We start from the raw sequence: 51,080 nt of genomic DNA, 5'->3' as shown, positions 1-51,080 counted from the left end.
TGCCATCTCCTCAGTCAGGTTTTTCACCTAAAAATAAGAGCAATTTTCAAAATTCAGTGGAAAACAGGCTGGCTGATTTGGTGCAATTTCTCTCTGCTATGCTTAGGTAGATGTTTGGCTTTTCCTTTCACTTCTTAGGTCAGGCTCAGCTCATATGTTCAAAAGGTGACATGTTTTTGGATTGTTCTTTTGCTCACAGAAACATTGACTTTTCAACCAGCTCTGTGACCCCCTGTGCTTTACCTTGTTTTCAGTGGCATGTTTTTCCTTCTCCACCTTGGCCAGTGTTAGCTCAAGGTCATCAATATCTTTCTTCAGCTCTGAACATTCATCCTCCAATTTCCTCTTCTTGGCTGTCAGTTCAGCATTAATTTCCTCTTCTTCTTCAGCCCTTTCAGTCAGCTCCTTAATTTTGGCTTCCAGTTGTATTTTGTTTTTGATGAGTTGGTCACACCTTTCCTCAGCATCAGCCAAGCTATCTGCTTCCTGGTGGGGAGACAGAAATTTGTGAGTTCTAATGTTTTAAACTTTCTCTGCTCTGCCTTCTTTATTACTGAGTAGCAGTTGAGCCTGACCTTCAATTCCAGGAACAGAAGGATCTTGAGTGTTTCTACTGGAAAACCTTTTCATTTGGAATCAATATTTATCCGAAAGTTTTTGTGTCTCCTAAATATGTCTCCTAGGCTGACTAGCTATAAGAATGCCTCAGAGCACCCACAAGCATAATGGAAAAAGGGTTACTTCAGTTTCTAGTTTCAGCAGGAGTAATGGCTTGGAATATTTTTCTTATGGTAAAAATATGCAGCATTTTCTTCAACTTATTTGAATATTTAACTTCATCGTATTTGAGCAATAGAAGTTTATGGGAATACTTCAGTGGAGAAAGATTTGTTTTCTTTGGTCAAATTGTGTTTTCCTATTTGAGTTTTGAGGGAAAGTGTGTCTTTCTCAGGTTTGCTTTTATGGTGCTAGACAGAAGCACTGCTTTGAAAATTATTTTACTTCCAGCTCCAAATTCTCCACTGTTCAATACAACATTGGCTGGTGCTACATGGCTCTTTCCTCAGACAACAGCAATGGTAAGTGCCATGTGGGTCTGCCAGGAGTCTCAGTATTCTACTGCCTGTTTACTCAACATTAGTGTACCTGAGAATGTGTGATTTAGACTGTTTTCTTCCACCCATTAATTCCTGAAAGTCTCTTTGCAGGACGTGAAGCATTCTGACAGTATATTATTCTTTGTCCAGGGGAAAATGAAAGTGATACTCACATCTTTTATGCAGTTCCACATGAAAGGTAGGCTTGCTTTCCTGTTCTCTCGCCAATGTACTACATGCATACTCTTTGTGGGGGAATCATTAATTAGCACTTGCCTCAGACTTTGCAAGCTCTTCCTTGGTTTTCTCAAACTCTTCCTTCATGTTGGCCATCTCTTTCTCAGACTCTGCACTCTTCAGCAAGGGCTTGATCTTGAAGAACAGCTTCATCCATGGCCAATGTTTGACATTCATGAATGCACGGACGTTGTACTGGATGCAGAAGATGGACTCTCTGAAATGAAATTCACACAGTTATTGTATGGATATGGTGTGATTAATTTAAACTTCATCAATAAAGTTCCATGAAAATCAAATAATTATGACAAATATCTACCTCCTCTCCACCATTTTCTTATACTCCACTCTCATCAGGAAGCCCCTGCACCTGGCTTGTATCATGGTCATAATCTCTGCCAGTTTCTCATCTCTCATCTCCTCTAGCACACCTATCAGTCCAGCTTTGAAGAACACCTTGAGAAAGGCAAGATTGTAGTACATCACTGTTGGGTAGTGCATTACTGGGGCACACTATATTTAAATACAGAACTTCATTTTACCTTGGTGTGACCAAATCTGTACTGAGTGTGGTCAACATCAATGGACCCAAGAAGCTTCTCTGAAGCCTTCTTGTTGTCCATGAACTGTCCCTCTGGGATAGCACTGGCATTAAGTACTCTATATCTGTGGGAGAAAGCAGAACATTAAGAAATCAACAGTTCTGAAACCACCACTGTGATTGAACCTCACTGACTACTCAGCAACAGCTGAATAATATCATGTACTAGAGAGTGCATTCTTTAAGACAGTGCAAGACTTGAAGGATACTGAAAGAGAGTGCAAGAACAATTCATACAATTAACTCAGTGTCCAAGTAAATCCTCACAATCAGCATTAAAAAAATCATAAATTCTCAACAAAACATGACAATGTAAAATGGAAAGATTGTTAAGATGATCAGGCTGTTCAGCTTGGTCTGAATTGGCAGGACGGTTCAGAACACTTACCTCTGTTTGAAGTCAGCATAGAGGACTCTGCTGGGGAAGCCTTTCCTGCAGATCCTGATCCCTTCCAGCACGCCGTTACAGCGCAGCTGGTGCAGCACCAGCTCATGCTCCATGGCACCTGACAAACACCACCATTAGTGACTACCCTGCTGTTTGACACTCAGGAGAAGAGTTTATTCTGCTCAAGCTCTCCTCCCCTTGGCTTGCCTTACCAGGTGTTTTAGTTTCATTTGGGATGATGCAGCGTACAAAATGGGGGTGAGTGCTTCTCAAGTTAGCCATCAGCTTGTTTAAATTCTCCTGTGAGATTTCAAGGAAAAGTTCAGGTTTAATCGAGTAAGAACCTCATGCCTATCTATGATGTGCATTAAAAAAACTGAGTATTTCTGTGTCTTGAACTGTAGAAAATACATTATTATGTTGGTGTAAAAATCACATAAATATGAATCAGAGACTTAGTGAATTACAAGTCTGTCTTCTGACTGCAATTTCACTAAACACTTATGTTATTTCAGTAGATATATAAATGAGGAAATGAATTCTACTCTTACCCTGAAGAGAGCTGAGACAGTCTGGAAAGAAGAACCCTTCTTCTTGCCTCCCTTCTTACCACCACCACCACCACCAGCCTCTGCAAGTCACAGAAAAGAAAAAGAAACATTTTTTTACAATGGCAATAAGTGCTGGGTACAACAGAATACAAAGCCTCTTTATATTTCTAGTGTTTGCAGCTTTAATTCTAAGAAAACTTTGTCCAACATTAAAAATACAATTTCCATAAAACTGACCTGCATCTGCTCCACCGTAGTTGGCAAAGAGTAAAGCCAGGGTCTTCACAGATGACTTCTGGTACAGCCCAATGACAGTTTCATTCAGAGGGTCCTTGTTCTTCTCCAGCCACCCAGTGATGTTGTAGTCCACTGTGCCAGCATAGTGCACCAGGGAGAAGTGGGCCTCAGCCTTGCCTTTGGCAGGCTTGGGCTTCTGGAAGTTGTTGGACTTGCCCAGGTGCTGGTCATAGAGCTTGTTCTTGAAAGAGGTGTCAGTTGCCTTGGGGAACATGCACTCCTCTTCCAGGATGGAGAAGATGCCCATGGGCTGGGAGAAAGCACAAGTGACAAGGGAAGGTTATAATGGAAATGTTCAATATCACTTTGGATGGGATGTTCAACTGCTTCATCTAGTGGCAGGAATCCCCTCCCATGGTAGGGGATTGGAACAAAATGTTCTTTATGGTCCCTTCCAACCCAAACCATTCTGTGACTTTATGACAATGACAAGAAACCTATGCTATGAATATAAAAGTCTGGTTGTGCTGTTGGCAGCATCTCAGCCTGGATGAAAGCTTAGGTTTACCAGGAGTCGTTCTGAGTCAAAGAGTTTATTTCTTCCACCCCTTGCCTCTCTGCACTTTATCTTCATGGAACTGGTAAAAATGTCTGACCAGTTTACATGAGAATTGGTTGTAGAGCTGGGGAAGCAATGATAAAGAGAAAAATATGGGGAAAACAGCTACAAGGGGCTCTGTAGTTTGGGGATGTCAAGTGATGGTATTTATTTCTTAAATTTTTCTGTGAATCTGGATCTCAGATTTGGACTTTGGATCCAACTGTGCCTCAGAAACATCAGAAAATTCTAACAACCATCATAGGTAACACAACTTCCAGAAATTATTTCATCAAAAATGCAATTGCCCCTAAGGGTGTCTTAGTGCTGGGAGCTTTGAGAGAGAAATATTCTGTATTGAAATTTAAATTTCTGCTTTCAGGCAGCATGATCTGGGGGAGCCACCATTGGATAGAATAATGGAACTTCCCATGATTAGGAAAGCACCTCTGTAGTTAGAGGGACCAGGGGCAAAAAAGGAATTCACAATATTTTATATGGAGACTCAGGCAACTGCAGTGTGCCTGTGGAGGCAGAGAAGGACACAAATCAGCCCCTGAGTTTGCTGATACCTTCTGTGCCATCAGGCTCTGCCTGCTCCTCTCGTTGCTTCTGCTTGAACTTCAGATTCCCATAGTGCATGACAGCCCCTGTCAGCTTGTAGATGGCTGTTTTCTCATCTGCAGTGAAGCCCAGAATGTCAATGGCGCTCTGCAGTCAAAATAATGAATTCAAAAATGTGTCCTTAGTGGGTCAGAGATGGCACCCTCAAGTCATGCTCTGTAGGTACTTTGTTGCTGTGTTACTTACATCTGTAGCCATCAACTCCTCCTGGTCATCAATGCTGGGGACAGTGACCTCCCCTTGACTCACATAGTGGAAATCATAGGGGTTGGTGGTAATGAGGAGCATGTCTGCAAAGAGGAAGAGGCAAGGCATAGGTTTACTTTTGCCAATCAGGTGAGAGAGGGAACTGTTCCTCAGTGATCAACCCCAAAAAGCCATAATGCTCTTTCCTACCAATTAGCTCTGGCTTCTTGTTGGACATGATCTGATAAAAGATGTGGTAGCTCCTTTCCGCCTTGAGCTGGAAAGTGACTCTGGACTTCTCCAGCAGATCTGCCCAGGGAGGTAGAAAGAGTTAGACACTTGTGGGAATGTACATGGAGATGGGAATTTGGGAAGGGATGGGAGCAGTCCAGGAGAAGTAGATCATCCAGGCTGCGTAACGCTCTTTGAGGTTGTACAGCACAGCGGGTTCATGCAGGTGGGTCATCATGGCCATGTCCTCGATTTTGTCATACTTGGGAGGGTTCATGGAGAAGATTTGATCTTCTTTCACAGTCAGGGTCTGCCAAGAAAACAGAAAGATTCACATGTGTCACCTAAAAGCTCAAAGTGGGGATCAAATGTTGTTGTTGAGCCTTGTTTTTGACTCACCTCTCCCCCTTCAGTCTTGACAGTGACTTTGCCCGATTCCCTGCTCTCAATTTTGCCTTTGACAAAGGATTCTTTGGGATGAACCACAAAGACCGATGTCTTGGCATCGAAAGGTTTGTTCTGGGCCTCAATTCTCTCCTTCTCCGATTTTCGGAGGTAAGGAGCTGCCTCCCCAAAACAAGCTAACTCAGCATCTGCAGAGGTCATGGCTGCACTTTACTGAAGGCACATCAGTAAAGAACCCTGTGGAAGAAAAGAAATGTAACATAAATAGATTATTGATGTATCTTGCTTGCAACAACAGCTTTTCTAATGCTTTAAAACTGAGCACTTACTAGAATTGCAAAAACTACCAAAAGTTGCCTTCTTTGTGTTTAATGATTCAAACCCAGAAGAGAAAAATATTGTTTCATCCTTAAATAATACATAATAACCTTGAAAAATTTATTTTGTGTCTTATGGTACTGTACAGATTTTGCTTTGGCTTTATGGATTGTAGTGTCATATTTAAGAATATGAAATATGTTAAAGGAACCCTTTATTCTAGTGTAAAATAATAAAAATGTATAGATATAATAGATATTATAGCCTTAAAAGTAGATGGAAAAAATTAGTTCAAAACCAGTTTCAAAGAAAAAAATATATATGTATAATATGCAGTAATGGGGACACCTAATAGCTAGATCCAGTGCACTTACCTTGAAACCTTTCTAGTAGACAGGGCAGAGCACTGCAAAGACACTTTTATAGAGTCTGGTTGGCAGGTGCTCTGCATTCTTCCCCTTTCTTCGGTCAAAACATTTTTTGGCAAACATTCTTTGGCAAGGCATTGTCTGGCAAACTGAACTAATGGCATAGTCATTTGATTTAATAAGATATATTTAGAAATGTTTTGTATCTTACCAATGCTGTGAATGTATTCACTATAAATAATTTGTCTAGAGACATAAGAAGTTCAGTTAGGCAAGGCATTTGGAAAATTTGGATGTAGAACCAGTGAACTATACTGCTGCATTTCCAATGGTTTCTTCGTGTACACAAGGCAGATTTTTATTGCATGACTGTGGTGTTACTCTGATACATCCTCAGTCCAGCATTTCTATCGCATCACAAGTATCACTGTCACTGAAGCTCCTTTAAACATGCTCTGCTCCTGGTCGTTGCCATTCTGATTATTAAAAGAGCTCAGTGGGTAAAGCTCAGTGAAGAGCAGAGGGCAAGGTCAGTAAATGGGATCCAAGAAGATATCCAACATCAAGCACTGGCATGGGCATGAAAAGCTTATTCCAAGGATGAACATGCAACTCTCTGGAGTTCAAAACCAGAGCTCAGCCCTGGGATCCCTGTGCAGGGCAGGGAGAAGCTGGTGGAAACACCCTCTGCCCTGAACAGGAGGAGCTCAGAAATAACCTGTGTAAACCAGTGGATGCAAGGGGGCATCAGAAATCCTGTGTCTGTGCAATCTCTGATTTCCACAGACATACAGAACTTAGAGGACAAATCAGAGAACGTTTTGGGTTGGAAGAAACCTTAAAAGAATCATCTAGTGCAACACCACTGCTGTGGGTAGGAATTTTGACTAGATCATGTTGCTCAAAGCCCCATTCAACCTGAGCTTGCACACTTCCATTGATTCCAGGGGCATTCCCTTATTCTGGGGCTTGTGTTTTAATGGCCTCTTCTTTAAAAATGTCATTCTTATATCCAGCTAGAATCTATCTTCCCTAGAGTGTGTTGACTGCAGCACATGGCTTGGTGTTATCAGCAAACTAACTTGATGACAGTGCCCTCAGTCCTACTGTCCATGTTCTTGACAAATGGGTTAAATAGTGCTGGTTTCAAAACAACTTGCTGGGGGACACAATTTCTTATTGGTCTCCACCTGAAATTCAAGCCATTGACCACAACTCTTTGTGTGTGACCATCCAGCCAACGTACCATAGCATATTTTCCAGAATGATCTGCTCCATGATCTTGGCATGCAGAGAGGTGAAGCTGACCAGCTTGTAGTCTTGTAGTCCCTGGGTCTTTCTTTTGCTCCTTTTTAAAAATGGGGATTTTTCTGTCAGTGGAACTCCATCAGACAATGACAACTTGTCAAGTGTGATGGATAGTGGCTTAACCACTTCATCTGCCAGTTCCCTCAGGATCTGGGGATGAATCTCATCAGGGCAACTCCCTCATCTCTCCTTTCTTGACTCTCCCTTCCAATTATTTTATAGCTGTCAGTCACAGCACACGTCAGTCACACAATCCATCCCAGCAAGTGCCTGTGATAGCAATCAGGCCACAGTGCCTGTCTGGGCAGTGGCTACCAGCTCCTTCTGTCTGTTGCCCACAGTGCTGCACTGATTCAGAAGCACTTCCTCGGGCTATCAGCCACATCTTGTTAGAGGAGTGTGCCATAATTCCCGTAAAACAATCCACAGGTTTGGTCACTAATTCATTTCCCTGGGTCTTTCTTTTGCTCCTTTTTAAAAATGGGGATTTTTCTGTCAGTGGAACTCCATCAGACAATGACAACTTGTCAAGTGTGATGGATAGTGGCTTAACCACTTCATCTGCCAGTTCCCTCAGGATCTGGGGATGAATCTCATCAGGGCAACTCCCTCATCTCTCCTTTCTTGACTCTCCCTTCCAATTATTTTATAGCTGTCAGTCACAGCACACGTCAGTCACACAATCCATCCCAGCAAGTGCCTGTGATAGCAATCAGGCCACAGTGCCTGTCTGGGCAGTGGCTACCAGCTCCTTCTGTCTGTTGCCCACAGTGCTGCACTGATTCAGAAGCACTTCCTCTGGGCTATCGGCCACATCTTGTTAGAGGAGTTTGCTGTAATTCCCGTAAAACAATCCACAGGTTTGGTCACTAATTCATTCCCAACTTTGACTGAAGGATAACACAGGGTCAATGCAGGTCTGCTGAGTACAGAACCATCAGGTAGGCTGCCTTGTCAGCAACTGAAACACAAGAGAGACAAAGAAAAAACTGATCATTGGACAAGGATTAGAATTTGTGGGGGGGGGGAAATGCCATTAACGACCAAAATGCTTGATTGCAAACCTTTTAATCTAGTGTCACAACAAACATTTAATACAAAAAAGCTAAAAAAGCCAAGATTGCTATTTTTCTGAACATAGTTATCAGTAAGAAAACTTTCCTTGTATATTTTAACTAAATTTAGAAACCAAATTGCTTATTTTAATAATTTTCACTTAAAAATTCATTTAGATTTCTTCTCTACAGTTGGTTCTGTCATATTTAGACTTCTCCTAATGGCATTACATGTACCATATAAGATTTTAACAGCTATAAATCACAGCATCCCCATGTCTGCAAAAATAAGATAGTGTTTTGCTTTGAGCAAAAAGATTAAATTTATGATTTATAGAACTCAGACAGAGGAAGTATGTGACAACTCTTACTTGAGATAATGAAAGAAGAGTGAGGGATGTCTGATGCTTCTTCTAGAGGGACAGCTGGGGATTTTCTTCCCTCACATTTGGAACTGAAAATCTTTGCTTTCCTAGTGGCAAATGACAAAGCCAGTCCACTGAGCAGAGCACTTTTGGGGCTTTTTTTCTGTTGTGCTGTGCAGGACGTGGACCCAACCTTGCAAAAGGCAGGAGTGAGGCACATGGCCAGGCAGCTATTGGGCTGCTAGTCCTTAGGAAAGGGTGTACTGAAAGCAGCAGAGATGTCTTTACACTAAAAGAAAAATTAAATAGATCCTGCCCACCACTGTCTCCCATTTCTGCTACTGTCATTGCAGGTCTGGACTCTGCTCCAGCTGACAGCAAAGCACAGCACACTCAAAAAGAGGAGAGGGAGACTGAGCACAGACCCTGGACACAGAATGTACTGCTCAGCAATGTGGGGTAGGCAAGGTATTGCAGGGCTGACATTTCTCATGAAGAAGAGACTGAAGCATGCTGGAAATAGAACCATCTTGAGAAAGACATCAAGCAGCTGACTCGCTGTCTGCCAGCCCTTAGGATATGACTTCTATCTCAGACTCTGTGTTAGCAGGCAGAGAGAAAGAGGGAATATTTAGCAACAAATAAAAGTGCGTACATACACAGATTTCCAGCCTATGGCCTGGCAAAATCTCACAATTTTTAGGTTTGCATTGTAAGCTGGAGATTAGAGTTTATAACGTTCTAGTGTGGAAAACTTCTCACAGCCTTGAAGAGTGATATTTTCTTCATTATTTTTATCCATGTTTCAATACTTTTATTAATGAGTTTATTCAGTGGAAGAAGCCCCATGGTCCTTGTTCTGATGTCAGAACCTATTACCAAAAATAAACCTAGGAAAACAGTGATCAGATCTTCATATAATTCTCATCCATTCTGTTATGCAGCTTGAAAAAACTGATTGAAAATGAGCACTGCTGACTACTCACATTTGGCAAGGAAGGCCTTTTCATCTTGTCTAGGTTGAATCTTTTTATAATAAGATTGCCCTATGGCAGCCAGCAGAGTTTTCTACTGTAGTAGAAAATAAACTGTGAGGTCCCATTTCCCCTTTCACTATGGTGCAGCACTGAAATTATGTTCAATTTATAATTTCTGTATGCTTATCCACTATCTCTTGCAGTCTCATTAGTTTCTTCTTTTTCACTAGTTTCTCAGTACAATCTGAAATTTCAGATATGTCTTCAGGATGTTTGTTTATCCAGTAGGACATTCACTCAGTGGGCAGTAGATGAAGAAGTATTCATTTGTAGATTCATAAAGAAACCTTCACATTTTAGGTAGCATCATGCCTCACTGAGATTGTCACTGGGAAGTTTTGAGTCCAGAAACTTTTCCTGAAGATTGGCTGCTATGACATTTATTTCCAACTGACTGTATCTTTGGGGATAATTCATTCAAGTCAATAAGCATCAGTAGATTCCAATGTAACACTGATTATGCTTCTGTGATGGACATGTGCTCTGATCTAGGCCTTGTGAGGTTCTACTGCTTACAGAATGGCATGGCATTTCATGGGAAAGATGCCGTGGAGATTCAGGGGGATAACAAGATGCATTGTAGAGTGAAATTGGGTCTTGATAAGTAATTACTACTACCACCACTAGATGAAGATTTAAAAGCATGATTCCAAGTGACTTACTTATTTCCCTAACAACATGAAGCTCACAGGATAAAGCAAACAGCTCCTGCTAGTGAGCCCTGGGAGGCTGGACAGAGCTCAGAGATGCTCAGCTTCTGCTCCAGTAGGAAACCTACAGGTGCCCTGCACAAACAGCTGTGTCTCCTTGTGTCAGATCCTTCACGGGTAATTGGGGTCCCTGATGCCCTGATCAGCAACTGGGAGGTGCTCAGGGCCATGGGAGGGACCAGGAATGAGCAGGATCTGCATGGATGTGCTATTTCTCTGGCAGACCATGGCCCATGTAAACTAAGCCCAGGCACAGCTGGGAGAGCAGAGGAGCAGTGTGTGTGAGCCTGTCCCACCCTGGGCCTGGGCAAGGGCTCACTGCAAGGGACACGCCTCCAAGGACATGTTGAGGTCAGGTGGGTGAGGCTGAGGAGAATGGGAACACTCATCAGTGGGGAAGCTGAGAAGGCGTAATGCAGGACAGGGGATGTAAAGAGAGGAGGGACAGGCAGTGGAGAGAGAAGATGCAGTGATGTGGGTGCATTGTAAATGAGAAGCTGATGCAGCAAAAGTTTTGCTGGAATGGAAAGGGTTTGAGCTCTGCTGTCACTCTTATAGGAGACCAGGAGACAAACTCGCTACAACATCATTCATTTTAGAATGTGCTAACACCTTTCAATACTTTTATTTCTTTTTCCATCTCAAAGAGCAAAAAAATCTCAAGAGGAGCTTCATACTTTGGAGATGAAAATCAAGAATTGTGATGAAATCCTTTTAATCCATTCTCTCCCTTCTCGTTTTAGAAATAGCTTAGTTTCAGTAGACTGAACCAAGAAAACAAAAGTAATCCAATGCTACACCTGGAGCACATGTGCATACTTATTGTTGCCCAAAATAAGGTTAATATCACATTGATTTGGAAAATAGACAGGGTTACTAGAATAGTTTCTCTTCTAATGAGAAGTCTTTAGCTGTAGGAATGAAATTATCAACATGCAAGAAAAGACGTTGTTTCATATACTGACTTGATCCAAAATGCAAAGATAAGCACCCAGGTTTCTTGTTAAAAACTAGAATATGTGCAGCATTTTTTGCTGCTTCATGTTAGTTTTACATTAATCTAGCAGGAAAATTTCCAATGGGAATTGCAGCTTGCAAATGCAATGGGATTTGCAGCTTGCAAATGCTATTCTCAGCTATGCTGTTAATATTTATAAAACATGCCAGGAGGGACCTTTTTGCCTGGGGATCCTTAATGACTGATAAGGAATGTGTAGCCTCTTACTGAAGATCCCTGGGTAAAGTAAGACCTCTCAGGAATGCTGGCATGAGACAAGGAGAAATGCCAGAACATTAATTCTCTGGTGCAAGCTTCTCACTGTGACACTTTTGCTAAGATGTGGCTGAACACTGGACCCTGGAGATGGTAAGAATGAATTTCACATTCAATTTCTATTGAAAGATGGGTATTGTGATGAATTAAATTAAATATGTTGAGTACTTTCTCTGGTTTTGGCATATTTAATCTGGGTAATTTTTTACCTGGGTAAAATGAGTCCTTTAGGGACTTGAGCTGTCATTCCAGATGAGCAGTGCTAAAACTGATGGATAAAAAACCAGTTGGGAATTATGTCTAACAAAAAAACAGTAATGACCCTAACAAAGGAGAGATTAACTAAGCTGGTGAGGTACTTTGGGCCAGTTACTGGCTTGGCCATTGCAAGAGCAGAACAGGAGAGAGCTGACCTTTGTGTCTGTGCTGCTTAGAACATCCTTGTATCTCAGGGTAGCTGTGAAAGGACTGAGATGGCTTTGTGCTCTTCTGATCCTGCCCCTTCCTTTGGAGACTCATTTCTGCAATGCTTGATGCAGTTATTAGCTGATCTTACAGCAGGGAAAACATGTGGGACTTCTGAAGTTTCAACAGTATATTTTAAACCTAGGAATGTCGTTATTTTACTTGGTGAGACCAAAGTGTCTGCCCACTGAGGAAAAGTAAGTCTTGCAAAGAAAAGTGAGGAGGGAGGGCAAAACCAGCTAGAGATTAGTGACAGTTGATGCACAGAATTTTTAGACTTAATGATAAACTGCTTTCTGTTCGTGAGATTTCTATGGTTACTCAAATTCCTCCCATCTTCACAGCATATGTCAGAGAAAGAAACATGAGCAGCAGGTTCTGGATGAGGAGGTGACATTCAGGATGCCCTTTCCATCACATGCCAGAGTAGCTGTACATCTTCAGTTACCAAACAGGTGAGTGAGGTGGACAGGCTCTGATGGCAATGGAAGGAGAAGCAAAAGGCAAAAGGAGCTGGACAATGGCATGGAAAGAAAAGAAATGAGAACAGCGATATGAAATAAAATTATTTACATTGGAAGAAGAGGGTTCTCCAAATTTCCTTTCAGTTTTGAGAGGATACACATTAAGAATAGTAAAACTTTGGTTTTTCATGGGTGTTCTACATGTGTCCGAGTAATGTAATATGGATCTTCAATAAAGCTGTGCTGTAATTCCCAGGAGAACATATAGGACTAGAATAATCTATCTAAAGATGGCTTTAGGAAGAGCACACCTTGTTTGAAATTATTTGTTTAGACTGACAATTATAGCAAGTTCTAAGAATCCTAAATAAATCCCTGCAAAATAAAACATTCAGTAAGTGTGATATGAGTTTAGAATCCTAAGGAATATGATAATTTTCCAAGTACAGCATATTATATTTTCAAGGTATTTATAATTTATGGTTGATATTTTAATAATTTTATATTGCTCAAAATATACTATCCAAAATAAAAATGCTGTTTTTCTTATTCACTTATTTACCACCCCAACCCAGTGAATTCTTTCCTACCACAGAAACGTTCTATGTCTGCCAAAATAACATACAAACACAAATGCAAACCAAAAAAATTCGTAGAAACCTTCAGAAATATCAAAATATACCTTTTTCCCCCCAAAGTTAAGTTTTGATGGATTGTAACCTCTGCTTATTTGTGACCTCCACTAACAGTGAAGGTCGGGTGGGCTTTGCTTGGGTTCACAGTGCCACGTTCAAATCTGCTTTACAGGGAAGAATATCTTGATTATTTGTGTCTTTTGAGGTTCCATACAGGTAGATCATGCAAATGGCTTGTCTGCACTTTAGGCTGCCTAGAGATTTTTCTGTCACTCCTGCTGGCCTGAGAGCCCAGGAAGTCCTTACGTGTGGCAGCTGGACCTCCTCTTGGAGGAGTGAGGGTGTTGAGAGCCCCAGGCCTCTCCTGGTGCCGGCACTAGGAAGGTCCAGCCAGATCAGTTGTCAAGAGAACTGTTGCAGTCCCACACTGGGGCTGCTCCACAGGGTGTGCAGTGGAGGTGGCAGGGCCACCGGCACTGTGCCTTGTCCTTTTGTCAGCCACACACTCCCAAGCATGTCCGTGGTTCCCTTTCTGGGCAGAGTGCCCAGTGCAGGTGAGGCCCTGTGCCCTGAGCAGTGCCTGCTTCCATCAGCTCAAGGTCTTGTCTTCCAGCATTGATGACCCAAACTTTTCAAACTGTTCTTTGGCTCATCCCATGTATTCTTTGTCATGTCCCAGTGGGTAACACATGAAACTGGCTGGCCCACCTGGCTGGATTTTAACCCCTCTGATTTGCTCCTAACAGGTAGGCCAGGCAGTTTGAGCAGGTTTGAGCACCCAGGCCTCAGTGGGATGGGCCGGCAGTTTCAGGAGGTTTAAAGCAGCTGCTGCCTTGGCACACAGCACACGTGGCCAGCTCCTCCAGGGCAGCACGTTGCAGTGCCACATAGAAGGCAGCCTACCCGCCCAGGAATGTCTTCAGGCGCTATTAGTGGAAGCAGATCATCCCCACAAACAGGCACAACCCCACACAGGAGTCTTAGGAGACTGGGGTTATTTTGGGCTTTTGACATTGAGCATGAAAGGAGACCCGTGATGGGCTGATCCTCCTGCCATGGGCCTCCTCCGAAGCTCCTTTCAGCCCTGTCCCCTCCTCCAGCAATGGCTCTTGTGGAGGCTGAGGGGCAGTTTGGTGTGGCCTTGGAGGGCAGGAGGTGAGTGCAGAGGGAGCTGTGAGTTTGCTGGAGGGACAAGGCCAGCCCTCAGTGCCATCAGGAGTGCCCAGCTGTGCTCAGGACAGGTCCTGCCTGAGGGTGTGCACCTGTCCCTGAGCTCACAGTATGGGGCTTCCTGCTTTATTCTCAATCACACCCATGAGAGTGAGATACAAGATTGTGAGTGCTAGAGAAACAGGCAGAAAGCTGGAGGAAGAAGGATCTGATTGTACAAAAAACCTAAAGAAACCTACAGTAGGTCAGAGCAGACACAGTCACACCCACAATGAGAGGGTTTCTTCTTCAGTGACATGCCAGTCATTCCCCATTGGTGTCCTTTGGGACAGTGCTTTTGGACAAGTCATCAAAGAAACTCTCCATGTGTCTCATGTGACATTAGGGCTCATTGTCCCCTCACTGGTCTGCACCAAGGACTTCTACAAAATGGAGATGGGGTGACTGGCTGTGACAGCTTCAGAAAGGGACAGAGCTACAACAGTGGGGGCAATTTCATGAGCTGCTATTGCTCAAAGGATTTCCAAATTGATGTCATAGCCCTCAGGTCTCACTAACCTATTTGACTCAGTGTATACACAGAGCCCCATGGTATTTGAGATTTGGGGGGAAATCCTCTGAAGCTGAGTGTTCTCTCTGTCAGTGGGGCAAAGAGGTGTGTTGGAGCCATGTGGTGTGTGAGAACTGGACACTAAAGGACAGTCCTGACAGTCCTTCCAGCACATGGCCCCAGGCAGGCTCAGCTGTTTGCCAGCTCAAGAGAAACTGGCAGCAGCTGGTGGCAGCAGCTGAGGAATCCTAGGAAGAGGGAGATGGCAAAATATAGGGACACTACTGGTGTCTTGTAACTGCTCTTTGTGACTGAAATCATCTCTGTCAAGGAACTATCAGTCCTTCACAGTGCAGTGCACTGCACCTTCTGATGACTCTCTCAGAGATTGATGTTTAGAGTTTATGAGGGCCAGCATCACAAACAAGAGTAGGAAAAGGAAAAAGCAAAAGGATCACCCTCTCTTGACTCTCTCACGGAAAAGAAGCTGTGCTGAAAAAACAATGGGAGAAGCATTAGGCAGGAGCTGGACAAAGAGCTGCTGGAGACAGGAGAGAGCACAGGCTGGATTTTTCAGGAGTCTTCACAGCAATGGCCAGCATCTAAATTTGTAGATCCTCAATCCAGAACCGACCCCTGCTTTTCCCTTCTCCCAGAGAGGAAAAGGAAGGAAATTTCTTTTGCAATGCAATTGCCCAAGGAAGACAAAACCCAAAGAAGAACAAAACCCAAAGAAGAACAAAACCACTGGCCATAGTGTGTATGCAGAGGAATCTACTACAGTCTTTATTCACTAGACACTGAGGTGGGTACAAAGGCTCATGGCAGAAAGAAAGTGACCGAGAGGTTCACATTTTGTGCAGCCCTCAGGTCACTTTGCTGTCTCATGACATGCTTACTCTTCCTCTCCTATTTTCTTGCCGTGAATTTCCCGGCTCTTGGCTCGGAGCTTGTTGACCTGTGACTCTGCAATGTCAGCGCGCTCCTCAGCTTCCTCCAGCTCGTGCTGGATCTTGCGGAACTTGGAGAGGTTCACATTGGACAGCTCCTCCTGTTGGGGAAAAGGAGTCAGTGGTGAGGAGCCCAGGCCAGGGGCTTCGTTCCTATTGCACCTTGGCTTTGTTGAGCTACAGATTTTCCCTTGGGGGAAGGCACAAAGCTCCATCCCATTTCTTCCACTGCTTACGTCACCCTCACACATAGCTCCTCATCCTTCCTTTTGAGGAAGATCCATTGTTGAAGGAGTATAATGGGATTTAAACATAATTCTGCTTTGGAATGTGGGAAGGAAGTAAAATGGGCAGCTGGAAATGTGATTTTTTTAGTGCAGAATCAAACATTCAATTACATCTGCAGATCCTTAAGTGGGGTTAGGAATTTATGAGAGACATCAACTACAAGAGGGCTCCTCTTATAATTTAACTGGCCTTAACTGAACCACTAGACATACTCTGTGCTGGACTGTTTCCACAATGAAGAAACTGTGCTAAGGCAATCTTAAATTCAGGGCTCTAAGACTTCCCTCAGGGCTGCAGACTTCCCTGACTGCTGCATGCCTAGAAACAGGGAAAGGTTCCTTGTACAATTATAAAAGCATAATACAAAGTGGTTTGGGAGAGGAATTCTAACACCGTCCCTGTCTGCTACCAAAACTATAAAAACAAGATTTTTCAAAATTTCTTAAGGCACTGTATAACTAATAAGAGTTGTAAGACTCTTTAAAGTTTGTTTTGTGGTTCTAATGCAACAAAAGCTATGTGCATTTGCCGTCCTCAGTAGTTCTCTTAGTGATTCAATGGCAAGTCCGATTTATGAACCTTTCAGAGAATTAGAAGAACTCCATTACTGATGAGTGGCATCTTCCAACTTTCTTATATCTATCTTCTCAATGGCCAAACTACCCTCTAGGAAAGTGGTTCTTGCCAAGCATTCAGAGAGATACTTACGGCCTCCTCAGATTGCCTCTTGTAGGATTTCACTTTCATTTGCAGCTTGTCCACCAGATCCTGCAGTCTCAGCACATTCTTCCTGTCTTCCTCAGACTAAAGCAGTTGGTAAACAGAATAGACAGTCAATTCTTGGTTCTACATCATGTGAGATTAACAGTTGCCCTTGGGGATGGTGTGGGTAAAATGTGCCTCACTGTGAGAAAGCCCTGGGAGAGCAGGAGAGCTCGTGCCTTACCTGGTAGGTGAGTTCCTTCACCCTGCGCTCGTACTTGCGCACGCCCTTCACGGCTTCAGCGCTGCGCTTCTGCTCAGCATCAACCTCCCCTTCCAGCTCCCGCACCTGCAAGGACAAGCCCATCCCTGCAGCTGCCCTGACAATAGCTCTCCAAGGAGAGGCACGCTCACTCAGGCACAGCCCCAGCCCTACACACCCTGGCCTCCAGCTTCTGGATCTGCTTCTTGCCTCCCTTCAGTGCCAGCTGCTCGGCCTCATCCAGACGGTGCTGCAGGTCCTTCACTGTCTGGTCCAGGTTCTTCTTCATCCTCTCCAGGTGGGCACTGGTGTCCTGCTCCTTCTTCAGCTCCTCTGCCATCATGGCCGCCTGATCAGAGCAAAGGGCCAAAGCCATTTTGGGACTGGAGATATTTTGGGGAGAGTACATTCATCGTCAGCAATGCCAGGAGTGTCCAACTCACATCAGTGATGGCCTTCTTGGCCTTCTCCTCAGCATTGCGAGCTTCCTGGATGGTATCCTCCATTTCACCCTGGATCTGGGCAATGTCTGTTTCCAGCTTCTTCTTGGTGTTGATCAGGCTGGTGTTCTGTGAAATGGGAAGGACATGACGAGACTTGAATTCTAAACTTGCCATAAAAAACCTTCTTCCTGAACTAAGACTTTCCCCTTCCAGCTTCCAATTCTTACTCTGGAATTATTGTTACAATGGTTGTTTATAAAATATCAAGCGTAGGCTTGGGGAACAGATGCAAAATACACCTTTCCTTGGGGACAGCAGTAGAGAGGCCTTTCTAGTACTACTGGTTCTCTGGTAAATTCCAGGCCTCTGTGTTTGGTCAGTATCAACACAGCTCTTTGTTCCCTGCCCTGACCTGGGTGTGGAGGAGCTGCACACGTTCAGCAGCATCCAGAAGCTCCTGCTCAGCTATTTTCCTCGACCGCTCCGTCTGCTCCAGGGCTGCCCGGAGCTCCTCAACTTCAGCCTGCAGCAGGTTTGCTCTGCGCTCCACCATGGCCACCTGCTCCTTCAGGTCATCCTTTGTCCTAAGTGCATCATCCAGATGGATTTGTGTTTCCTGGAAAGAAAGAGAAGAGAAATTCTTAGATGTCAGTGGCTTGAGTGGCAAAAATGTCATGAATCCCATTTCTCTTTCTGAAGCTCTGCTGAATGAACCTTGAGCACAGCCTGGGTGTTCCTCAGGTTCTTCTGTGCCTCTGCAGCCTGGCGGTTGGCATGGCTCAGCTGGATCTCCATTTCATTCAGGTCTCCCTCCATCTTCTTCTTCAGCCTCAGGGCTTCATTCCTGCTCCTGATCTCAGCATCCAGGGTGCTCTGCATGGAGTCCACAACTCGCAGATGGTTTCTCTTCATCTGATCAATCTCCTCATCTTTCTCTGCTATCTTCCTGTCAATCTCAGCTTTCACTTGGTTGAGCTCAAGCTGCAGGCGCAGGATCTTCCCCTCCTCATGTTCCAGGGAGGCCTGCACAAGTGGACACGAACATTGATAACATCAATGAACCTACTGCTTCCTTTTAGGGATAGGATATTTCCAGAGATCTCAGCTGTCTGCACTCCCCAGCCAGAAGAGAGGACAACCTAGACCTTGTTAGCCTTATTTCCTCATTTCTTTGCTGCAGACACCAGTGATTATGGTCATATACCTCAGCTTCTTCCAGAGCAGCCTGGATTTCAGATTTCTCCAGCTCAACCTGCTTCTTCACTTTCTCCAGTTCATGAATTGCCTTTAGCACTGTCTGTACCTCAGCTTCCTCCAGGGAGGCTTGCAGTTCAGATTTCTCCTGCTCAACCTGCTTCTTCACTTTCTCCAGCTCATGAATTGCCTTTCCTCCCTCCGCAATCTGCTCCGTGAGGTCAGAAATCTCCTCTGTGGAACAAAGATCAATGGCATGGTCAGGCACAGAGCAGAATGGGAAGGGCCCTGTCCCACCAAGGTGACAGGCATCTCTGCAGACCTGCAGGCACACACCCATGAACAATGGTGGAGTGGTTGCAGGGAGGGGACAAAAAGAAGAATCAAAACCCCTGACCAGGTCAATGGCTATCACGGAGCCGTGCTCTGGCCAGGGGTGCTGGTGCTGGAGGCCAAAAGACCTTGTCAAAGTTCTTCTGCTTCTTATCTAGAGCAGCACAGGCAGCATTGGATTTCTCCACGTCAATCATCAGGTCCTCCACTTCATTCTGCAGCCTCTGCTTTGTCTTTTCCAGGGAGGCACATTTGGCATTAACAGCTTCAACCTGTTCCTCTGCATCCTGCAGGCGTTGGGCCAGCTTCTTCCTGGGAGACATAAGGTCAGCTCACATTAATACTGAGTATCAGTGCGTGTTTTTTATTATAGTGTTCCTAACCAATTTGCAGTTTATAGTCACACAGTTCCAAGGGCTCCATTTATGCTGTTCTTAGGCTTTGCTTTTACTATGGTACTAAATATACTACAGCATAAATTTTCTAATTTTCTATTGCTCTCCTGCAAATCAGATCCGTGACTTATTTCTCACAATATAGCGATATTTCTCTTGCAATGTCACCTTTGAATTTTCAGTCTTACTTTTTTGCTTTTTCTAACACCACGTACTTGGCCTCCTCGAGCTCCTCTGTGCGCTGAATCGCGTCCGTCTCGTATTTGGTTCTCCACTGAGCCACTTCGCTGTTGGCCTTGGACAGGGCTCGCTGCAGCTCCCCCTTGGCCTCCTGCTCCTCCTCATATTGTTCCCGGAGCAAGTCACAGTCGTGGCGAGCGGACTGCAGGGCGTGGGCCAGGGCGTTCTTGGCCTGTGGGACAATTGGTTTAGGACAATTAATTTCCCGTGAGATAGTAAAATGTTAACTTGATGGAAGTTGTTGAAAATTCTTGGATTATGAGATTTAAAGTCACATCAAGGAAAAATGGCATATTCATTCCATGTTTCAAGAATCTAGACTGCCTTCTCAGGAGAGATGATGGGCAAATTCTAAATGACAGCTATACAGCTGTGAATCATTGAATCCTTTTAAATATGTTCTAAAGTTTCAGCTGCCACTGTGAAAAAGTAGACTAAGATGTCTACTTTTCTTTTTAGATAGCTCTCAGTAATTTTTTTTTTTGTCATCATAAATTGATTAAAGACCTAAAATTGTTTTTCCCTGTCTCAGTATCCACATTGGGGAGTGTCTTCCTCAGCTTTTCACACCGCAGAGGGAGGAGGTAAAATTTCTCACCTTGCTTGATAGCTCAAAAATTAAAATTATACAGCTAACATTCTGATTTAATGTGAGAGTAGGAGATATCCGTAAAGAAAACAGATTCCCAATCCAAAATCAGCCCCCTAAAGGAAGTGACTTTACCTTTATTTCTTCCTCTAAATGTCTCTTTAGTTCCTCAATCTGTTGAGTGAATGCCTGTTTGCTTCTGGATAACTGAGATATCAAACCATCTTTTTCTTCCACCTGGCGTGAATATTCACCTAAGAAAGTTTTCATACAGATTGCCATTTAAAATCAATAGTTCTTTTAAGCACAGTATACCAGCTTTCTGAGAATAGATCAATTTGAGTAAAGCATCAATCTTTTTTCTTATTATCATTGGTTACAGGTTGTTCCTTTTGAGGGGATATAGGGGTCTATTACCTGACTCTGTCTGCAGGCGTGCTCTTTGAGCATTGAGGTCATTGATCATGCGCTGATGTTCTTCTTCCTTTGTCTTAATCTCACTCAGCTGATCTTCCAGTGTGCGGCACATCTTCTCCAGATTTGCCTGTGTGTCAAAGCCACGTAAAAAAAGAGGACTACTACTAAGTTCTAACATACTGTTCTCAAGGTGAAAAACAATGCAACTGGATGTGATAGAAGAATACAAACAGAATCAAAGTCATGAATAAGAGCATGTATAATATGGCAGTAACATGAAAGAAACTCCATACCTTGGCTTTGGAGACAGACTCCATGTTACTGGCCAAGTCATCAATCTCCATCTTCAGCTCACTCTTCTCCTTCTCCAGCTTCTGCTTCACGCGTTGCAGGTTGTCGATCTGCTCGCCCAGCTCAGCTGTGCTGTCCGCGTGCTTCTTGCGCAGGGCGGCAGCCGTGGCTTCGTGCTGCAGCGTGGCCTCTTCCAGGTCACGGCGCATCTTCTGGAACTCTGCCTCACGCTTCTTGTTCATCTCCACCTGAGCTGCTGTGGCCCCTCCTGCTTCCTCCAGGCGCTCGCTGATCTCCTCCAGCTCCCTGGACAGGTCAGCGCGATGCTTCTCTGCTTTAGCGCGAGAGGTTCGCTCTGCCTCAATTTCCTCCTCCAGCTCCTCAATGCGGGCCTGCAGAAAAGCAGGGACCCTTGACAGCCGTGCCCTCCTCCTGCCTGAGCTGAGCCTGAGCAAGGCAGGGGAAGGAACAGACACTTGCCTGCAGCTCCTTGATCTTCTTCTGAAGTTGCACACCCAGGGCCTGTTCATCCTCAATGTTACTCTGGATCTGGCTGATTTCAAAGTCTTTCCTTTGGACCAAGTGAAACATGTTAGAGCTCAAAAAAAAAGAGACAAGTGCTGCAGCGTAGAAGTCCTGTAATAGCACAGGGGTCTTTTTCAGAATGCGAGTGGCAGGTTCTACCTCATACCTTGTTTTCAGTGGCATGTTTTTCCTTCTCCACCTTGGCCAGTGTTAGCTCAAGGTCATCAATATCTTTCTTCAGCTCTGAACATTCATCTTCCAGTTTCCTCTTCTTTGCTGTCAGTTCAGCATTAATTTCTTCTTCATCCTCTGCCCTTTCAGTCACTTCTTTAATTTTGGCTTCCAGCTGGATTTTGGTTTTGATGAGCTGGTCACACCTTTCCTCTGCATCAGCCAAGCTATCTGCTTCCTAGTGGGGAGAGAGAATTTTGTAGATTTAGTGTTTTGAACTTTCTCTGCTCTGTCTCTTTTATCACTGAGTAGCAGCTGAACCTCACCTTCAACTCCAGCAACAAAAGGATTTTACCTTCTAGTTTCCAAGCAAAGAGAGCATAGCTTTTCCTGCACCTGCATTCCTAAGTACCACTTTCAAGTGTGGTTTGCATTGTGCCACAAAATTAATTGGTTATTCTACCTCATTTCAAGGATCTATGTTTGCCTCCTTCCTCTGAAGACAAGAGCACTGACTCCCAGCTGAAACTCTCTGTCATAATGTGTACCACATCACTGCCAGGATTTATTTCCCCACCTTCACATACATATGATGGATAATTTCCCAAATTCATTACTTTTGGTCTTCTATAGTCTGATTTTCTGTTTTAAAGAAGAGTCTGAATATATTGACTTATTTTCTGAGTGATAAACTAAAGATGATAAACTCACAGCCTGTACTTGGAGCTGCAGGTCATTTTTCTCTTGCACAAGTTTCACCATTTTCTCCTCCAGCTCCTTCCGCTTTGCCTCAGACTTTGCAAGCTCCTCCTTGGTTTTCTCAAACTCTTGTTTCATGTTGGCCATCTCCTTCTCAGACTCTGCACTCTTCAGCAAGGGCTTGATCTTGAAGAACAGCTTCATCCATGGCCAATGCTTGACATTCATGAATGCACGAATGTTGTACTGGATGCAGAAAATGGATTCCCTGAGGCATTATTAAAAAGTGAAATGAATATTCTCATTCTGATGAGTGTCAACACTTCCCCCCAAGCAGAGTGACTCTTTAACTGAAGAAGAGGAAGGTGTACCTGCGCTCCACCATTCTCTGGTACTCCACCCTCATCAGGAAGCCCCTGCACCTGGCCTGGGTGCGGGTGATGAGCTGTGCCAGCTTCTCATCCCTCATCTCCTCCAGGATCCCTATCAGCCCAGCTTTGAAGAACACCTTGAAAGAGGCAATGTTGCAGCACATCACTGTCAGGTAGAGAGAGCAAAGCCCCGGCAGGCAGTGAATGGGGGGGTTGGTACCTTGGTGTGTCCAAATTTGTACTGGGTGTGGTCCACATCGATTGACCCAAGGAGCTTCTCAGAAGCCTTCTTGCTATCGATGAACTGTCCCTCAGGGATGGCACTTGCATTAAGCACCTTGTATCTGTGGAATCAGAAGAAGATAAGGTTGGTTTTTTTCCAAGCAACACGCAGTAGCCTCTAAACCCTACCAGCTCTTTTTTTTTAAAATTCAAACACAGCTTAAATGGACCCATGAATGAACCAAAATTGCTTTTAATGATGCTGACAAGCGTAGAGCTCTCACCTTTGTTTGAAGTCAGCATAGAGGACTCTGCTGGGGAAGCCTTTCCTGCAAATCCTGATCCCTTCCAGCACGCCGTTACAGCGCAGCTGGTGCAGCACCAGCTCGTGCTCCATGGCACCTAAGCAATAAGGCAATTATTTGATAATTCATCATAAAATATAGAGAATAATGGCTGCATCAACCGTTTCTTATTTCTGCTTGGGGTTCTTACCAGGTGTTTTAGTCTCATTGGGGATGATGCAGCGCACAAAATGGGGGTGAGTGCTCCGCAGGTTGGTCATCAGCTTGTTGAGATTCTCCTAGAGGAACCAGTTACCAGTATGACTTTCCTTGTATCGAGTGTTTGATGCACCAAGGTAATGATTTTACAAACTTCTCAAGCTGGGTTTTGAGCATTTCGATAAAGCCACACAAACCAAAAATTTTCTTCTATTTGAAGATACTGAGCACCAGATTGAAATACTACAATGCTGTTACTCGTTCAGTGAAAACTTATATATAAGTTCACAGATTCAGAAAAAATATATTACTTAGATTTTTCACATTCTGCCTTCAGAAGTCAATCTACTTTAGTTTTAAAGAATAGGGATTTTTTTTCTAATGAAATATACATCTCTTTGGAAATTATTTTCAACTCCTCAACAGAAATGCAGGAATAGTAGTATTGCCCTTCAAGTCTGACCCACAGACATATAAACATGAAGATCTGAATTATGTCTGCTAATAAAGAAAAAATAAGAAAGAAAACCACCACAAATTAGATTTCCATGATTTTGAATTCTGAATGTCTATTTTTGGACATATTTACAATGCTAAAATTGACCCTGGAAAACCTGATGGTGGAATTTCCAAAGAAATGTACCCCCTTTATAATAATATAAAATAGCTCTCTCAAATTTAATTTTAGCTCACCCCCTTTCTTCACATTTCAGAGATAAGATACAGTACTATACCCGGAAAAGAGCTGAGACAGTCTGGAAGGAAGAACCCTTCTTCTTGCCTCCCTTCTTGCCACCACCAGCTTCTGCAAATTGAATAAAGGAAAACAAAAAGTTTTAAAATTCACATGAAACAACTTTAACCGTTTAGTGTTTATGGCTTTAATTCTGTGACAAGTCTCCCACATTAAAAATACAATTTTCAGAAATCTGACCTGCATCTGCTCCACCGTAGTTGGCAAAGAGTAAAGCCAGGGTCTTCACAGATGACTTCTGGTACAGCCCAATGACAGTTTCATTCAGAGGGTCCTTGTTCTTCTCCAGCCACCCAGAGATGTTGTAGTCCACTGTGCCAGCATAGTGCACCAGGGAGAAGTGGGCCTCAGCCTTGCCTTTGGCAGGCTTGGGCTTCTGGAAGTTGTTGGACTTGCCCAGGTGCTGGTCATAGAGCTTGTTCTTGAAAGAGGTGTCAGTTGCCTTGGGGAACATGCACTCCTCTTCCAGGATGGAGAAGATGCCCATGGGCTGGGAGAGATTATGACAGACAAGAGGGAGAAACAGATTAGAAAGGAGACATCTCGTGGTTGGAAAGTTGCTGAAACCAGAAAAGGAAGCTATTCCTATAGTGACTTTAAATAAGAGAAAATCAACTAAGGCTCAATATTTTCAGGGTTGCTATTTCATTCAAAATTATGGAAATGCCTTTGCTGATGAAATTATTATAGATATGACAATGTGAAATACAGTTATCTCCATAGAAGCTGTTTACTGGTAAGTACTTAGAGAATATGACCACATTTTTCACTTCATTTTGTAATTTGGCAATGAATTCTCTAACCACAAGCCTTCATATCTGAGTAATGATCTCCAGAAACACTTCTACCCTGTTGCCACTTTCACAGAGTATATATTTGAAGAAGCAAAAATATTCTCACATGGTTCTTAGTTCTCTTAGCAAGCATAGAACACCAAATTTATATTAAAATTGAACAGGAAGGATACCTTCTCAATGAGCTCAATGCAGGCAGCCAGGTCCATCCCAAAATCAATGAATGTCCATTCAATCCCTTCCTTCTTGTACTCCTCCTGCTCCAGCACGAACATGTGGTGGTTGAAGAACTGTTGCAGTTTCTCATTGGTGAAGTTGATGCACAGCTGCTCAAAGCTGTTGAACTAATATTTGAGGAAGTGTGTTAATAGTGCCAGCCATAAAAAGACATACAACGCTTTCAAGGATCAGGAATAATACCAAGGTGTTTTCTTGTACAATTCTAATTCACCATGTCTTATACTTTAAGTGCAAGACCCCTTCCTGTGTATTTTTCCTTTGCTATCTCTCTAAGATATTTAGAAAAGAGAGGTTTCTAATTTAGATCAATGAGAAGATTAGTTTTCTATTCTCTTGTTTTTTCGGGATTAACAACATGATTCCAAAAGCCCTACAAAAATGTGTAGGGAAATAGTCACTTCTATTAAATATATTTCAAAATTCTCAATTATAGTTCTACAAAAATTCTGGGAAAGCTGTGCTCCTTACATCAAAGATCTCAAAGCCAGCAATGTCCAGCACACCAATGAAGTACTGCCTGGGCTGCTTCGTGTCCAGCTGTTGGTTGATGCGAACAACCATCCACAGGAACATCTTCTCATAGACAGCCTTTGCCAGGGCACCCACTGAATTGTTCACCTAAAGCACAGAGAAAACTTTGGAGGTTACTATACACAGCAGAGGAGAATCAGTGGAAACCATCATAGCATGCTCCACATTACCATATTTTTTCTACCTGCTGCACAGTTTGGCCCTTGGTGACGTATTCATTCCCCACCTTGACGCGGGGGTAGCAGAGGGCCTTGAGCAGGTCTGCTGAGTTCAGACCCATCAGGTAGGCAGCCTTGTCAGCAACTATCACCATAAAAGACAGAAGAGTAGATATTCAAAAATTCCTAAAGGTCAGTGCTTGACTGTCCCAATAGTGTTCTCCACAAGATTGCATAACAGTATCTGTCAAAGCTAAAAAGCTAATTTCTCTTTTTGTGTTCAGTAGTCAGAGTCTATAACTCTTCCTGAGCTTCAGATTCTGCAAACATTCTTCAAGAGAGCTCATTTTCTTTTTCCTCTTTCATGTGTTGGTATGGAACTTCAAACTTTCTAGTCATATAGAAGGAGGATTTATCACTCAGAAAGATGGAGGTATGGACTGTCCTTCCTATTATGACAGAGACTAATGAAGTACACATCTCATGTCAGAGTTCTGTCCAGTAGGTGAGGATGAAGAGGAGCACAGCCTTCGGTCTTGTTAGGGCTGCTCCATACTACAGAGGTTGCAAGGCGTATTTAACTTAAGTATGATTAGAATGTTAGAGGAATTGACATGCAAGTCTCCTGGCTTACTGTCAGTGTACACTGGATCTCTTATAGCCTAGTGACAGAGGAAAAAGTAGAGGTATCATTAAATGAGATAAATGCCTCAAATGGCATGGAGCAACTAGTGTTATTCTTAGTTTCCACATTTAAAGCCTGTAATCTGCATAAGTCCTTATGTAATAAAGACTGTCTCCTTTCGAAAGCTTGACTCTGTTAATACCTTCCGTGCCATCAGGCTCTGCCTGCTCCTCACGTTGTTTCTGCTTGAACTTCAGATTCCCATAGTGCATGACAGCCCCCGTCAGCTTGTAGATGGCTGTTTTCTCATCAGCACTGAAGCCCAGGATGTCAATGGCACTCTGGGAACAAAAACACAATGTACATATACCAGGGGTCAAGTCCACCAGATAATCATTTGCTAAAGTTACTCACATCTGTTGCCATCAGCTCCTCCTGATCATCAATGCTGGGGACAGTGATCTCACCTTGACTCACAAAGTGGAAATCATAAGGGTTGGTGGTAATGAGGAGCATGTCTGAAAGCAACAGAAGGAGAATAACAAGCTTAAGTTAGTTTCCAGATAACACAATGAATTCAGTGATCTTCCTTCAAATAAAGTTAGTGATCTTTCCTACCAATTAGCTCTGGCTTCTTGTTGGACATGATCTGATAAAAGATGTGGTAGCTCCTTTCTGCCTTGAGCTGGAAAGTGACTCTGGACTTCTCCAGCAGATCTGGCAAGGAGGGTAGGCACAGTCAAGCACAAGAAGTGGGGAAGGCAGGAGGGAAGAGGGATCAAGCAGAAGGGTGTCTTACATGTTTCAATGTCAGCAGAAGCCAATTTGCCTGTGGCACCAAAATGGATTCTGATGAATTTACCCTGAAAGCAGCAGGAAAGTCAATTGACACTTATATAACCAATCTGCACAGCAAGAATATTCAAATTGGTGTTGACAGTTGAACAAATTAATAACTCACAAAGCGTGAGGAGTTGTCGTTCCTCACGGTCTTGGCGTTTCCAAAGGCCTCCAGCAGTGGGTTGGCACTGATGATTTGATCCTCAAGTGTCCCCTGCAGGGTGATAATTATTGCTAGTTTCCTTTCCAAAAATCACGTCAGGAACAAAGGAAAGCATTAATCCCAACATGTATCTACTACTTTACCTGCATTTTGCCTGATGCATGTTCCTCCTTCTTCTTCTCCCCACTGGCTGCAATTGTTGCAAAGTACTGGATGACACGCTTGGTGTTCACAGTCTTCCCGGCCCCGGATTCTCCGCTGCCAAAGGCAAGGGAGAAGCAGAGGGTGCGTGGTCAAGCAGGAGGTGCCCTGGCACCGGGCAGCCCCGCAGGGACCCGCGCAGGGGGTGTACGTACGTGATCAGGATGGACTGGTTCTCCCGATCTGTGAAGAGACAGAAGTAAAAAACAGAGGTAAGAGAAGACAAATAAGAAATTCAAGAACTAGGAGAAAAAAAAAGAACTGGAGCTTCCAGAGGATCCAGGAAAAGGAAATAGCAAAAAGCGCCCTGGGAATTCTAGTGGGTACTTTTGATGCTGTCAGCAGTACTGCAGATATTAGCAACTGGTTCTATAAAGGAATCACTGCAGAGAAACTTCAGTAGTTTTATGGCTTTCCTGACATTGTCTTTCCATCAAGCTACTTATTTCTCTTTTAACAGGCAAGTAGAGGTTATGATAATATTAAGGTTGTAATTGTTTTGTATGTAAATTCTTCAGAAGGTAAAAGTCTCTTGAATGATATTATCAAAATTTGGAGGTATCATTAATTACAGAAACATCTGACCAACATCTTTCATCCTTTTTCACCTCTATTTTTTTTAATCCCTTTATATAGAGAAATTATGCATTCTTGAGATTATACTTCAACAACATTAATTTTTTTTTTCTATTCTGAATATATTTCCCAGAGTTTAAAGAAAGAACAGGAGAAGATGTTCTAAAATCCTGCACACCTTTCATTTCAATGCATATATAAGGAAGAGAAAATAAGCGGTGAAAGGAAGAGGGGAAAACTGAAAGAAAAATTTTTAAGTCATTCAATTTAAATGCCAAAAGCTTTATTTTTCTTTGATATTGTTTTATGAAGCTCTGTTTTCTCTATATAGCGCAATTGATTTATAGGTGCAGCTACAGACCAGTACACGAGTACCAGAGATCATTAAAATCTGTATGTAATTCAGATCACATGGCCATCATCTACATAATGAAATCCATTTGCACATTAAGGTCTCAGGTGAGGCTTACATACCTCTTTAAGGCAGAGCTCTGTGTTTTATTTGTCAGCACTGATGTTTGAAAATTTGAATTTATATTATTCATATTATTTATAGTGTATGTGTCATTTAACTGTACCCTGTACTATCTGTTTGATACCAATTTAATTATTACCATACATAAATCCATCCATATATGTAAGATTACACTACAGGCATAAGGTCCACACCACAAAATAGGTGATTTCTTTCCAGTGAATTTATACCTTCGAGGTTATGTCCAGGTCTTTAGTGATTCTAATGGGAGCATTGACAATCAGCTCTCACAGTCCATTAGAGTTAAATGCATTAATTTTCCATTAATTTCACACACACAATTTTTTTAAGTGTGACACCACATTTCCAGAAAATACCCTACATTTCCCTCTACAGATAGACAATTTCAAGAGCAACTCAAAGGAAATCAAACACTCACCAGTCAGCATGGACTGATAGGCGTTGTCAGAGATGGAGAAGATGTGTGGAGGGGCCTCCTGGCGCTTCTTGCCTCGGTAGGCCAACACCACCTCGGGGTTGTACACCGGCAGCCACTTGTAGGGGTTGACAGTGACGCAGAAGAGACCCGAGTAGGTCTGCAAGGAAGGGACACAGCACCTTGGCTTCCCCTGAGCCTGGCCCAGCAGCTCCCGAGGCTGCCCAGAGGAAGCTGCTGCTGCCACTTACGTAGATCATCCAGGCTGCGTAACGCTCTTTGAGGTTGTACAGCACAGCGGGTTCGTGCAGGTGGGTCATCATGGCCATGTCCTCGATTTTGTCATACTTGGGAGGGTTCATGGAGAAGACTTGGTCTTCCTTCACAGTGAGCGTCTGCCAAGGAAACAAAAGATCCATGTGTATCACCTAAAAGTGCAAAGTGGGGATCAAATGTTGTTGTTGAGCCTTGTTTTTGACTCACCTCTCCCCCTTCTGTCTTGACAGTGACTTTTCCTGATTCCCTGCTCTGAATTGTCCCTTTCACAAAGGATTCTTTGGGATGAGCCACAAAGACAGATGACTTGGCATCGAAAGGTTTGTTCTGGGCTGCAATTCTCTCCTTTTCCGATTTTCGGAGGTAAGGAGCTGCCTCCCCAAAAACAGCCATCTCAGCATCTCCAGAGGCCATGTCTGTCCTCTAATGGAAGCTTGTCAGCAGAGATGTCTTGTGAAAAAGAAAATGTTATTGGTCATCAAGAAGAATAATACAATTAATACCAATGAGCATGCTCCTTGTTCCTTGCTCTTTAGTAAATAAATTCCTACTTAGTCTCCAAAATAAACTCTTAGGAAGAAACCAATTAAATCCACTTTGATTTGAAGTTAAAAGTCCTCTAGTCTGAACCCAAGAGTAAGACTTAGACTTCTACAACATGCAGATCTTGTTACAGTAAGCAGACCATGTGAATATTGAGTACAGTTTGGTAAGACACCCTGAATTCTGACAAGGTTTGAGTTTTTCACATAAAAAAATCTAGTCATAGAAAATTTGCTCTCTGTTTGGGTCCTTAATTATAAACAATAAAGTCTTCAAGAGAGTACTTTCTTGCTGAAGGATTATCTTTTCTATTAAAAATTACTTCATTTTTTAGATCTTCCCTATTTCCAACTATCTAGCCTAAGCAAATTCAGTTGGAATATAAGAGGATTTATGAAGAGAATTTGTGCAACTCTTTAAAAGTACTGTCCTAGAATACAGATTAGGAATGGATTATTCAGTGTATTACCTTTGAGTAACAGCTTGTATCCTGGAATATGGCCAACCCTGTAAGATAGGAATGGCAGTTGTTTCTTATTGCTGAACAGAATTCCATAAAATATTGTAGATTAAAAATACAGACATGCATTACAATTACACTGAAAATTTTTGTTCACATGGGCACTCCCTCATGGAAATGGTTGATAGAGACAGAAGAAATGAAACAGGATATTGCAAGGACATTGTCCTCTTTCTTCAAGCTCATGAAATGCATGCACTTACCTCAAAGCCTTCTGCAGAGACAGACTAGACTTGTCTCTGGCAGATTTTATAGTGTCTCGTCTGCAGATGCTGCAGAGGGTCCCCCTTTCTTCGGTCAAAACATTTCTGGCAACCCTTTTTTGGCCAAGCATTGTCTGTCAAACTAAGGGCATAATTGTCACTTGATTTGAATGATATAATTAGAACATTTTTATATCTTACTGACTACGTGAATACATCTATAAATAATTTGTCAAGAGTGTTAAGGAGAGAATCTAGACTACTCAAGGCACTTAGAGAACTTGCATGGTTCTATTGCTGCCTTTCTCAGTGATTTGCTCCTTGACCCATGGTAGTTTCCTTGGTATGTTTATACCACAACTTTTCAGTCATGTAATGGTGATGACAACGCCTATGATGCTTTAGGAACATATGCATTGGGAGGAACAGGGAAAATGTCAAAAACTAGCAAATAATGTTGGGAACCACTTTTCAGTGGTATTTTCTAAAAAGCGGGAAGTAAAATTCTATTACAGCTGAGTTTTCTGTACATGACACTCTCAATAGCTTAAATTATTTGAAATAAAGTGAGTTGGGAGCCTGATCCCAAGTAATGGGAGACTCTACTTTGATATGGAGTTCTTGAATAGATTCCTGAGCTGACTGTTGAGGAATCAAATGTTGCAAATGAGTTAAGGTTGCTTAAAGTATCACCATCAAAGGTATTAGTGAAAGAGCATTCAATATAAATTTGCAAAAGCACAACAAAATTTGATGGCAAGGTTTGCTCTATTACTTGCTGCAACAATCAAGAAAAATTACTAAGAATTCCTTTAGAATGATTTGCACAACAATTGGGGGTGCAAAGAGTAAGGGTAAAAAGCATAAGAAAAATCATCCTGTTGAGTTATGAGGTTCACAGGGGGCCCCTTGATTTCTAAACTCCTGAGAGACCCTAGGTACAGTTGGATCTAATCATAATACCAGACCTGTCAACAGTTTGTGTGTAAAGGGTTTTAGCAGGACTTAATCATTGACTAATTTGACATTCAAAAAGTGATTCAAATAGATTTACTATTATTGCAACAGTGACTTAATTATAGATCCCAGATAGCAACATTAAAATTATATTTGCTGTAGAGTGCTTAAATGAACTCACACATGCACACACACTGACACAAAGGTGTGTGTATAAATGTTCAAGGGTTACACCTTTTAAAATCTCCCTCTGAGTTCAGTGAAATTTTCACTTCAAATGTCTTGGAATTTCTCAGTGGGCAAGAGCTGTGCCTCAGGGACAGGAGGATATTGCTCTGGTGAATCAGCTTTTGGTGAATTTTTTGAAAATCAGTCTTCCATTTTTCACAAACTTAAGAGTTCATGAGTTTTGAGAGGCACCTCACTCTGAGGAAGATACTGGTTGCAGCCAGTATGAGTAATTCAGTTCTGAGGTACATGTACCGACCATAGCACTGTTTGCCTTTTTTGGTTGGACAGCAGACTCATACTGAACAGAGTGCACTCAGGAGAGATGAAAACTGGGAAGCTGAATTCCTTCTAGCTCTTGCCATGTCCAGCACTGAAGTCCAGTGTTAAAATTTCTCCATGCTCATGCTGTTCAGGGAATTCAGGTTCCTCAAGTTTCCAGCTTCAGGCTGTTCACCAAGTATCTCCTCATTTCTCAGCAGCTGTCCTTTCAGGACAGAAATACCGACTGCAAATAAAGAAGGGGCTACCACCCTGCTCAAGCAACTCAAGTATCACTATGGGAGACTGCAACTGCTCCATACAGTATGGGCAGATGTTATTTTGGGTTCTAGTACTCTTCGCCAGTGAGTGCTTGTAGAAATCACTAAGTAGGGTGTGAAAGAAAAGCAGTGTTTGACTTACCTGGTTTGAATACAGCTGGTTTGAATACAGCTGAAAATAAAGCTGTTTGAGACTTGATCTGTGACAGTACATGTAATGCAGCATCCTATGAAGGGTTACAATAGCCCCCAGAAGTCAATATGACTGCATTCACAGAGCACATCTCTTCTGAGCAGTCTCTTCTTTTCCAAAGCTGCTGCAAAGTGCATGCTAACTAGCAGTTCCTGGAATGCAATGAATTCCAATCTTACAAAGTCTAGAGTGCTAATTCTGTTGCTTATCTCCCCAGCTTTCTGCTGGATCCTTCATCCAGCCGTGTATTTACTGCAGTCTGAGGTGCCATCTGGGATCATATCACAAGTTCATCCCTGCTTCCAATATTCAGTGTTGTCTATCCAGTATTTACATTCGGCTATTGACATCAGCACTGCTAAGAATTTCTAGCAGAGCTTGCCTGGTGCTGTTGCCCTCACAGCACATGTCCACTAGGCTGAAAACCTCCCTAGAGGCAGAGTTTCTACTAGTTGAGTTTCTACTACTTGAGTTTCTACTAATTGTGGAAATCCCTTCATTATTGTGTCTCTTTCAGGTGGCCCATAACAGACCCTATCACAACATCCCTCATTTTCCTCCCACCTCTGACAGGATATCTGCAGCCCCACAGTGGAGCATTGCACAAGCAAGTAGAACTTTGACATAAAGCATAAACCTTTCTCATTTCCCCCGTGTATTCTGCCTACAAAGTCCATACTGTCCCATGTCTATTCTCCTGTGATGCACACTGTCCTACATTACCTCCATAACTCTCATCATGTTCCACTTCTTCCTTGTAAAATTCCTACATTTGCAGCTATTCCTGTTATTTCTCAGCTTAAGTGTTCTTCTCATAATGAAGCTTATTTCAGCATCAGGTTAGTAGCTCCAAATTTCTCATACAACAAGGTACTCTGTGGGTAAGACACCAGGGCTCTTCAGCATGTGCTTCCTCCTTGCCTCCTTGTAAAACTTTATTTCATTCCCCCCATTAGTGAAATTATTAAAATTTAATTTTAATAATTAATTAATCCATTTAATAATTAACTTCAGCATGTGCTTCCTCCTTGCCTCTTTGTAAAACTTTATTTCATTCCCCCCATTAGTGAAATTATTAAAACATTCTCCATTTAATTTTCTTTGGGATGATTGCTTATTTTCTCTTGTGACTTAACCAGTTCTGTTGCAGAGTGAAATATAATTACCATGGTGTTTATTTCCTGATAAAATAATTCTCTTTACAACTGGGTGGAGCTTAGAGTCAGTGTAGAGAGCAGAGTTCTCCTCCAGAGAGTGAAGTGACATCATGGTTAGGGAAGTCCACCTCCTTCTTCTCGGAAAGAGTTGTCAAGCCCTGGAATAGGCTGCCCAGGGCAGGAGTGGACTCCCCATCCCTGGAGAGATTTAAAATATGTGTGGGGACGTGGTTTAGTGGTAGACTTGGCAGTGCTGGGGTAATAGCTAAACATAATGATTTTAGAGATCTTTCCCAACCCAAATAGAGACTCATGACTCCATCATATTTTGGAGAGTACAGGGCAGCAGGAGGAGCAATTGCTATGATTTCTTTTCCTGCTTTTATTTCTGCAGTCTCTTTAGGATACTGACACACCACCTTAATCTCTTTTCTTTTCCCTCTCTCTGCTAAATTGTTTGGCATTATGTCCAGAATACTGAATGGCAGTCATTGCCAAGTCCTCCCCTTAGCTATCAGCTAGGATTTGCAGGCACCTTTCAAAAAAAAAAAGGATATAGTTTCAGTATAGAGTGCCTAAATTCACTTCTATTGGGAAATGAAGAATATTTAGTGTCAGTACATGTATATTCCAGGAAAAGAAAGAAAAAAATTATTTTGTTCAGAGCCTTGATTCTGTCTTAAAAACATTTCTGGCAATGTGATACCTAGCTGCTAGAATATCACTTTCTGGTGTAATGTTTTTTCTTGACAGACTCCGTAATTCATACAGAGTGGAATACCATGCCTCCAATATAAGTGGCAACATTAGAATTCTAGAATCAGGGCATTAACATACAGCCCTTTTGAGGTGAAAAACACATCACCATCACCTCAAAACAGCAGAGACTGAGATCGTGACAGTGGCAGATACAAAAATAATGTAAATTAGAGCTATACTTAAAATTCTTCTAGAAAGAGCGATGGTGTAGGAAGGAGTCTGACTGATTTGGTCATTCTTTCCCCCCATTGCCAAAAAAAAGGGGATCTCAAATCCTTGCAGGGTTTTTTGTTTGCTGCTGGCCTTGCTTTCATTAAGGTAGGGTCTGCCTAGAGACGTCAATTTTCTCTGACAGGGAATGCTCAGCCCCTGCTGCAGCAGCTTTTCTGCTGCCCTCTGTGTAAAATGAGAACTTCCAGGAATGTTAGCAGAAGGCAAGCAGAAATGTCAGAGCACTGCTTTGTAGCAGCACTGCTCACCCCCGAACTTCTGCTCGGATATGACTGGACACTGAGCCCTGGAGAGGGTAAGAGCACATTTTCCCTATTAAAAGGTTGGTTTTCAATTCAGTGTCGCTCCATTAAGGTTTCATGCTTTCAGTGTTATGTTGAAACATGTTCACTGTTATGAACAGAACATGCTCAGTCTGTAATTTTGATGTGACATCTGGTTAGGAAATTTGCCATTGAACTAACATTTCTAATAAATGTGGCTGAAGGAATAGGCTGAGGCAATTGCTGGAAGCAATAAATGATTTCCGAGGAAGAACTACTGAGGACCATAACTGGTAAAACTTAAGCTGCAGGTAAAGAATAGGCCACCCATTCTTTACCATGGCAAATGTGAAGAAATGTTCAAAATTTCTGTGTCTAAGAATGAGAACCTGTGAATATAAGCTGAATGTCACAGGCTGGCCATGGAGGGGCTGTGGTGGCCTTGCTGTCACTTCTGCTCTAGTCAGAAATTAATTTCTGAAGATCTTAATGTGATTTACCTCCACTACATGTCAAATAAAGTGAATGCACCTGTCCTAGGGGGAAATTCAATTATAAATTTGTTTCCAAGTAGGTTCCCACAGAGTGGTATTCTTGGAAGTCTTGGAGTGAGTTTAAACTGAACATGAGAGGCAAATAAATTGAATAACTGAACATGAGAGGCAAATAAATCCGTAATCTGGGATTAGAGGAAGAGTAGTTTCAAGAGCATGCCACTCGTGTGCTGTGATTCACACTCCTCCTGTCTCCACAGACACATTGGTGGTAGAGGTCTGGGCAGCAGATCCCATCCAAGGAGGTGACGCTCAGGATGCCCTTTCTATCCCCTGCCAAGCAGCTGAGGAGCTCTTATTACACAGCAGGTGAGTGGGGTGGGCAACCTGGCAGACAGGAAGAGGTAATCGAAGCAGCAAGCAACTATGAGAGCAGGAAGGAAGGGGAAGGAAAAGGAAACAATGAAGGACATGGTATTAACCGCTGCAGGAAATTCTATCAGAATCTAAAATGAGCTGTCCTTGTGAGATCAAAGGTTTGTGTAGCCCAGCTTCCTGTCTTTGAAAGTGATGCTCAGGAAGGATCATCAGCATAGAATAGCACTTCTACAGAACTCTCTTACCTCCAGTAATTTGTATTTATGGAATCCCTGAGCAGAATGCAGTGTCTAAGTACTTAACAGCTCATGGAGGAAATTTAACTGATTAATTTCTCAAAGCACTTTTTGAACTCAAAAAGTGTTCCCTGAACATAGGTCACTTTACTGTGATCCTCTACTGACCAAGGCCAATCCATAGAAAGTGAGATCTCCCTTCTGGTCTGCAAAGGAGCAGGGCCCAGAGCAAGGTCCCCTTGATGGCTCCAGGCTGCCATCCCCTGGCACTGGGGGCTGGAGCAGAGGGCCTGCTCAGCTGCTGCCCGGGAGCTCCCTGTGACTGACAGGAGCCTGATGGGGCTGTGGGACCGGCACCCCCTGCTCCCCTCACCAGCAATAATGCTGTCGGCTGCCTGCCAAGGATCCTAAAGGAACTTCGTGTCAGGTGACAAGGCCCAAGCTGAGGAGAAAGCTGATGCTGCCTGTGCTGTCAGAGCAACAGCCAAGGCCTGAGGAGCAAGGCACAGCCACCATCCCAGCTGATGTCCTGGGCTCAGTGTCCTCTGATTGCCCATGGTGACTGTACCTGGCTGGGACACGGCTTTCCTGAGCTCTCCAGAGGACCAGGGGAGTCAAGGTGCAGGGAGGGCTGAGTCTCCATAACCATCATGTGAGAGCCAGCAGCCCAGCCAGGGCTTCTCCAGCAGCCCTGATACTCCTGGGGCTCATGAGGGACCTCTGGTGTACAGCCCTACAGCCTTCCCTAAATGAGGGCTGGGGAAGCACAGCCTGAGCAAAGGGACATGGATGGCCCCTGCAGCGCTGCTGGACCTCAGAGCAAGCCCTGCCTCTGCCTTCATCCTCACTCAGACAGGGACTCCAGGATGGCAGCTGTAAAATGCTGCACTTTCAGAGCTGCACGCCAGCCTGTGTTTTTAATTTGTGGGTTAAACTGAGAGAGGCAAAGCCTCATCCAACCTAAGGAGCCCTGGCTGACTGCTGGAAGTACCTGGGCAGCTGCTTTGCTGCCCAGGGACAGCACATCCCAGCAGGGAATGGCCATGGCCACGGTGCTGGTCCCCTTTCTGCTGTTTAACCTTTCATCTGGCAATGGAGCTGTGCTGCACTGAGTCTCTCTGGGGTAAGAATAGCAGCTGCTGCCTTGGCACACAGCACACGTGGCCAGCTCCTCCAGGGCAGCACGTTGCAGTGCCACATAGAAGGCAGCCTACCCGCCCAGGAATGTCTTCAGGCGCTATTAGTGGAAGCAGATCATCCCCACAAACAGGCACGACCCCGCACAGGAGTCTTAGGAGACTGGGGCTATTTTGGGCTTTTGACATTGAGCATGAAAGGAGACCCGTGATGGGCTGATCCTCCTGCCATGGGCCTCCTCCAAAGCTCCTTTCAGCCCTGTCCCCTCCTCCAGCAATGGCTCTTGTGGAGACTGAGTTTGGTGTGGCCTTGGAGGGCAGGACGAGAGTGCAGAGGGAGCTGTGAGTTTGCTGGAGGGACAAGGCCAGTCCTCAGTGCCATCAGCAGTGCTCATCATCAGGGCAGGTCCTGCCTGAGGGTGTGCACCTGTCCCTGAGTCTCTGAAGTTAATGCTTGTACCAGCCGTTACAGCCAACAGAGATACTCACAGATTTTATGTGCCATCTAGACTCTACCCACACATACCTGAAGCTTTGGAGATGCCCTCAGTTGGGATTGCTCCCAAGAGGAGCAGCCAGCCTCTAGGTGGGCTTGGGCAGGCAAGAGTTAATGCCAGGAGGCCCTGGCTGTAGAGACAGAACAATGCACACTGTAAGGCAAGGAAAAGGACTTCAGGGGATGAGGAAGGAGGAACAAGGTTAGGAGTCTGCTAAGGAGCCCTTGGGAAAAGTTGTGCAGTGTCATGAGAAGGAAGTAGTAGTCTGGCATCTCTGCAAGGCCTTTCTGAAGGGCTGGGATTGAAAGCTGAGGACTGCTCCTAAAGAGCCATCTCCCAATTCTCTCAACAGACAACACCAACAGGTTCTGCTTGTCAATGCTTGTTAGAGACTCTGGAATCAGGCTGGACTTCCCATCAAGAGCTGGTGAGGCTGCACTCAGGAGCCAGGTAAGGCGAGAGGCCTTGGGATATTGCTCATGGGTCTAACAAACAAATATCAGAGTGGTCAATTTCAACTTCCCTTCAGTGTTGAGATTACTGACAAACAAAACCTAAACTGGTGTTTAGGGTTTATGAGGGCCAGCATCAAAAGCAAGAGTAGGAAAAGGAAAAAGCAAAAGGATCACCCTCTCTTGACTCTCTCACGGAAAAGAAGCTGTGCTGAAAAAACAATGGGAGAAGCATTAGGAGGATGTGAAGGCAGGAGCTGGACAAAGAGCTGCTGGAGACAGGAGAGAGCACAGGCTGGATTTTTCAGGAGTCTTCACAGCAATGGCCAGCATCTAAATCTGCAGATCCTCAATCCAACACCAACCCCTGCTTTTCCCTTCTCCCAGAGAGGAAAAGGAAGGAAACAACTTCTGCAATGCAATTGCCCAAGGAAGAACAAAACCCAAAGAACAAAACCACTGGCCATGCATTGCGAGCTTCCTGGATGGTATCCTCCATTTCACCCTGGATCTGGGCAATGTCTGTTTCCAGCTTCTTCTTGGTATTGATCAGGCTGGTGTTCTGTGCAATGGGAAGGACATGGCAAGAGTTGAATTCTAAAACCTGCCATAATGAACCTTCTTCCTGAACAAAGACTTTCACCCTCCATCTTCCAATTCTTACTCTGGAATTATTGTTACAGTGGTTGTTTATAAAATAACAAGCTTGGCTAGGGGAACAGATGCAAAATACGCCTTTCCTTGGGGACAGCAGTAGAGAGGCCTTTCTAGTACTACTGGTTCTCTGGTAAATTCCAGGCCTCTGTGTTTGGTCAGTATCAACACAGCTCTTTGTTCCCTGCCCTGACCTGGGTGTGGAGGAGTTGCACACGTTCAGTGGCATCCAGAAGCTCCTGCTCAGCCACTTTCCTTGACCGCTCTGTCTGCTCCAGGGCTGCCCGGAGCTCCTCAATTTCAGCCTGCAGCAGGTTTGCTCTGCGCTCCACCATGGCCACCTGCTCCTTCAGGTCATCCTGTGTCCTCAGAGCATCATCCAGATGGATCTGGGTGTCCTGGAAAGAAAGAGAAAAGAAATTAGCAGGTGTCAGTCGCTTGAGTGGCAAAAATGTCATGGATCTCATTTTTTCTCTTTCTGTTGCTTTGCTGAATGAACCTTGAGCACTCCTTGTGTATTTCTCAGGTTCTTCTGTGCCTCTGCAGCCACACGGTTGGCATGGCTCAGCTGGATCTCCATTTCATTCAGGTCTCCTTCCATCTTCTTCTTCAACCCCAGGGCTTCATTCCTGCTCCTGATCTCAGCATCCAAGCTGCTCTGCAAGGACTCCACAACTCGCAGATGGTTTCTCTTCATCTGGTCAATCTCCTCATCTTTCTCTGCTATCTTCCTGTCAATCTCAGCTTTCACTTGGTTGAGCTCAAGCTGCAGGCGCAGGATCTTTCCCTCCTCATGTTCCAGGGAGGCCTGGACAAGTGGACACAAACATTGATAACATCAATGAACCTACTGCTTCCTTTTAGGGATAGGATATTTCCAGAGATCTCAGCTGTCTGCACTCCCCAGCCAAAAAAGAGGACAACCTAGACCTTGTTAGTCCTTTTTCCTCATTTCTGTAGACACCAGTGATTATTGTCATATACCTCAGCTTCCTCCAGAGCAGCCTGGATTTCAGATTTCTCCTGTTCAACCTGCTTCTTCACTTTCTCCACCAGGGGTGCTGGTGCTGGAGGCCAAAAGACCTTGTCAAAGTTCTTCTGCTTCTTATCCAGAGCAGCACAGGCAGCATTGGATCTCTCCACATCAATCATCAGGTCCTCCACTTCATTCTGCAGCCTCTGCTTTGTCTTTTCCAGGGAGGCACATTTGGCATTGACAGCCTCAACATGTTCCTCTGCATCCTGCAGGCGCTGGGCCAGCTTCTTCCTGGAAAGTAGTAAGCACAGTTCTTAGCTGATAATATTGGTGGATGTTCATTATCATCTCACCAGATCAGTGAGACATTACTTAGTGTTTGAATCCTAATGCCCATGGTTCAGGGCCTATATCTGCCAGCCTTTTTTTTTTTTTTTCCTATTTTATTTCCCCAAGGTCTTTGTTGTGTTGGAGGGGACAAAAAAATCAATAATTCCATGCCATGGGCAGGGACAACTTCCACTAGACCAGGTTGCTTCAAGCCCTGTCCAGCCTGGCCTTGAACACTTGCAGGGATCGGGCAGCCACAACTTCTCTGCAGTCTTGCTATCCCTCCACACTTTGCACAATCCCATACATGTCTTTTCTCCTGCATTCTTTGTCACATAGCCTGTTTTCCTTATGTTTTTCTGTTCATATAACTCCTCAACCTTCTATTAGGCTTTTGCTTTTGAAAATCTCCGTGGGTGTCTTTAAGTTTCCCTTATTGGTGTATGCCAACCTGCCACACAATGCTCACGTACTTGGCCTCCTCGAGCTCCTCCGTGCGCTGAATCGCGTCTGTCTCATATTTGGTTCTCCACTGAGCCACTTCGCTGTTGGCCTTGGACAGGGCTCGCTGCAGCTCCCCCTTGGCCTCCTGCTCCTCCTCATATTGTTCCCGGAGCAAGTCACAGTCGTGGCGAGCAGACTGCAGGGCGTGGGCCAGGGCGTTCTTGGCCTGGTTGCAAAAATATGGCAATAAGAAGTAGGTGTTTCCTGGGAAATTTCTCTTACTGGCACTGATATACACTGATATACATCCCAAAGAGTTAGTGGTTGAATGACTGCCTCATAAAAACATGGGAGTCCTGCACTGCAAGGGCCTAGATTGCACCATCTAAGGGGATGGTTTGAACTTTTAATTGGATCACTTTCTGAATCCTTGAACACTTGACAAAAAACAGTATTATGTCCTATATTTATTTAATATGTAACATGAGTATCCTCACCTTTATCTCTTCTTCTAGCTGCCGCTTCAGTTCTTCAATCTGCTGGGTGAAAGCCTGTTTCCCTCTAGACAGCTGAGAAATTAAAGCATCTTTTTCTTCCACCTGGCGTCCATATTCACCTGAAAATGTTTGTAATTGTGACAACATTTTAGTAACCAAGAGAGCAACTTATGGGGTTCTGCCATTTCCAAATTACGGATGGAAGGGCTGTACCAGATTCTGTCTGCAGACGAGCTCTTTGAGCACTAAGATCGCTAATCATGCGCTGATTCTGCTCCTCCTTTGTTTTATATTCGCTCAGCTGGTCCTCCAGAGTGCGGCACATCTTCTCCAGATTTGCCTAGATATCAATTGCACATTAAAAAAAAAGAGTACCTTTCCTTGATTCTGCCGTCTTTAAGCAGGAAAATATGTCCAGAAGATGCAGTTGACATCTTAGGACTGTACATGTGCCCATACTTCTACACATGAGATTTGGAGAAACCATTTATAATACAACCTGATAAAAATTAAATCATTTAAGATTAAGGAAAAAATACCACAATGTTATCAAATTCCTAATAAAAATAATTGTGTACCTTGGCTTTAGACACAGATTCAATGTTGCTGGCCAAGTCATCAATCTCCATCTTCAGCTCACTCTTCTCCTTCTCCAGCTTCTGCTTCACGCGTTGCAGGTTGTCGATCTGCTCGCCCAGCTCAGCTGTGCTGTCCGCGTGCTTCTTGCGCAGGGCGGCAGCCGTGGCTTCATGCTGCAGCGTGGCCTCTTCCAGGTCACGGCGCATCTTCTGGAACTCGCAAACAGAAAATGGTGCTTAAAACTTTATAACAAGACAAGTCTTTTCCAGAGTGCAAGTGACAGTTTTTGCCTTATACCTTGTTTTCAGTGGCATGTTTTTCCTTCTCCACCTTGGCCAGTGTTAGCTCAAGGTCATCAATATCTTTCTTCAGCTCTGAACATTCATCCTCCAGTTTCCTCTTCTTGGCTGTCAGTTCAGCATTAATTTCCTCTTCATCCTCAGCCCTTTCAGTCACCTCCTTGACTTTGGCTTCCAGCTGGATTTTTGTTTTGATGAGCTGGTCACACCTTTCCTCAGCATCAGCCAAAGCATCAGCTTCCTGGTAGGGAGATGCCATTTTTAGGAATATGCTTTTTCAGGTAATATTGAGATACCTAATCTTCATCATGCAGGGTCTTATATAGTATTTTTGTATTTTAAAATTTGATTAATGTTCCGACAGAATGACATATAACATAGAATTGATTTGATATTGTTAGTTTTTAAACAGCCAGGTTTAAAAGCTAAAACCAAATAATTCCTTTTCAATCTGCCTGCAGGCATGAGTATTTATGTAATTGTGCAGTGTATAGAATCCAATATTATCTCATAATATCAAAATTTGGATCAAAGTACATGATCATAAGAATATCTCAGCATACACCATAGAAAAGTTTCACCCACGCAATATTTTGACTACAGATACCTCACAGCCCTTACATAAGCTTGTTATACCTTTGAGAGCACCACTGAAAGAATTTCAATTAAACTGAACTAAATCAAAGTTTCTATGTGGTTTGAAAACTGCTATTGTAAATAGCAACCTGACAGTCACAGTAGAATTAGGATAATGCCTACTGGTGGTACTCACAGACTGAACCTGGAGCTGCAGGTCATTTTTCTCCTGCACAAGTTTCACCATTTTCTCTTCCAGCTCCTTCCGCTTTGCCTCAGACTTCGCAAGCTCCTCCTTGGTTTTCTCAAACTCTTGTTTCATGTTGGCCATCTCCTTCTCAGACTCTGCACTCTTCAGCAAGGGCTTGATCTTGAAGAACAGCTTCATCCATGGCCAGTGTTTGACATTCATGAATGCACGAATGTTGTACTGGATGCAGAAGATGGACTCCCTGAAAGACAAGTTGAATTAAAATTCAATATTTACACCATGATGACATAATAAGCCAAGTACAGTGAGCCTGATTTGAAGAAAAGTTTACCTTCTCTCCACCATTTTCTGGTACTCCACCCTCATCAGGTAGCCCCTGCACCTGGCCTGGGTGCGGGTGATGAGCTGTGCCAGCTTCTCATCCCTCATCTCTTCCAAAAGGCCCACCAGCCCAGCTTTGAAGAACACCTTAGGTAAGAACAAGAAAATAGATGCAGTGTCTGTTCTTCTTTAACGTAACCTGATACCCTGCCCGCCATGATATACACTATGGAAGTTAAAAGCAAAACCACAATCAATATATGTAGTGACAGACGTTCTTTTATAACTCCAAGCTTCTGGTTACTTGCAGTTGAGGAACTATAATAGCCAGACATTTTTCTTTCATTTTTATTCACACGTGATTCTTTTTTCCTACAACTTTGTCTTAAATTAGGAACTTGATTAACCCTTAATTAAATCATCCTGTGACCATGAATTTCTGTTTATTCAAGTGTTGAGTAATCAAGAATCTGATTTATTTATTTTACACTATTTCTTATACCCTATTAGATAATTTCATGTGCTATCTGGAGTATCTGAGTGTCAGGATCAAGCCGTGCAAACCAAAACCATGTAGCACTTGAAGCAAACAATCTTTTACCTTAGTGTGACCAAATTTGTATTGAGTATGGTCTATATCAATTGATCCAAGAAGTTTCTCACAAGCCTTCTTGCTGTCAATGAACTGTCCCTCTGGGATAGCACTGGCATTTAATACTTTGTATCTGAGGAAGAAAATGGAAGGACTTGCTTTGAACTCCAGAATATTAATGGTCTTTTCCAACCTAAGTGATTCCATGCATATGAAGAGGTCTGTTGTTGAGACCAGCTAGCAGGTACATGGCAAGAAAGAGTCTTAAGAACTGCTGAGAACAAACAGCACTTATTAAACTGAAACTTTAGAGAAGGCTTTCAGCACAGGAGGGGAAGGTTAGTTTTCAAAAGCTATTTAAGATGGACAAGGTGATCCAGTAAGAGGATGAAGTCTGACCTTTGTTTAAAATCTGCATACAGGACTCTGTTGGGAAATCCTTTCCTGCAAATCCTGATCCCTTCCAGCACGCCGTTACAGCGCAGCTGGTGCAGCACCAGCTCGTGCTCCATGGCACCTGGCAATGCAGAACACAAATACATGCCATATTCTGCAATACAGTGGGGAAGAGCTGCACCACACTGAAAACCTTCTATGTGCATGTAAGTCTCTTACCAGGTGTTTTAGTTTCATTTGGAATGATGCACCGCACAAAATGGGGATGGGTGCTTCTGAGGTTGGTCATCAGCTTGTTTAAATTCTCCTGGGAGAGTCATTAAGAAAAGCTGATATTAGCAAATGTCATTTCTGCTGTAGGCATCAAGTCCTCTGAAATGACATACTATACAAAAATTAGCAGAACCCTGAACTCAAGCTCTCTGCACCAGTTTTTCTGACTTTCCACAGATCTTTGGTATAATTGACTTAGTAATCTGAGTAATGTTTAGGAAAGACTGTACTCTTAAATATACTATTTTAATACATTTCATTGACTCTAGTGGAGTGCCTTCATTTGAATGGTTATCCATCTTCCATTGGATGTACCCAGAGAGATAAAGCAGTACCCCTACAAGGCAGTGTGAAGCATTCTGCAGTGGCCTTTTAGGCTGGGTCATATGGAGCACACAACATAGAACCTTTGTGTTTTCCCTACTGAAAGCAAAAGGGACAAAACCAACAAGCTGAGTTTTAAATGTCTAGAGTATACATTTATGTTGTAGGGTATGCTGAGATGAATGCCAGCCTTAAACAAATGGGAAAACTAAGCATTCAATGAAATGAAGTATGAGCAGATTGATTGGATTTATTCCTAGCAGAATGTGGCCCAAGAACTTCAGAATCTTTTAACAGAACCAAGCCAAAACAAGACTAGCCATAGTAATTGATGGGTTTACTCCTTGTCTTAGGAAGAAATAATGAATTCTCTACTGTACCCTAAAAAGAGCTGAGACAGTTTGGAAGGAAGAACCCTTCTTCTTGGCACCTTTCTTGCCAGCACCAGCACTCGCCTCAGCTAAATTGAAAATAAAACATATTTTAGATTTTTTTTTTGCCTTTTTGATTCCTTTTTGCAAGCTATACATCAGGGAAAACATGGAATTCAAAGAACCAACCTGCATCTGCTCCACCATAGTTGGCAAAGAGTAAAGCCAGGGTCTTCACAGATGACTTCTGGTACAGCCCAATGACAGTTTCATTCAGAGGGTCCTTGTTCTTCTCCAGCCACCCAGTGATGTTGTAGTCCACTGTGCCAGCATAGTGCACCAGGGAGAAGTGGGCTTCAACCTTGCCTTTGGTAGGTTTTGGCTTTTGGAAGTTGCTGGACTTGCCCAGATGTTGGTCATAGAGCTTGTTCTTGAAAGAGGTGTCAGTTGCCTTGGGGAACATGCACTCCTCTTCCAGGATGGAGAAGATGCCCATGGGCTGGGAGAAATCACAAGAAGAAACCAATTGTAATTTATCTTTCAAGGCAATAATTATCTTCACCTAGGCACAGTAATGGAACAAGGACTGAGATATTTTCTTCTAGAAAATGGGATTGATCATACTGATACTTACATTTTTTCAACACAAAATTACTCATAAATGAAATAGAAATTAATATTGTTTGTGTTGACAGTGTACTCTGTAAAATCAGAGTACTACCTTATTCAGTGGAAGTCAGAGCGCACAGAGATGTGTTGGACAAGTTGAACATGAGCCATTGCAGCAAAGCCACCAACTCATCCTAAGCTACACTGTGCTGCTAACAGCTCAAGGGAGTTGATCTTTCCCCTCTACTCAGCTGTGAGAAGAAACATCTGGAGCGCTGTTCCAGCTCTAGGCTACCCAGCACAAGGGAAACATGAACATGGAAGATCCCTTTGGAAAATGAGACCAAGTAATTACAGAGATTCCATGCATGTAACTGATTTGAACAGGAAGGATACCTTCTCAATGAGCTCAATGCAGGCAGCCAGGTCCATCCCAAAATCAATGAATGTCCATTCAATCCCTTCCTTCTTGTACTCCTCCTGCTCCAGCACGAACATGTGGTGGTTGAAGAACTGTTGCAGTTTCTCATTGGTGAAGTTGATGCACAGCTGCTCAAAGCTGTTAAACTGGAAATAAAATAAGAAAGACACATATTTGAAGACGCAGGAATAATTGCAATACCTCCTCTTTTAAAAATAAGTAATGCAGTTGACTTGATTTCCCATGCATTTCTTCTGTCCATTTTATGACGTTATGAAAAAGAGGAAAGGATCAAATTAATTGTCCACAAGGAAATTTTTTTCATTGATAAAATTTAAAGATAAATTGTACATCCTGTTTAAAATGAGACCAAGTTACCGGGAGGAAAAAATGTAAGCTTAGGACTATCATGATTACATGTTTTTATACTGTCTTGGACCTGTTCATATAAACAATGAACTTTTTTGATTGGACCATTTTGTACCTTTGATTTTGCACATCTTGAAATAGCACAAGTCCTTTGAAAGGTCCTTTTTTTAACTTAAAAAAGACAAATAACATTAATCATGTGATAATATTATGTTCTCTTTGAAAATGTCTCTCAAATTGATCATAACATTCAGTTGTCACTTCCAAATAGTTCTTACTAAATCTTACTTACATCAAAGATCTCAAAGCCAGCAATGTCCAGCACACCAATGAAGTCCTGCCTGGGCTGCTTGGTGTCCAGCTGTTCATTGATGCGAACAACCATCCACAGGAACATTCTCTCATAAAGCGCCTTTGCCAGAGCACCCACAGCATTGTGCACCTACAGGAAAAAAAAAATACCTGGAATTACAATACGAGGCAGAGGAGAATCAAAAGGATATTCATTCTACACCTGGTTCCAGGTTGCAACATGTTTCTTACCTGCTGTGCTGTTTGGCCCTTGGTGACGTATTCATTCCCCACCTTGACTCGGGGGTAGCAGAGGGCCTTGAGCATGTCAGCTGAGTTCAAACCCATGAGGTAGGCAGCCTTGTCAGCAACTGAAAAGCCAGAGGAGAAAGGTAGAATTTTACGTCCAGCAGGCTTTGAATCCTAGAGTGTTCCCTAAAGGCTGAATGCTTCAGATTTCTGTTCTTTGAAAACTTTTGATAGACTCTCGTAGAGGGAATCTTTGTAACATCACACTTGCTATTATGCATATTGAGCTTTTCTAAAAAAATTTTTGTTTGAAATTCTTCACTGCAGCACACAGAAAGTAATGAAGTTTTCAAAAATCTCCTGGCACAAAACTGAAAACTGAAGCTTGCTAGTCTGAATGTGTGCAGTATACACGCAGCTCAGGAGCTGCAGTGACAACAGTTGGGTACTGATCTACATTCAGGTGATCAGGTGATCTAACAAAAGAGTTAGAGTGAAAGACAGAGACAATATCTCTGTTCTCCTTCAGATCTACAACCTACAGCCTTTTCTGAGCTTTTGTTTCTGATATTCAATGAAACTCATTGGGCTTCATCCTGTTACCAGTGGTGTTCCCTACCTGCCTTTTCCTTTAACGAGAGGAGGCATTGCTCACAGAACTGAAGATAGAGGTTGTAGGTCCTGTGCCAACAATGGAAAGGAATAAAATAACTCCTCTCACAGCTGACTTTACTGAGCATCTGATAGGTGAAGATGCATGGGAACATGGTTCCCGATCATGCTAGAACTGAATCACTGGGCTGTTTCCGAATTGCAAGCCATATTCCAGCAAAGGTACGACTAAAGGAACATCCATAACTCCTTACTTCTTGAAAGAGTATGAAGACCAGTTTAAAGTATTAATTGTTCATAGCATAAGTTATGTAAATCCTGAAATCAGGAAATTTGATGTACTAAGGACAAGAGACAGCTGTTTTTTCCTGAATGATTGTTTTCGTTGGGATCTAAAGTCCCACAGAGAAAAACTTTTGCTGTTTTCCACATATGTAGTGACTTACAGATGGTTAATTATTGAGTTTGATAATACCTTCTGTGCCTTCAGGCTCTGCTTGCTCCTCTCTTGGTTTCTGCTTGAATTTCAGGTTCCCATAGTGCATGACAGCCCCTGTCAGCTTGTAGATGGCTGTCTTTTCATCAGCAGTGAAGCCCAGGATGTCAATGGCACTCTGGTAATACAGTGAACAAAGTGAAATACTTGCATGTTATCTGATATATGACCTGTGTCTGTTGACCTGTTCTGTACATTACTTACATCTGTTGCCATCAACTCCTCCTTGTCATCAATGCTGGGGACAGTGATCTCACCTTGACTCACAAAAGGGAAGTCAAATGGGTTGGTGGTAATGAGGAGCATTTCTGAAAACAAATGTGTAATGTAAATTTAATTAATCTTGTAAAATAATGGAATGTTGCTCAGAGATTTTCCTCTCAGAAGTTCAGGGATGTCCAGGATGGACTGGTTCTCCCGATCTGTGAAAGCAGAACAATGGGAGATGCGTTAGCGGCTGACCTGGGTAATGCTAAGCTGAATGAGAAGTAAAACTGCAAACTGAAGTTGGGGATACTTCAAAAAGTCCAGGACTACCCCATTCCCTTCTGTGTCCTAGTAGATTCAACATAAACCCAAATGGATATATTGAATAGTCAGAAGCATCTGGAGCTGAGACAAGATGTGTATCACTTGCGCTTCACAAAATTTTCCTCAAGAAATAAAGCCGAAGTACCTACCCAAGTTCAAAATACAAGAAAAAATAACTTTTTCTTTCTTATCAGTAAAAAAATGTAAAAAACTTAGCCAAGTACTATTTCTGCAGTAGGAGAGTGTAGAATTTTGTACAATTAAGTACAAATAATTAACCATAAGTTCCTGAATGCTCATAGGTCAGTTTCACTTGAAATTGTTTGCTACATAAATCGACCAAGTTCACAGTCATGCTTCTTGGTGGCTCCAGCTGGCTTGTCATGTGCTCCAGTGAGATCAGCAGGGCTTTTTTAATTAGTTTGCTGTGAGGGACGTTAAGCACTCACCAGTCAGCATGAACTGATAGGCGTTGTCAGAGATGGAGAAGATGTGTGGAGGGGCCTCCTGGCGCTTCTTGCCTCGGTAGGCCAACACCACCTCGGGGTTGTACACCGGCAGCCACTTGTAGGGGTTGACAGTGACACAGAAGAGACCCGAGTAGGTCTGCAAGGAAGGGACACAGCACCTTGGCTTCCCCTGAGCCTGGCCCAGCAGCTCCTGGGGCTGCCCAGAGGAAGCTGCTGCTGCCACTTACGTAGATCATCCAGGCTGCGTAACGCTCTTTGAGGTTGTACAGCACAGCGGGTTCGTGCAGGTGGGTCATCATGGCCATGTCCTCGATTTTGTCATACTTGGGAGGGTTCATGGAGAAGATTTGATCATCCTTCACAGTCAGGGTCTGTCAAGGAAACAAAAGATCCTCATATGTCAGCTAAAAATGCAGTGAGGGACGAAAATGTTGTCCTTGAGCCTTGTTTTTGACTCACCTCTCCCCCTTCAGTCTTGACAGTGACTTTGCCCGATTCCCTGCTCGTGATTGTCCCTTTCACAAAGGATTCTTTGGGATGAACCACAAACACCGATGACTTGGCATCGAAAGGTTTGTTCTGGGCTGCAATTCTCTCCTTTTCCGATTTTCGGAGGTAAGGAGCCGCCTCCCCAAAGATGGCCATCTCAGCATCTCCAGAGGCCATGTCTGCAGTTTACTGAGGATATGTCAGCAGATGAGTCTGAGGAGAAAAATGTGGTGCTGATTATTTATTCTGTAAGATTTGGGAAAAATTTCATCCTGTGCCTTGGTGTCTCTTCATACTCAGGGTATTTTAACATGACATAACTAGAAACTTAATTTTATGCCAAAATAAGAGGCTTTCATGGATGCAGTCTAGGTCTTCAAACATTCACTGATGACCTTTTCAGAACTGTGGATTTGGTGCTTTAAGAATACTGTGCCTGGAAGACAAGAGTGAATTTGTTGAACAAGTTTCACTAAGACATCACTATTAGGAATGGAAATAGAAGAAATTGCAAAAAGGATGAACAGTGAAATAAAACTACTGAAAATTGTAGTATAGATGACCTACAGTCTTGGAAAACAATGAATCTGTGAGACATTTACCTATTTAATGGTAGGGCAAGTAATAAATTTTGCTAATGAAGTTCTCCACTGCGAAAAAAAAAAAAAGTGCAGGCTTTGTGACCTTTTAATCTTCTGCCACAATTAATTTGCTCTCTGTATTTGTCACCCTTCACTGCAATACTTAAATAATTTCAGCCCCAGAATTCTGACTTAGGTGAAATAAAATTCAGTCCCTGAAACTGGAATTTCCAAGGCTTTATTAAGATCTCAAATAAATACTTACTGAAAAAATCTAGAAACACAAGAATTATCAAAAGTTTTGATTTATTAAACATCTAAGGTACCTAAATTTAGCCAACTGCACTTGAAAATCCTCTAGCTACTTTAGTAAAATTTATTCCCACTTGAACTTATGGATTTTATTGCTGGCTTTCCCACCGACTCACTGCTCGACCTGGGATGGATTGCTTGGTATGCGTGTGCTGCAGCTATCCCAGTAGTACAATAGATAAAACAGGATGTTAAAAGATAAATTGGTGTTATTAAAACCTTTTGGCAGTTTTGGTTTAACCCTGAAAGCAGAAGTGCAGATGTAGAAGAGCTGAGGAGGGTGACAGGCATGGTAGGGTGGTCAGCTAAACATTGGAGCAGGGAGAGGCTGGGCTCTACCTGGGCTTTTTAAGTTGATGGCTCTGACAGATGTGAGGCAGCTTTTGGGGTATCAGGAAGAGTGGGCACACATACACACAGAGGCATGTGCCAGTGTGCCTCTCTGCACACACTTCAGATTGGAAATAAGTGGGAGATTCTC

General features: G+C 43.2%; 1 protein-coding gene, 2 long non-coding RNA genes and 1 pseudogene across 3 annotated transcripts; 2 read left to right on the top strand and 2 right to left on the bottom strand.

The window, feature by feature from the left end:
- The first annotated feature begins 10,551 nt into the window (after positions 1 to 10,551).
- Positions 10,552 to 12,705, top strand: LOC120498277. The gene is made up of 3 exons (XR_005626657.1): positions 10,552 to 10,672; positions 11,484 to 11,682; positions 12,399 to 12,705. It is a non-coding gene; the product is annotated as an uncharacterized LOC120498277 (long non-coding RNA).
- Positions 12,706 to 15,629: 2,924 nt separating this feature from the next.
- Positions 15,630 to 29,966, bottom strand: LOC120498271 (myosin heavy chain, skeletal muscle, adult-like). Its single transcript, XM_039700797.1, has 35 exons — positions 29,745 to 29,966; positions 29,513 to 29,656; positions 29,265 to 29,421; positions 27,930 to 27,957; positions 27,717 to 27,831; positions 27,532 to 27,624; positions 27,370 to 27,433; positions 27,189 to 27,287; positions 26,985 to 27,088; positions 26,773 to 26,911; positions 25,972 to 26,090; positions 25,725 to 25,874; positions 25,190 to 25,360; positions 24,355 to 24,712; positions 24,203 to 24,273; positions 23,461 to 23,548; positions 23,250 to 23,367; positions 22,964 to 23,087; positions 22,744 to 22,880; positions 22,394 to 22,640; positions 21,669 to 21,911; positions 21,458 to 21,613; positions 20,980 to 21,369; positions 20,687 to 20,813; positions 20,405 to 20,523; positions 19,656 to 19,852; positions 19,138 to 19,357; positions 18,822 to 19,034; positions 18,233 to 18,541; positions 17,931 to 18,134; positions 17,519 to 17,644; positions 17,254 to 17,424; positions 17,058 to 17,162; positions 16,820 to 16,915; positions 15,630 to 15,924 (listed from the first exon to the last, which is right to left on the bottom strand). The coding sequence occupies exons 1-35, from the start codon at positions 29,949 to 29,951 to the stop codon at positions 15,769 to 15,771; spliced, it is 5,565 nt and encodes a 1,854-aa protein (XP_039556731.1). The 5' UTR covers positions 29,952 to 29,966; the 3' UTR covers positions 15,630 to 15,768.
- A 5,008-nt stretch (positions 29,967 to 34,974) lies between these two features.
- LOC120498276 lies at positions 34,975 to 38,745 on the top strand. The gene is made up of 4 exons (XR_005626656.1): positions 34,975 to 35,165; positions 35,888 to 35,996; positions 38,227 to 38,324; positions 38,714 to 38,745. It is a non-coding gene; the product is annotated as an uncharacterized LOC120498276 (long non-coding RNA).
- Positions 38,746 to 38,792: 47 nt separating this feature from the next.
- LOC120498270 lies at positions 38,793 to 49,898 on the bottom strand (annotated as a pseudogene).
- Between the last annotated feature and the right edge of the window lie 1,182 nt (positions 49,899 to 51,080).

The sequence above is a fragment of the Passer montanus genome, unplaced genomic scaffold, assembly GCF_014805655.1.
Source record: "Passer montanus isolate IOZ18808 unplaced genomic scaffold, ASM1480565v1 scaffold144, whole genome shotgun sequence".
Classification (NCBI taxonomy): Eukaryota; Metazoa; Chordata; class Aves; order Passeriformes; family Passeridae; genus Passer; species Passer montanus.
This window is presented reverse-complemented; position numbering and strand designations above follow the sequence as displayed.

Coding starts and splice junctions, on each gene's coding strand:
- LOC120498271 (XM_039700797.1), bottom strand. CDS start 29,951: ATGGCCTCTGGAGATGCTGAGATGGCTGTTTTTGGGGAGGCAGCTCCT. Junction 24,274..24,354: donor TGTGGGAGACTTGTCACAGA/ATTAAAGCCATA, acceptor TTCAATTTGCAG/AAGCTGGTGGTGGCAAGAAG. Junction 23,549..24,202: donor CTGTCTCAGCTCTTTTCCGG/GTATAGTACTGT, acceptor TGGTTCCTCTAG/GAGAATCTCAACAAGCTGAT.